A 69,843-nucleotide genomic window follows, 5' to 3' on the forward strand; every position below is an offset into this window, starting at 1 on the left:
GTGTGCGGGAACCCACGTGCTTCCTCTCGAGTGGAGACGGGTATGTCGGGGAACTTCTTGAGTTGCAGCAATGGTGTGAAGGACCCTTTGGAAGTTCCAGTGGTTAGATGTGATTGGCCTCGAGAAGCCTCAGCGGAAATGGGCCTCATCTCGCCTGGAGGGCAAAACCTCCTGGATTTTCTGGAGTTGCGGCAGGTGCACTCGACTTACGACGGGGACCTCAGGGACCCGCTCTGGTGGCCTTAGGAAAGGCCAGTCCCCATGCGAGTTCCTCGGGGGCCTCTCGGGATAACTCTCCCGTCGATGCCGGGGCCTAAGACCTTGTGTGGAGTCGGGGACGGAACCTGAGGATTCCTCTCCAGTGCTGACATGGATCTTGGGGTACTTCTGGAGTCTCCCCAGGGGAGTCAGTCCTCGTCTCGAATGCGGGCATGTATTTGCGCTTTCCTCCAGAGCGGTAGCAGCAGTGTCAGGCAGTCCGCCTCGTGGATCAAAGGATCTATGGTTTTCCCTCGAGTCTTTCCCACGAGGCTTTCCCACGAGGCTTTCCCACAGGGCTGTCCCACGTGCACACGTGGTGGGAGTCGATCCTCGGCTTGAACGTCAAGGCAGTGCAGGGAAAACAGGTTCCTCTGGAATGGGCTGACACATCTGGGGGACTCTTGGAATGGTGGCACGACCCTGGAGTTCCTCTCGCCTTTCCTGTGGAGAGCGCCTCCTCTTGAGATGCGACGGGAAAGCCGGGAATTCTTTCCCTACGAAACAGGGAAAGGATCCCTCATCTCGAGCTAGGAGGCGAAACGGGGCTCCCCTGGATGTGTGCGGGACCCCACGTGCTTCCTCTCGAGTGGAGACGGGTATGTCGGTTAACTTCTTGAGTTGCAGCAAGGGTGTGAAGGACCCTTTGGAAGTTCCAGTGGTTAGATGTGATTGGCCTCGAGAAGCCTCAGCGGAAATGGGCCTCATCTCGCCTGGAGGGCAAAACCTCCTGGATTTTCTCGAGTTGCGGCAGGTGCTCTCGACTTACGATGGGGACCTCAGGGACCCGCTCTGGTGGGCTCAGGAAAGGCCAGTCCCCATGCGAGTTCCTCGGGGGCCTCTCGGGATTCCTCTCCCGTCGATGCCGGGGCCTAAGACCTTGTGTGGAGTCGGGGCCGGAACCTGAGGATTCCTCTCCTGTGCTGACATGGATCTTGGGGTACTTCTGGAGTCTCCCCAGGGGAGTCAGTCCTCGTCTCGAATGTGGGCATGCACTTGCGCTTTCCTCCAGAGCGGTAGCAGCAGTGTCACGCAGTCCACCGCGTGGATCAGAGGATCTATGGTTTTCCCTCGAGTCTTTCCCACGAGGCTTTCCCACGAGGCTTTCCCACAGGGCTGTCCCACGTGCACACGTGGTGGGAGTCGATCCTCGGCTTGAACGTCAAGGCAGTGCAGGGAAAACAGGTTCCTCTGGAATGGACTGACCCATCTGGGGGACTCTTGGAATGGTGTCTCGACCCTGGAGTTCCTCGCGCCTTTCCTGTGGAGAGCGCCTCCTCTTGAGATGCGACGGGAACGCCGGGAATTCTTTCCCTACGAAACAGGGAAAGGATCCCTCATCTCGAGCTAGGAGGCGGAAACGGGGCTCCCCTGGATGTGTGCGGGAACCCACGTGATTCCTCTCGAGTGGAGACGGGTATGTCGGGGAACTTCTTGAGTTGCAGCAATGGTGTGAAGGACTCTTTGGAAGTTCCAGTGTTTAGATGTGATTGGCCTCGAGAAGCCTCAGCGGAAATGGGCCTCATCTCGCCTGGAGGGCAAAACCTCCTGGATTTTCTCGAGTTGTGGCAGGTGCTCTCGAATTACGATGGGGACCTCAGGGACCCGCTCTGGTGGCCTCAGGAAAGGCCAGTCCCCATGCGAGTTTCTCGGGGGCCTCTCGGGATACCTCTCCCGTCGATGCCGGGGCCTAAGACCTTGTGTAGAGTCGGGGCCGGAACCTGAAGATTCCTCTCCAGTGCTGACATGGATCTTGCGGTATTTCTGCAGTCTCCCCAGGGGAGTCAGTCCTCGTCTCGAATGCGGGCATGCACTTGCGCTTTCCTCCAGAGCGGTAGCAGCAGTGTCACGCACTCCGCCGCGTGGATCAAAGGATCTATGGTTTTCCCTCCCGTCTTTCCCACGAGGCTTTCCCACGAGGCTTTCCCACACGGCTGTCCCACGTGCACACGTGTTGGGAGTCGATCCTCGGCTTGAACGTCAAGGCAGTGCAGGGAAAACAGGTTCCTCTGGAATGGACTGACAAATCTGGGGGACTCTTGGAATGGTGGCATGACCCTGGAGTTCCTCTCGCCTTTCCTGTGAAGAGCGCCTCCTCTTGAGATGCGACGGGAACGCCGGGAATTCTTTCCCTACGAAACAGGGAAAGGATCCCTCATCTCGAGCTAGGAGGCGGAAAAGGGGCTCCCCTGGATGTGTGCGGGACACCACGTGCTTCCTCTCGAGTGCAGATGGGTATGTCGGGGAACTTCTTGAGTTGCAGCAAGGGTGTGAAGGACCCTTTGGAAGTTCCAGTGGTTAGATGTGATTGGCCTCGAGAAGCCTCAGCGGAAATGGGCCTCATCTCGCCTGGAGGGCAAAACCTCCTGGATTTTCTCGAGTTGCGGCAGGTGCTCTCGACTTCCGACGGGGACCTCAGGGACCCGCTCTGGTGGCCTCAGGAAAGGCCAGTCCCCATGCGAGTTCCTCGGGGGCCTCTCGGGATTCCTCTCCCGTCGATGCCGGGGCCTAAGACCTTGTGTGGAGTCCGGGCCGGAACCTCAGGATTCCTCTCCAGTGCTAACATGGATCTTGGGGTACTTCTGGAGTCTCCCCAGGGGAGTCAGTCCTCGTCTCGAATGCGGGCATGCACTTGCGCTTTCCTCCAGAGCGGTAGCAGCAGTGTCACGCAGTCTGCCGCGTTGATCAAAGGATCTATGGTTTTCCCTCGAGTCTTTCCCACGAGGCTTTCCCACGAGGCTTTCCCACAGGGCTGTCCCACGTGCACACGTGGTGGGAGTCGATCCTCGGCTTGAACGTCAAGGCAGTGCAGGGAAAACAGGTTCCTCTGGAATAGACTGACACATCTGGGGGACTCTTGGAATGGTGGCATGACCTTGGAGTTCCTCTCGCCTTTCCTGTGGAGAGCACCTCCTCTTGAGATGCGACGGGAACGCCGGGAATTCTTTCCCTACGAAACAGGGAAAGGATCCCTCATCTCGAGCTAGGAGGCGGAAACGGGGCTCCCCTGGATGTGTGCGGGACACCACGTGCTTCCTCTCGAGTGCAGACGGGTATGTCGGGGAACTTCTTGAGTTGCAGCAAGGGTGTGAAGGACCCTTTGGAAGTTCCAGTGGTTAGATTTGATTGGCCTCGAGAAGCCTCAGCGGAAATGGGCCTCATCTCGCCTGGAGGGCAAAACCTCCTGGATTTTCTCGAGTTGCGGCAGGTGCTCTCGAGTTCCGACGGGGACCTCAGGGACCCGCTCTGGTGGCCTCAGGAAAGGCCAGTCCCCATGCGAGTTCCTCGGGGGCCTCTCGGGATTCCTCTCCCGTCGATGCCGGGGCCTAAGACCTTGTGTGGAGTCGGGGCCGGAACCTGAGGATTCCTCTCCAGTGCTGACATGGATCTTGGGGTACTTCTGGAGTCTCCCCAGGGGAGTCAGTCCTCGTCTCGAATGCGGGCATGCACTTGCGCTTTCCTCCAGAGCGGTAGCAGCAGTGTCACGCAGTCCGCCGCGTGGATCAAAGGATCTATGGTTTTCCCTCGAGTCTTTCCCACGAGGCTTTCCCACGAGGCTTTCCCACACGGCTGTCCCACGTGCACACGTGGTGGGAGTCGATCCTCGGCTTGAACGTCAAGGCAGTGCAGGGAAAACAGTTTCCTCTGGAATGGACTGACCCATCTGGGGGACTCTTGGAATAGTGGCACGACCCTGGAGTTCCTCTCGCCTTTCCTGTGGAGAGCGCCTCCTCTTGAGATGCGACGGGAACGCCGGGAATTCTTTCCCTACGAAACAGGGAAAGGATCCCTCATCTCGAGCTAGGAGGCGGAAACGGGGCTCCCCTGGATGTGTGCGGGACCCACGTGCTTCCTCTCGAGTGGAGACGGGTATGTCGGGGAACTTCTTGAGTTGCAGCAAGGGTGTGAAGGACCCTTTGGAAGTTCCAGTGTTTAGACGTGATTAGCCTCGAGAAACCTCAGCGGAAATGGGCCTCATCTCGCCTGGAGGGCAAAACCTCCTGGATTTTCTGGAGTTGCGGCAGGTGCTCTCGACTTACGACGGGGACCTCAGGGACCCGCTCTGGTGGCCTCAGGAAAGGCCAGTCCCCATGCGAGTTCCTCGGGGGCCTCTCGGGATTCCTCTCCCGTCGATGCCGGGGCCTAAGACCTTGTGTGGAGTCGGGGCCGGAACCTGAGGATTCCTCTCCAGTGCTGACATGGATCTTGGGGTACTTCTGGAGTCTCCCCAGGGGAGTCAGTCCTCGTCTCGAATGCGGGCATGCACTTGCGCTTTCCTCCAGAGCGGTAGCAGCAGTGTCATGCAGTCCGCCGCGTGGATCAAAGGATCTATGTTTTTCCCTCGAGTCTTTCCCACGAGGCTTTCCCCCGAGGCTTTCCCACAGGGCTGTCCCACGTGCACACGTGGTGGGAGTCGATCTTCGGCTTGAACGTCAAGGCAGTGCAGGGAAAACAGGTTCCTCTGGAATGGACTGACACATCTGGGGGACTCTTGGAATGGTGGCACGACCCTGGAGTTCCTCTCGCCTTTCCTGTGGAGAGCGCCTCCTCTTGAGATGCGACGGGAACGCCGGGAATTCTTTCCCTACGAAACAGGGAAAGGATCCCTCATCTCGAGCTAGGAGGCGGAAACGGGGCTCCGCTGGATGTGTGCGGGACCCCACGTGCCCTCTCTCGAGTGTAGACGGGTATGTCGGGGAACTTCTTGAGTTGCAGCAATGGTGTGAAGGACCCTTTGGAAATTCCAGTGGTTAGATGTGATTGGCCTCGAGAAGCCTCAGCGGAAATGGGCCTCATCTCGCCTGGAGGGCAAAACCTCCTGGATTTTCTCGAGTTGCGGCAGGTGCTCTCGACTTACGACGGGGACCTCAGGGACCCGCTCTGGTGGCCTCAGGAAAGGCCAGTCCCCATGCGAGTTCCTCGGGGACCTCTCGGGATTCCTCTCCCGTCGATGCCGGGGCCTAAGACCTTGTGTGGAGTCGGGGCCGGAACCTGAGGATTCCTCTCCAGTGCTGACATGGATCTTGGGGTACTTCTGGAGTCTCCCCAGGGGAGTCAGTCCTCGTCTCGAATGCGGGCATGCACTTGCGCTTTCCTCCAGAGCGGTAGCAGCAGTGTCACGCAGTCCGCCGCGTGGATCAAAGGATCTATGGTTTTCCCTCGAGTCTTTCCCACGAGGCTTTCCCACGAGGCTTTCCCACACGGCTGTCCCACGTGCACACGTGGTGGGAGTCGATCCTCGGCTTGAACGTCAAGGCAGTGCAGGGAAAACAGGTTCCTCTGGAATGGACTGACCCATCTCGGGGACTCTTGGAATGGTGGCACGACACTGGAGTTCCTCTCGCCTTTCCTGTGGAGAGCGCCTCCTCTTGAGATGCGACGGGAACGCCGGGAATTCTTTCCCTACGAAACAGGGAAAGGATCCCTCATCTCGAGCTAGGAGGCGGAAACGGGGCTCCCCTGGATGTGTGCGGGACCCCACGTGCTTCCTCTCGAGTGGAGACGGGTATGTCGGGGAACTTCTTGAGTTGCAGCAAGGGTGTGAAGGACCCTTTGGAAGTTCCAGTGGTTAGACGTGATTAGCCTCGAGAAGCCTCAGCGGAAATGGGCCTCATCTCGCCTGGAGGGCAAAACCTCCTGGATTTTCTCGAGTTGCGGCAGGTGCTCTCGACTTACGACGGGGACCTCAGGGACCCGCTCTGGTGGCCTCAGGAAAGGCCAGTCCCCATGCGAGTTCCTCGGGGGCCTCTCGGGATTCCTCTCCCGTCGATGCCGGGGCCTAAGACCTTGTGTGGAGTCGGGGCCGGAACCTGAGGATTCCTCTCCAGTGCTGACATGGATCTTGGGGTACTTCTGGAGTCTCCCCAGGGGAGTCAGTCCTCGTCTCGAATGCGGGCATGCACTTGCGCTTTCCTCCAGGGCGGTAGCAGCAGTGTCACGCAGTCCGCGGCGTGGATCAAAGGATATATGGTTTTCCCTCGAGTCTTTCCCACGAGGCTTTCCCCCGACTTTCCCACAGGGCTGTCCAACGTGCACACGTGGTGGGAGTCGAACCTCGGCTTGAACGTCAAGGCAGTGCAGGGAAAACAGGTTCCTCTGGAATGGATTGACACATCTGGGGGACTCTTGGAATGGTGTCACGACCCTGGAGTTCCTCTCGCCTTTCCTGTGGAGAGCGCCTCCTCTTGAGATGCGACGGGAACGCCGGGAATTCTTTCCCTTCGAAACAGGGAAAGGATCCCTCATCTCGAGCTAGGAGGCGGAAACGGGGCTCCCCTGGATGTGTGCGGGACACCACGTGCTTCCTCTCGAGTGTAGACGGGTATGTCGGGGAACTTCTTGAGTTGCAGCAATGGTGTGAAGGACCCTTTGGAAGTTCCAGTGGATAGATGTGATTGGCCTCGAGAAGCCTCAGCGGAAATGGGCCTCATCTCGCCTGGAGGGCAAAACCTCCTGGATTTTCTCGAGTTGCGACAGGTGCTCTAGACTTACGACGGGGACCTCAGGGACCCGCTCTGGTGGCCTCAGGAAAGGCCAGTCCCCATGCGAGTTCCTCGGGGCCCTCTCGGGATTCCTCTCCCGTCGATGCTGGGGCCTAAGACCTTGTGTGGAGTCGGAGGCAGAACCTGAGGATTCCTCTCCAGTGCTGACATGGATCTTGGGGTACTTCTGGAGTCTCCCCAGGGGAGTCAGTCCTCGTCTCGAATGCGGGCATGCACTTGCGCTTTCCTCCAGAGCGGTAGCAGCAGTGTCACGCAGTCCGCCGCGTGAATCAAAGGATCTATGGTTTTCCCTCGAGTCTTTCCCACGAGGCTTTCCCACGAGGCTTTCCCACAGGGCTGTCCCACGTGCACACGTGGTGGGAGTCGATCCTCGGCTTGAACGTCAAGGCAGTGCAGGGAAAACAGGTTCCTCTGGAATGGACTGACCCATCTCGGGGACTCTTGGAATGTTGTCTCGACCCTGGAGTTCCTCTCGCCTTTCCTGTGGAGAGCGCCTCCTCTTGAGATGCGACGGGAACGCCGGGAATTCTTTCCCTACGAAACAGGGAAAGGATCCCTCATCTCGAGCTAGGAGGCGGAAACGGGGCTCCCCTGGATGTGTGCGGGAACCCACGTGATTCCTCTCGAGTGGAGACGGGTATGTCGGGGAACTTCTTGAGTTGCAGCAATGGTGTGAAGGACCCTTTGGAAGTTCCAGTGGTTAGACGTGATTAGCCTCGTGAAGCCTCAGTGGAAATGGGCCTCATCTCGCCTGGAGGGCAAAACCTCCTGGATTTTCTCGAGTTGCGGCAGGTGATCTCGACTTACGACGGGGACCTCAGGGACCCGCTCTGGTGGCCTCAGGAAAGGCCAGTCCCCATGCGAGTTCCTCGGGGGCCTCTCGGGATTCCTCTCCCGTCGATGCCGGGGCCTAAGACCTTGTGTGGAGTCGGGGCCGGAACCTGAGGATTCCTCTCCAGTGCTGACATGGATCTTGGGGTACTTCTGGAGTCTCCCCAGGGGAGTCAGTCCTCGTCTCGAATGCGGGCATGCACTTGCGCTTTCCTCCAGAGCGGTAGCAGCAGTGTCACGCAGTCCGCCGCGTGGATCAAAGGATCTATGGTTTTCCCTCGAGTCTTTCCCACGAGGTTTTCCCACGAGGCTTTCCCACAGGGCTGTCCCACGTGCGCACGTGGTGGGAGTCGATCCTCGGCTTGAACGTCAAGGCAGTGCAGGGAAAACAGGTTTCTCTGGAATGGACTGACACATCTGGGGGACTCTTGGAATGGTGTCTCGACCCTGGAGTTCCTCTCGCCTTTCCTGTGGAGAGCGCCTCCTCTTGAGATGCGACGGGAACGCCGGGAATTCTTTCCCTACGAAACAGGGAAAGGATCCCTCATCTCGAGCTAGGAGGCGGAAACGGGGCTCCCCTGGATGTGTGCGGGACCCCACGTGCTTCCTCTCGAGTGGAGACGGGTATGTCGGGGAACTTCTTGAGTTGCAGCAATGGTGTGAAGGACCCTTTGGAAGTTCCAGTGGTTAGATGTGATTGGCCTCGAGAAGCCTCAGCGGAAATGGGCCTCATCTCGCCTGGAGGGCAAAACCTCCTGGATTTTCTCGAGTTGCGGCAGGTGCTCTCGACTTACGACGGGGACCTCAGGGACCCGCTCTGGTGGCCTCAGGAAAGGCCAGTCCCCATGCGAGTTCCTCGGGGGCCTCTCGGGATTCCTCTCCCGTCGATGCCGGGGCCTAAGACCTTGTGTGGAGTCGGGGCCGGAACCTGAGGATTCCTCTCCAGTGCTGACATGGATCTTGGGGTACTTCTGGAGTCTCCCCAGGGGAGTCAGTCCTCGTCTCGAATGCGGGCATGCACTTGCGCTTTCCTCCAGAGTGGTAGCAGCAGTGTCACGCAGTCCGCCGCGTGGATCAAAGGATCTATGGTTTTCCCTCGAGTCTTTCCCACGAGGCTTTCCCACGAGGCTTTCCCACAGGGCTGTCCCACGTGCACACGTGGTGGGAGTCGATCCTCGGCTTGAACGTCAAGGCAGTGCAGGGAAAACAGGTTCCTCTGGAATGGACTGACCCATCTCGGGGACTCTTGGAATGGTGGCACGACCCTGGAGTTCCTCTCGCCTTTCCTGTGGAGAGCGCCTCCTCTTGAGATGCGACGGGAACGCCGGGAATTCTTTCCCTACGAAACAGGGAAAGGATCCCTCATCTCGAGCTAGGAGGCGGAAACGGGGCTCCCCTGGATGTGTGCGTGACCCACGTGCTTCCTCTCGAGTGGAGACGGGTATGTCGGGGAACTTCTTGAGTTGCAGCAAGGGTGTGAAGGACCCTTTGGAAGTTCCAGTGGTTAGACGTGATTAGCCTCGAGAAGCCTCAGCGGAAATGGGCCTCACCTCGCCTGGAGGGCAAAACCTCCTGGATTTTCTCGAGTTGCGGCAGGTGCTCTCGACTTACGACGGGGACCTCAGGGACCCGCTCTGGAGGCCTCAGGAAAGGCCAGTCCCCATGCGAGTTCCTCGGGGGCCTCTCGGGATTCCTCTCCCGTCGATGCCGGGGCCTAAGACCTTGTGTGGAGTCGGGGCCGGAACCTGAGGATTCCTCACCAGTGCTGACATGGATCTTGGGGTACTTCTGGAGTCTCCCCAGGGGAGTCAGTCCTCGTCTCGAATGCGGGCATGCACTTGCGCTTTCCTCCAGAGCCGTATCAGCAGTGTCACGCAGTCCGCCGCGTGGATCAAAGGATCTATGGTTTTCCCTCGAGTCTTTCCCACGAGGCATTCCCACGAGGCTTTCCCACAGGGCTGTCCCACGTGCACACGTGGTGGGAGTCGATCCTCGGCTTGAACGTCAAGGCAGTGCAGGGAAAACAGGTTCCTCTGGAATGGACTGACACATCTGGGGGACTCTTGGAATGGTGGCACGACCCTGGAGTTCCTCTCGCCTTTCCTGTGGAGAGCGCCTCCTCTTGAGATGCGACGGGAACGCCGGGAATTCTTTCCCTACGAAACAGGGAAAGGATCCCTCATCTCGAGCTAGGAGGCGGAAACGGGGCTCCCCTGGATGTGTGCGGGACACCACGTGCTTCCTCTCGAGTGCAGACGGGTATGTCGGGGAACTTCTTGAGTTGCAGCAAGGGTGTGAAGGACCCTTTGAAAGTTCCAGTGGTTAGATGTGATTGGCCTCGAGAAGCCTCAGCGGAAATGGGCCTCATCTCGCCTGGAGGGCAAAACCTCCTGGATTTTCTCGAGTTGCGGCAGGTGCTCTCGACTTACGACGGGGACCTCAGGGACCCGCTCTGGAGGCCTCAGGAAAGGCCAGTCCCCATGCGAGTTCCTCGGGGGCCTCTCGGGATTCCTCTCCCGTCGATGCCGGGGCCTAAGACCTTGTGTGGAGTCGGGGCCGGAACCTGAGGATTCCTCTCCAGTGCTGACATGGATCTTGGGGTACTTCTGGAGTCTCCCCAGGGGAGTCAGTCCTCGTCTCGAATGCGGGCATGTACTTGCGCTTTCCTCCAGAGCGGTAGCAGCAGTGTCACGCAGTCCGCCGCGTGGATCAAAGGATCTATGGTTTTCCCTCGAGTCTTTCCCACGAGGCTTTCCCCCGAGGCTTTCCCACAGGGCTGTCCAACGTGCACACGTGGTGGGAGTCGATCCTCGGCTTGAATGTCAAGGCAGTGCAGGGAAAACAGGTTCCTCTGGAATGGACTGACACATCTGGGGGACTCTTGGAATGGTGTCACGACCCTGGAGTTCCTCTCGCCTTTCCTGTGGAGAGCGCCTCCTCTTGAGATGCGACGGGAACGCCGGGAATTCTTTCCCTACGAAACAGGGAAAGGATCCCTCATCTCGAGCTAGGAGGCGAAACGGGGCTCCCCTGGATGTGTGCGGGACACCACGTGCTTCCTCTCGAGTGGAGACGGGTATGTCGGGGAACTTCTTGAGTTGCAGCAAGGGTGTGAAGGACCCTTTGGAAGTTCCAGTGGTTAGATGTGATTGGCCTCGAGAAGACTCAGCGGAAATGGGCCTCATCTCGCCTGGAGGGCAAAACCTCCTGGATTTTCTCGAGTTGCGGCAGGTGCTCTCGACTTACGACGGGGACCTCAGGGACCCGCTCTGGTGGCCTCAGGAAAGGCCAGTCGCCATGCGAGTTCCTCGGGGCCCTCTCGGGATTCCTCTCCCGTCGATGCTGCGGCCTAAGACCTTGTGTGGAGTCAGGGCCGGAACCTGAGGATTCCTCTCCAGTGCTGACATGGATCTTGGGGTACTTCTGGAGTCTCCCCAGGGGAGTCAGTCCTCGTCTCGAATGCGGGCATGCACTTGCGCTTTCCTCCAGAGCGGTAGCAGCAGTGTCACGCAGTCCGCCGCGTGGATCAAAGGATCTATGGTTTTCCCTCGAGTCTTTCCCACGAGGTTTTCCCACGAGGCTTTCCCACAGGGCTGTCCCACGTGCGCACGTGGTGGGAGTCGATCCTCGGCTTGAACGTCAAGGCAGTGCAGGGAAAACAGGTTTCTCTGGAATGGACTGACACATCTGGGGGACTCTTGGAATGGTGTCTCGACCCTGGAGTTCCTCTCGCCTTTCCTGTGGAGAGCGCCTCCTCTTGAGATGCGACGGGAACGCCGGGAATTCTTTCCCTACGAAACAGGGAAAGGATCCCTCATCTCGAGCTAGGAGGCGGAAACGGGGCTCCCCTGGATGTGTGCGGGACCTCACGTGCTTCCTCTCGAGTGGAGACGGGTATGTCGGGGAACTTCTTGAGTTGCAGCAATGGTGTGAAGGACCCTTTGGAAGTTCCAGTGGTTAGATGTGATTGGCCTCGAGAAGCCTCAGCGGAAATGGGCCTCATCTCGCCTGGAGGGCAAAACCTCCTGGATTTTCTCGAGTTGCGGCAGGTGCTCTCGACTTACGACGGGGACCTCAGGGACCCGCTCTGGTGGCCTCAGGAAAGGCCAGTCCCCATGCGAGTTCCTCGGGGGCCTCTCGGGATTCCTCTCCCGTCGATGCCGGGGCCTAAGACCTTGTGTGGAGTCGGGGCCGGAACCTGAGGATTCCTCTCCAGTGCTGACATGGATCTTGGGGTACTTCTGGAGTCTCCCCAGGGGAGTCAGTCCTCGTCTCGAATGCGGGCATGCACTTGCGCTTTCCTCCAGAGCGGTAGCAGCAGTGTCACGCAGTCCGCCGCGTGGATCAAAGGATCTATGGTTTTCCCTCGAGTCTTTCCCACGAGGCTTTCCCACGAGGCTTTCCCACAGGGCTGTCCCACGTGCACACGTGGTGGGAGTCGACCCTCGGTTTGAACGTCAAGGCAGTGCAGGGAAAACAGCTTCCTCTGGAATGGACTGACACATCTGGGGGACTCTTGGAATGGTGTCTCGACCCTGGAGTTCCTCTCGCCTTTCCTGTGGAGAGCGCCTCCTCTTGAGATGCGACGGGAACGCCGGGAATTCTTTCCCTACGAAACAGGGAAAGGATCCCTCATCTTGAGCTAGGAGGCGGAAACGGGGCTCCCCTGGATGTGTGCGGGACCAAACGTGCTTCCTCTCGAGTGGAGACGGGTATGTCGGGGAACTTCTTGAGTTGCAGCAGTGGTGTGAAGGACCCTTTGGAAGTTCCAGTCTTTAGATGTGATTGGCCTCGAGAAGCCTCAGCGGAAATGGGCCTCATCTCGCCTGGAGGGCAAAACCTCCTGGATTTTCTCGAGTTGCGGCAGGTGCTCTCGACTTCCGACGGGGACCTCAGGGACCCGCTCTGGTGGCCTCAGGAAAGGCCAGTCCCCATGCGAGTTCCTCGGGGGCCTCTCGGGATTCCTCTCCCGTCGATGCCGGGGCCTAAGACCTTGTGTGGAGTCGGGGCCGGAACCTGAGGATTCCTCTCCAGTGCTGACATGGATCTTGGGGTACTTCTGGAGTCTCCCCAGGGGAGTCAGTCCTCGTCTCGAATGCGGGCATGCACTTGCGCTTTCCTCCAGAGCGGTAGCAGCAGTGTCACGCAGTCCGCCGCGAGGATCAAAGGATCTATGGTTTTCCCTCAAGTCTTTCCCTCGAGGCTTTCCCACGAGGCTTTCCCACAGGGCTGTCCCACGTGCACACGTGGTGGGAGTGGATCCTCGGCTTGAACGTCAAGGCAGTGCAGGGAAAACAGGTTCCTCTGGAATGGACTGACACATCTGGGGGACTCTTGGAATGGTGTCACGACCCTGGAGTTCCTCTCGCCTTTCCTGTGGAGAGCGCCTCCTCTTAAGATGCGACGGGAACGCCGGGAATTCTTTCCCTACGAAACAGGGAAAGGATCCCTCATCTCGAGCTAGGAGGCGGAAACGGGGCTCCACGGGATGTGTGCGGGAACCCACGTGCTTCCTCTCGAGTGGAGACGGGTATGTCGGGGAACTTCTTGAGTTGCAGCAATGGTGTTAAGGACCCTTTGTAAGTTCCAGTGGTTAGATTTGATTGGCCTCGAGAAGCCTCAGCGGAAATGGGACTCATCTCACCTGGAGGGCAAAACCTCCTGGATTTTCTCGAGTTGCGGCAGGTGCTCTAGACTTACGACGGGGACCTCAGGGACCCGCTCTGGTGGCCTCAGGAAAGGCCAGTCCCCATGCGAGTTCCTCGGGGGCCTCTCGGGATTCCTCTCCCGTCGATGCCGGGGCCTAAGACCTTGTGTGGAGTCGGGGCCGGAACCTGAGGATTCCTCTCCAGTGCTGACATGGATCTTGGGGTACTTCTGGAGTCTCCCCAGGGGAGTCAGTCCTCGTCTCGAATGCGGGCATGCACTTGCGCTTTCCTCCAGAGCGGTAGCAGCAGTGTCACGCAGTCCGCCGCGTGGATCAAAGGATCTATGGTTTTCCCTTGAGTCTTTCCCACGAGGCTTTCCCACGAGGCTTTCCCACAGGGCTGTCCCACGTGCACACGTGGTGGGAGTCGATCCTCGGCTTGAACGTCAAGGCAGTGCAGGGAAAACAGGTTCCTCTGGAATGGACTGACACATCTGGGGGACTCTTGGAATGGTGTCTCGACCCTGGAGTTCCTCTCGCCTTTCCTGTGGAAAGCGCCTCCTCTTGAGATGCGACGGGAACGCCGGGAATTCTTTCCCTACGAAACAGGGAAAGGATCCCTCATCTCGAGCTAGGAGGCGGAAACGGGGCTCCCCTGGATGTGTGCGGGACACCACATGCTTCCTCACGAGTGGAGACGGGTATGTCAGGGAACTTCTTGAGTTGCAGCAATGGTGTGAAGGACCCTTTGGAAGTTCCAGTGGTTAGATGTGATTGGCCTCGAGAAGCCTCAGCGGAAATGGGCCTCATCTCGCCTGGAGGGCAAAACCTCCTGGATTTTCTCGAGTTGCGGCAGGTGCTCTCGACTTACGACGGGGACCTCAGGGACCTGCTCTGGTGGCCTCAGGAAAGGCCAGTCCCCATGCGAGTTCCTCGGGGGCGTCTCTGGATTCCTCTCCCGTCGATGCCGGGGCCTAAGACCTTGTGTGGAGTCGTGGCCGGAACCTGAGGATTCCTCTCCAGTGCTGACATGGATCTTGGGGTACTTCTGGAGTCTCCCCAGGGGAGTCAGTCCTCGTCTCGAATGCGGGCATGCACTTGCGCTTTCCTCCAGAGCGGTAGCAGCAGTGTCACGCAGTCCACCGCGTGGATCAAAGGATCTATGGTTTTCCCTCAGGTCTTTCCCACGAGGCTTTCCCACGAGGCTTTCCCACAGGGCTGTCCCACGTGCACACGTGGTGGGAGTCGATCCTCGGCTTGAACGTCAAGGCAGTGCAGGGAAAACAGGTTCCTCTGGAATGGACTGACACATCTGGGGGACTCTTGGAATGGTGTCTCGACCCTGGAGTTCCTCTCGCCTTTCCTGTGGAGAGCGCCTCCTCTTGAGATGCGACGGGAACGCCGGGAATTCTTTCCCTACGAAACAGGGAAAGGATCCCTCATCTCGAGCTAGGAGGCGGAAACGGGGCTCCCCTGGATGTGTGCGGGACCCCACGTGCTTCCTCTCGAGTGGAGACGGGTATGTCGGGGAACTTCTTGAGTTGCAGCAATGGTGTGAAGGACCCTTTGGAAGTTCCAGTGGTTAGATGTGATTGGCCTCGAGAAGCCTCAGCGGAAATGGGCCTCATCTCGCCTGGAGGGCAAAACCTCCTGGATTTTCTCGAGTTGCGGCAGGTGCTCTCGACTTACGATGGGGACCTCAGGGACCCGCTCTGGTGGCCTCAGGAAAGGCCAGTCCCCATGCGAGTTCCTCGGGGGCGTCTCGGGATTCCTCTCCCGTCGATGCCGGGGCCTAAGACCTAGTGTGGAGTCGGGGCCGGAACCTGAGGATTCCTCTCCAGTGCTGACATGGATCTTGGGGTACTTCTGGAGTCTCCCCAGGGGAGTCAGTCCTCGTCTCGAATGCGGGCATGCACTTGCGCTTTCCTCCAGAGCGGTAGCAGCAGTGTCACGCAGTCCGCCGCGTGGATCAAAGGATCTATGGTTTGCCCTCGAGTCTTTCCCACGAAGCTTTCCCACGAGGCTTTCCCACAGGGCTGTCCCACGTGCACACGTGGTGGGAGTCGATCCTCGGTTGAACGTCAAGGCAGTGCAGGGAAAACAGGTTCCTCTGGAATGGGCTGACACATCTGGGGGACTCTTGGATTGGTGGCACGACCCTGCAGTTCCTCTCGCCTTTCCTGTGGAGAGCGCCTCCTCTTGAGATGCGACGGGAACGCCGGGAATTCTTTCCCTACGAAACAGGGAAAGGATCCCTCATCTCGCGCTAGGAGGCAGAAACGGTGCTCCACTGGATGTGTGCGGGACCCCACGTGCTTCCTCTCGAGTGGAGACGGGTATGTCGGGGAACTTCTTGAGTTGCAGCAATGGTGTGAAGGACCCTTTGGAAGTTCCAGTGGTTAGATGTGATTGGCCTCGAGAAGCCTCAGCGGAAATGGGCCTCATCTCGCCTGGAGGGCAAAACCTCCTGGATTTTCTCGAGTTGCGGCAGGTGCTCTCGACTTACGACGGGGACCTCAGGGACCCGCTCTGGTGGCCTCAGGAAAGGCCAGTCCCCATGCGAGTTCCTCGGGGCCCTCTCGGGATTCCTCTCCCGTCGATGCCGGGGCCTAAGACCTTGTGTGGAGTCGGGGCCGGAACCTGAGGATTCCTCTCCAGTGCTGACCTGTATCTGGGGTACTTCTCGAGTCTCCCCAGGGGAGTCAGTCCTCGTCTCGAATGCGGGCATGCACTTGCGCTTTCCTCCAGGGCGGTAGCAGCAGTGTCACGCAGTCCGCCGCGTGGATCAAAGGATCTATGGTTTTCCCTCGAGTCTTTCCCACGAGGCTTTCCCACGAGGCTTTCCCACAGGGCTGTCCCACGTGCACACGTGGTGGGAGTCGATCCTCGGCTTGAACGTCAAGGCAGTGCAGGGAAAACAGGTTCCTCTGGAATGGACTGACACATCTGGGGGACTCTTGGAATGGTGGCACGACCCTGGAGTTCCTCTCTCCTTTCCTGTGGAGAGCGCCTCCTCTTGAGATGCGACGGGAACGCCGGGAATTCTTTCCCTACGAAACAGGGAAAGGATCCCTCATCTCGAGCTAGCAGGCGGAAACGGGGCTCCCCTGGATGTGTGCGGGACCCCACGTGCTTCCTCTCGAGTGGAGACGGGTATGTCGGGGAACTTCTTGAGTTGCAGCAAGGGTGTGAAGGACCCTTTGTAAGTTCCAGTGGTTAGATGTGATTGGCCTCGAGAAGCCTCAGCGGAAATGGGCCTCATCTGGCCTGGAGGGCAAAACCTCCTGGATTTTCTCGAGTTGCGGCAGGTGCTCTCGACTTACGACGGGGACCTCAGGGACCCGCTCTGGTGGCCTCAGGAAAGGCCAGTCCCCATGCGAGTTCCTCGGGGGCGTCTCTGGATTCCTCTCCCGTCGATGCCGGGGCCTAAGACATTGTGTGGAGTCGGGGCCGGAACCTGAGGATTCCTCTCCAGTGCTGACATGGATCTTGGGGTACTTCTGGAGTCTCCCCAGGGGAGTCAGTCCTCGTCTCGAATGCGGGCATGCACTTGCGCTTTCCTCCAGAGCGGTAGCAGCAGTGTCACGCAGTCCGCCGCGTGGATCAAAGGATCTATGGTTTTCCCTCGAGTCTTTCCCACGAGGCTTTCCCACGAGGCTTTCCCACAGGGCTGTCCCACGTGCACACGTGGTGGGAGTCGATCCTCGGCTTGAACGTCAAGGCAGTGCAGGGAAAACAGGTTCCTCTGGAATGGACTGACACATCTGGGGCACTCTTGGAATGGTGGCACGACCCTGGAGTTCCTCTCGCCTTTCCTGTGGATAGCGCCTCCTCTTGAGATGCGACGGGAACGCCGGGAATTCTTTCCCTACGAAACAGGGAAAGGATCCCTCATCTCGAGCTAGGAGGCGAAAACGGGGGTCCCCTGGATGTGTGCGGGACACCACGTGCTTCCTCTCGAGTGCAGACGGGTATGTCGGGGAACTTCTTGAGTTGCAGCAAGGGTGTGAAGGACCCTTTGGAAGTTCCAGTGGTTAGATGTGATTGGCCTCGAGAAGCCTCAGCGGAAATGGGCCTCATCTCGCCTGGAGGGCAAAACCTCCTGGATTTTCTCGAGTTGCGGCAGGTGCTCTCGACTTACGACGGGGACCTCAGGGACCCTCTCTTGTGGCCTCAGGAAAGGCCAGTCCCCATGCGAGTTCCTCGGGGGCCTCTCGGGATTCCTCTCCCGTCGATGCCGGGGCCTAAGACCTTGTGTGGAGTCGGGGCCGGAACCTGAGGATTCCTCTCCAGTGCTGACATGGATCTTGGGGTAATTCTGGAGTCTCCCCAGGGGAGTCAGTCCTCGTCTCGAATGCTGGCATGCACTTGCGCTTTCCTCCAGAGCGGTAGCAGCAGTGTCACGAAGTCCGCCGCGTGGATCAAAGGATCTATGTTTTTCCCTCGAGTCTTTCACACGAGGCTTTCCCACGAGGCTTTCCCACAGGGCTGTCCCACGTGCACACGTGGTGGGAGTCGATCCTCGGCTTGAACGTCAAGGCAGTGCAGGGAAAACAGGTTCCTCTGGAATGGACTGACACATCTGGGGGACTCTTGGAATGGTGTCACGACCCTGGAGTTCCTCTCGCCTTTCCTGTGGAGAGCGCCTCCTCTTGAGATGCGACGGGAACGCCGGGAATTCTTTCCCTGCGAAACAGGGAAAGGATCCCTCATCTCGAGCTAGGAGGCGGAAACCGGGCTCCACGGGATGTGTGCGGGACCCACGTGCTTCCTCTCGAGTGGAGACGGGTATGTCGGGGAACTTCTTGAGTTGCAGCAATGGTGTGAAGGACCCTTTGGAAGTTCCACTGGTTAGATGTGATTGGCCTCGAGAAGCCTCAGGGGAAATGGGCCTCATCTCGCCTGGAGGGCAAAACCTCCTGGATTTTCTCGAGTTGCGGCAGGTGCTCTCGACTTACGACGGGGAACTCAGGGACCCGCTCTGGTGGCCTCAGGAAAGGCCAGTCCCCATGCGAGTTCCTCGGGGGCCTCTCGGGATTCCTCTCCCGTCGATGCCGGGGCCTAAGACCTTGTGTGGAGTCGGGGCCGGAACCTGAGGATTCCTCTCCAGTGCTGACATGGATCTTGGGGTACTTCTGGAGTCTCCCCAGGGGAGTCAGTCCTCGTCTCGAATGCGGGCATGCACTTGCGCTTTCCTCCAGAGCGGTAGCAGCAGTGTCACGCAGTCCGCCGCGTGGATCAAAGGATCTATGGTTTTCCCTCGAGTCTTTCCCACGAGGCTTTCCCACGAGGCTTTCCCACACGGCTGTCCCACGTGCACACGTGGTGGGAGTCGATCCTCGGCTTTAACATCAAGGCAGTGCAGGGAAAACATGTTCCTCTGGAATGGACTGACACATCTGGGGGACTCTTGGAATGGTGTCACGACCCTTGAGTTCCTCTCGCCTTTCCTGTGGAGAGCGCCTCCTCTTGAGATGCGACGGGAACGCCGGGAATTCTTTCCCTACGAAACAGGGAAAGGATCCCTCATCTCGAGCTAGGAGGCGGAAACGGGGCTCCCCTGGATGTGTGCGGGACCCCACGTGCTTCCTCTCGAGTGGAGACGGGTATGTCGGGGAACTTCTTGAGTTGCAGCAATGGTGTGAAGGACCCTTTGGAAGTTCCAGTGGTTAGATGTGATTGGCCTCGAAAAGCCTCAGCGGAAATGGGCCTCATCTGGCCTGGAGGGCAAAACCTCCTGGATTTTCTCGAGTTGCGGCAGGTGCTCTCGACTTACGACGGGGACCTCAGGGACCCGCTCTGGTGGCCTCAGGAAAGGCCAGTCCCCATGCGAGTTCCTCCGGGGCCTCTCGGGATTCCTCTCCCGTCGATGCCGGGGCCTAAGACCTTGTGTGGAGTCGGGGCCGGAACCTGAGGATTCCTCTCCAGTGCTGACATGGATCTTGGGGTACTTCTGGAGTCTCCCCAGGGGAGTCAGTCCTCGTCTCGAATGCGGGCATGCACTTGCGCTTTCCTCCAGAGCGGTAGCAGCAGTGTCACGCAGTCCGCCGCGTGGATCAAAGGATCTATGGTTTTCCCTCAAGTCTTTCCCACGAGGCTTTCCCACGAGGCATTCCCACAGGGCTGTCCCACGTGCACACGTGGTGGGAGTCGATCCTCGGCTTGAACGTCAAGGCAGTGCAGGGAAAACAGGTTCCTCTGGAATGGACTGACACATCTGGGGGACTCTTGGAATGGTGGCACGACCCTGGAGTTCCTCTCGCCTTTCCTGTGGAGAGCGCCTCCTCTTGAGATGCGACGGGAACGCCGGGAATTCTTTCCCTACGAAACAGGGAAAGGATCCCTCATCTCGAGCTAGGAGGCGGAAATGGGGCTCCCCTGGATGTGTGCGGGACCCCACGTGCTTCCTCTCGAGTGGAGACGGGTATGTCGGGGAACTTCTTGAGTTGCAGCAATGGTGTGAAGGACCCTTTGTAAGTTCCAGTGGTTAGATGTGATTGGCCTCGAGAAGCCTCAGCGGAAATGGGCCTCATCTCGCCTGGAGGGCAAAACCTCCTGGATTTTCTCGAGTTGCGGCAGGTGCTCTCGACTTCCGACGGGGACCTCAGGGACCCGCTCTGGTGGCCTCAGGAAAGGCCAGTCCCCATGCGAGTTCCTCGGGGGCCTCTCGGGATTCCTCTCCCGTCGATGCCGGGGCCTAAGACCTTGTGTGGAGTCGGGGCCGGAACCTGAGGATTCCTCTCCAGTGCTGACATGGATCTTGGGGTACTTCTGGAGTCTCCCCAGGGGAGTCAGTCATCGTCTCGAATGCGGGCATGCACTTGCGCTTTCCTCCAGAGCGGTAGCAGCAGTGTCACGAAGTCCGCCGCGTGGATCAAAGGATCTATGGTTTTCCCTCGAGTCTTTCCCACGAGGCTATCCCACGAGGCTTTCCCACAGGGCTGTTCCACGTGCACACGTGGTGGGAGTGGATCCTCGGCTTGAACGTCAAGGCAGTGCAGGGGAAACAGGTTCCTCTGGGATGGACTGACACATCTGGGGGACTCTTGGAATGGTGTCACGACCCTGGAGTTCCTCTCGCCTTTCCTGTGGAGAGCGCCTCCTCTTGAGATGCGACGGGAACGCCGGGAATTCTTTCCCTACGAAACAGGGAAAGGATCCCTCATCTCGAGCTAGGAGGCGGAAACGGGGCTCCCCTGGATGTGTGCGGGACACCACATGCTTCCTCTCGAGTGGAGACGGGTATGTCGGGGAACTTCTTTAGTTGCAGCAAGGTTGTGAAGGACCCTTTGGAAGTTCCAGTGGTTAGACGTGATTGGCCTCGAGAAGCCTCAGCGGAAATGGGCCTCATCTCGCCTGGAGGGCAAAACCTCCTGGATTTTCTCGAGTTGCGGCAGGTGCTCTCGACTTACGACGGGGAACTCTGGGACCCGCTCTGGTGGCCTCAGGAAAGGCCAGTCCCCATGCGAGTTCCTCCGGGGCGTCTCGGGATTCCTCTCCCGTCGATGCCGGGGCCTAAGACCTTGTGTGGAGTTGGGGCCGGAACCTGAGGATTCCTCTCCAGTGCTGACATGGATCTTGGGGTACTTCTGGAGTCTCCCCAGGGGAGTCAGTCCTCGTCTCAAAAGCGGGCATGCACTTGCGCTTTCCTCCAGAGCGGTAGCAGCAGTGTCACGCAGTCCGCCGCGTGGATCAAAGGATCTATGGTTTTCCCTCGAGTCTTTCCCACGAGGCTTTCCCACGAGGCTTTCCCACAGGGCTGTCCCACGTGCACACGTGGTGGGAGTCGATCCTCGGCTTGAACGTCAAGGCAGTGCAGGGAAAATAGGTTCCTCTGTAATGGACTGACACATCTGGGGGACTCTTGGAATGGTGGCATGACGCTGGAGTTCCTCTCGCCTTTCCTGTGGAGAGCCCCTCCTCTTGAGATGCGACGGGAACGCCGGGAATTCTTTCCCTACGAAACAGGGAAAGGATCCCTCATCTCGAGCTAGGAGGCGGAAACAGGGCTCCCCTGGATGTGTGTGGGACACCACGTGCTTCCTGTCGAGTGCAGACGGGTATGTCGGGGAACTTCTTGAGTTGCAGCAAGGGTGTGAAGGACCCTTTGGAAGTTCCAGTGGTTAGATGTGATTGGCCTCGAGAAGCCTCAGCGGAAATGGGCCTCATCTGGCCTGGAGGGCAAAACCTCCTGGATTTTCTCGAGTTGCGGCAGGTGCTCTGGACTTACGACGGGGACCTCAGTGACCCGCTCTGGTGGCCTCTGGAAAGGCCAGTCCCCATGCGAGTTCCTCGGGGGCCTCTCGGGATTCCTCTCCCATCGATGCCGGGGCCTAAGACCTTGTGTGGAGTCGTGGCCGGAACCTGAGGATTCCTCTCCAGTGCTGACATGTATCTTGGGGTACTTCTGGAGTCTCCCCAGGGGAGTCAGTCCTCGTCTCGAATGCGGGCATGCACTTGCGCTTTCCTCCAGAGCGGTAGCAGCAGTGTCACGCATTCCGCCGCGTGGATCAAAGATCTATGGTTTTCCCTCGAGTCTTTCCCACGAGGCTTTCCCACGAGGCTTTCCCACAGGGCTGTCCCACGTGCACACGTGGTGGGAGTCGATCCTCGGCTTGAACGTCAATGCAGTGCAGGGAAAACAGGTTCCTCTGGAATGGACTGACACATCTGGGGGACTCTTGGAATGGTGTCACGACCCTGGAGTTCCTCTCGCCTTTCCTGTGGAGAGCGCCTCCTCTTGAGATGCGACTGGAACGCCGGGAATTCTTTCCCTACGAAATAGGGAAGGATCCCTCATCTCGAGCTAGGAAGCGGAAACGGGGCTCCCCTGGATGTGTGAGGGACCCCATGTGTTTCCTCTCGAGTGGAGACGGGTATGTCGGGGAACTTCTTGAGTTGCAGCAATGGTGTGAAGGACCCTTTGGAAGTTCCAGTGGTTAGATGTGATTGGCCTCGACAAGCCTCAGCGGAAATGGGCCTCATCTCGCCTGGAGGGCAAAACTTCCTGGATTTTCTCGAGTTGCGGCAGGTGCTCTCGACTAACGACGGGGACCTCAGGGAACCGCTCTGGTGGCCTCAGGAAAGGCCAGTCCCCATGCGAGTTCCTCGGGGGCCTCTCGGGATTCCTCTCCCATCGATGCCGGGGCCTAAGACCTTGTGTGGAGTCGGGGCCAGAACCTGAGGATTCCTCTCCAGTGCTGACCTGGATCTGGGGTACTTCTCGAGTCTCCCCAGGGGAGTCAGTCCTCGTCTCGAATGCGGGCATGCACTTGCGCTTTCCTCCAGGGCGGTAGCAGCAGTGTCACGCAGTCCGCCGCGAGGATCAAAGGATCTATGGTTTTCCCTCAAGTCTTTCCCACGAGGCTTTCCCACGAGGCTTTCCCACAGGGCTGTCCCACGTGCACACGTGGTGGGAGTCGATCCTCGGCTTGAACGTCAAGGCAGTGCAGGGAAAACAGGCTCCTCTGGAATGGACTGACACATCTGGGGGACTCTTGGAATGGTGGCACGACCCTGGAGTTCCTCTCGCCTTTCCTGTGGAGAGCGCCTCCTCTTAAGATGCGACGGGAACGCCGGGAATTCTTTCCCTACGAAACAGGGAAAGGATCCCTCATCTCGAGCTAGGAGGCGGAAACGGGGCTCCACGGGATGTGTGCGGGAACCCACGTGCTTCCTCTCGAGTGGAGACGGGTATGTCGGGGAACTTCTTGAGTTGCAGCAATGGTGTTAAGGACCCTTTGTAAGTTCCAGTGGTTAGATTTGATTGGCCTCGAGAAGCCTCAGCGGAAATGGGACTCATCTCACCTGGAGGGCAAAACCTCCTGGATTTTCTCGAGTTGCGGCAGGTGCTCTAGACTTACGACGGGGACCTCAGGGACCCGCTCTGGTGGCCTCAGGAAAGGCCAGTCCCCATGCGAGTTCCTCGGGGGCCTCTCTGGATTCCTCTCCCGTCGATGCCGGGGCCTAAGACCTTGTGTGGAGTCGGGGCCGGAACCTGAGGATTCCTCTCCAGTGCTGACATGGATCTTGGGGTACTTCTGGAGTCTCCCCAGGGGAGTCAGTCCTCGTCTCGAATGCGGGCATGCACTTGCGCTTTCCTCCAGAGCGGTAGCAGCAGTGTCACGCAGTCCGCCGCGTGGATCAAAGGATCTATGGTTTTCCCTTGAGTCTTTCCCACGAGGCTTTCCCACGAGGCTTTCCCACAGGGCTGTCCCACGTGCACACGTGGTGGGAGTCGATCCTCGGCTTGAACGTCAAGGCAGTGCAGGGAAAACAGGTTCCTCTGGAATGGACTGACACATCTGGGGGACTCTTGGAATGGTGTCTCGACCCTGGAGTTCCTCTCGCCTTTCCTGTGGAAAGCGCCTCCTCTTGAGATGCGACGGGAACGCCGGGAATTCTTTCCCTACGAAACAGGGAAAGGATCCCTCATCTCGAGCTTGGAGGCGGAAACGGGGCTCCCCTGGATGTGTGCGGGACCCCACGTGCTTCCCCTCGAGTGGAGACGGGTATGTCGGGGAACTTCTTGAGTTGCAGCAATGGTGTGAAGGACCCTTTGGAAGTTCCAGTGGTTAGATGTGATTGGCCTCGAGAAGCCTCAGCGGAAATGGGCCTCATCTCGCCTGGAGGGCAAAACCTCCTGGATTTTCTCGAGTTGCGGCAGGTGCTCTCGACTTACGACGGGGACCTCAGGGACCCGCTCTGGTGGCCTCAGGAAAGGCCAGTCCCCATGCGAGTTCCTCGGGGGCCTCTCGGGATTCCTCTCCCGTCAATGCCAGGGCCTAAGACCTTGTGTGGAGTCGGGGCCAGAACCTGAGGATTCCTCTCCAGTGCTGACATGGATCTTGGGGTACTTCTGGAGTCTCCCCAGGGGAGTCAGTGCTCTTCTCGAATGCGGGCATCCACTTGCGCTTTCCTCCACAGCGGTAGCAGCAGTGTCACGCAGTCCGCCGCGTGGACCAAAGGATCTATGGTTCTCCCTCGAGTCTTTCCCACGAAGCTTTCCCACGAGGCTTTCCCACAGGGCTGTCCAACGTGCACACGTGGTGGGAGTCGATCCTCGGCTTGAACGTCAAGGCAGTGCAGGGAAAACAGGTTCCTCTGGAATGGACTGACACATCTGGGGGACTCTTGGAATGGTGGCACGACCCTGGAGTTCCTCTCGCCTTTCCTGTGGAGAGCGCCTCCTCTTGAGATGCGACGGGAACGCCGGGAATTCTTTCCCTACGAAACAGGGAAAGGATCCCTCATCTCGAGCTAGGAGGCGGAAACGGGGCTCCCCTGGATGTGTGCGGGACACCACGTGCTTCCTCTCGAGTGGAGACGGGTATGTCGGGGAACTTCTTGAGTTGCAGCAAGGGTGTGAAGGACCCTTTGGAAGTTCCAGTGGTTAGATGTGATTAGCCTCGAGAAGCCTCAGCGGAAATGGGCCTCATCTCGCCTGGAGTTCAAAACCTCCTGGATTTTCTCGAGTTGCGGCAGGTGCTCTCGACTTACGACGGGGACCTCAGGGACCCGCTCTGGTGGCCTCAGGAAAGGCCAGTCCCCATGCGAGTTCCTCGGGGGCCTCTCGGGATTCCTCTCCCATCGATGCCGGGGCCTAAGACCTTGTGTGGAGTCGGGGCCAGAACCTGAGGATTCCTCTCCAGTGCTGACATGGATCTGGGGTACTTCTCGAGTCTCCCCAGGGGAGTCAGTCCTCGTCTCGAATGCGGGCATGCACTTGCGCTTTCCTCCTGGGCGGTAGCAGCAGTGTCACGCAGTCCGCCGCGTGGATCAAAGGATCTATGGTTTTCCCTCGAGTCTTTCCCACGAGGCTTTCCCACGAGGCTTTCCCACAGGGCTGTCCCACGTGCACACGTGGTGGGAGTCGATCCTCGGCTTGAACGTCAAGGCAGTGCAGGGAAAACAGGTTCCTCTGGAATGGACTGACACATCTGGGGGACTCTAGGAATGGTGGCACGACCCTGGAGTTCCTCTCGCCTTTCCTGTGGAGAGCGCCTCCTCTTGAGATGCGACGGGAACGCCGCGAATTCTTTCCCTACGAAACAGGGAAAGGATCCCTCATCTCGAGCTAGGAGGCGAAATGGGGCTCCCCTGGATGTGTGCGGGACACCACGTGCTTCCTCTCGAGTGGAGACGGGTATGTCGGGGAACTTCTTGAGTTGCAGCAATGGTGTGAAGGACCCTTTGGAAGTTCCAGTGGTTAGATGTGATTGGCCTCGAGAAGCCTCAGCGGAAATGGGCCTCATCTCGCCTGGATGGCAAAACCTCCTGGATTTTCTCGAGTTGCGGCAGGTGCTCTCGACTTACGACGGGGACCTCAGGGAACCGCTCTGGTGGCCTCAGGAAAGGCCAGTCCCCATGCGAGTTCCTCGGGGGCGTCTCTGGATTCCTCTCCCGTCGATGCCGGGGCCTAAGACCTTGTGTGGAGTCGGGGCCGGAACCTGAGGATTCCTCTCCAGTGCTGACATGGATCTTGGGGTACTTCTGGAGTCTCCCCAGGGGAGTCAGTCCTCGTCTCGAATGCGGGCATGCACTTGCGCTTTCCTCCAGAGCGGTAGCAGCAGTGTCACGCAGTCCGCCGCGTGGATCAAAGGATCTATGGTTTTCCCTCGAGTCTTTCCCACGAGGCTTTCCCACGAGGCTTTCCCACAGGGCTGTCCCACGTGCACACGTGGTGGGAGTCGATCCTCGGCTTGAACGTCAAGGCAGTGCAGGGAAAATAGGTTCCTCTGGAATGGACTGACACATCTGGGGGCCTCTTGGAATGGTGGCACGACCCTGGAGTTCCTCTCGCCTTTCCTGTTGAGAGTGCCTCCTCTTGAGATGCGACGGGAACGCCGGGAATTCTTTCCCTACGAAACAGGGAAAGGATCCCTCATCTCGAGCTAGGAGGCGGAAACGGGGCTCCCCTGGATGTGTGCGGGACACCACGTGCTTCCTCTCGAGTGCAGACGGGTATGTCGGGGAACTTCTTGAGTTGCAGCAAGGGTGTGAAGGACCCTTTGTAAGTTCCAGTGGTTAGATGTGATTGGCCTCGAGAAGCCTCAGCGGAAATGGGCCTCATCTCGCCTGGAGGGCAAAACCTCCTGGATTTTCTCGAGTTGCGGCAGGTGCTCTCGACTTACGACGGGGACCTCAGGGACCCGCTCTGGTGGCCTCAGGAAAGGCCAGTCCCCATGCGAGTTCCTCGGGGTCCTCTAGGGATTCCTCTCCCGTCGATGCCGGGGCCTAAGACCTTGTGTGGAGTCGGGGCCGGAACCTGAGGATTCCTCTCCAGTGCTGACATGGATCTTGGGGTACTTCTGGAGTCTCCCCAGGGGAGTCAGTCCTCGTCTCGAATGCGGGCATGCACTTGCGCTTTCCTCCAGAGCGGTAGCAGCAGTGTCACGCAGTCCGCCGCGTGGATCAAAGGATCTATGGTTTTCCCTCGAGTCTTTCCCACGAGGCTTTCCCACGAGGCTTTCCCACAGGGCTGTCCCACGTGCACACGTGGTGGGAGTCGATCCTCGGCTTGAACGTCAAGGCAGTGCAGGGAAAACAGGTTCCTCTGGAATGGACTGACACATCTGGGGGATTCTTGGAATGGTGGCACGCCCCTGGAGTTCCTCTCGCCTTTCCTGTGGAGAGCGCCTCCTCTTGAGATGCGACGGGAACGCCGGGAATTCTTTCCCTACGAAACAGGGAAAGGATCCCTCATCTCGAGCTAGGAGCCGGAAACGGGGGTCCCCTGGATGTGTGCGGGACACCACGTGCTTTCTCTCGAGTGCAGACGGGTATGTCGGGGAACTTCTTGAGTTGCAGCAAGGGTGTGAAGGACCCTTTGGAAGTTCCAGTGGTTAGATGTGATTGGCCTCGAGAAGCCTCAGCGGAAATGGGCCTCATCTCGCCTGGAGGGCAAAACCTCCTGGATTTTCTCGAGTTGCGGCAGGTGCTCTCGACTTACGACGGGGACCTCAGGGACCCTCTCTTGTGGCCTCAGGAAAGGCCAGTCCCCATGCGAGTTCCTCGGGGGCCTCTCGGGATTCCTCTTCCGTCGATGCCGGGGCCTAAGACCTTGTGTGGAGTCGGGGCCGGAACCTGAGGATTCCTCTCCAGTGCTGACATGGATCTTGGGGTAATTCTGGAGTCTCCCCAGGGGAGTCAGTCCTCGTCTCGAATGCTGGCATGCACTTGCGCTTTCCTCCAGAGCGGTAGGAGCAGTGTCACGAAGTCCGCCGCGTGGATCAAAGGATCTATGTTTTTCCCTCGAGTCTTTCACACGAGGCTTTCCCACGAGGCTTTCCCACAGGGCTGTCCCACGTGCACACGTGGTGGGAGTCGATCCTCGGCTTGAACGTCAAGGCAGTGCAGGGAAAACAGGTTCCTCTGGAATGGACTGACACATCTGGGGGACTCTTGGAATGGTGTCACGACCCTGGAGTTCCTCTCGCCTTTCCTGTGGAGAGCGCCTCCTCTTGAGATGCGACGGGAACGCCGGGAATTCTTTCCCTGCGAAACAGGGAAAGGATCCCTCATCTCGAACTAGGAGGCGGAAACCGGGCTCCCCTGGATGTGTGCGGGACCCACGTGCTTCCTCTCGAGTGGAGACGGGTATGTCGGGGAACTTCTTGAGTTGCAGCAATGGTGTGAAGGACCCTTTGGAAGTTCCAGTGGTTAGATGTGATTGGCCTCGAGAAGCCTCAGCGGAAATGGGCCTCATCTCGCCTGGAGGGCAAAACCTCCTGGATTTTCTCGAGTTGCGGCAGGTGCTCTCGACTTACGACGGGGACCTCAGGGACCCGCTCTGGTGGCCTCAGGAAAGGCCAGTCCCCATGCGAGTTCCTCGGGGGCCTCTCGGGATTCCTCTCCCGTCGATGCCGGGGCCTAAGACCTTGTGTGGAGTCGGGGCCGGAACCTGAGGATTCCTCTCCAGTGCTGACATGGATCTTGGGGTACTTCTGGAGTCTCCCCAGGGGAGTCAGTCCTCGTCTCGAATGCGGGCATGCACTTGCGCTTTCCTCCAGAGCGGTAGCAGCAGTGTCACGCAGTCCGCCGCGTGGATCAAAGGATCTATGGTTTTCCCTCGAGTCTTTCCCACGAGGCTTTCCCACGAGGCTTTCCCACACGGCTGTCCCACGTGCACACGTGGTGGGAGTCGATCCTCGGCTTGAACGTCAAGGCAGTGCAGGGAAAACAGGTTCCTCTGGAATGGACTGACACATCTGGGGGACTCTTGGAATGGTGTCACGACCCTTGAGTTCCTCTCGCCTTTCCTGTGGAGAGCGCCTCCTCTTGAGATGCGACGGGAACGCCGGGAATTCTTTCCCTACGAAACAGGGAAAGGATCCCTCATCTCGAGCTAGGAGGCGGAAACGGGGCTCCCCTGGATGTGTGCGGGACCCCACGTGCTTCCTCTCGAGTGGAGACGGGTATGTCGGGGAACTTCTTGAGTTGCAGCAATGGTGTGAAGGACCCTTTGGAAGTTCCAGTGGTTAGATGTGATTGGCCTCGAGAAGCCTCAGCGGAAATGGGCCTCATCTGGCCTGGAGGGCAAAACCTCCTGGATATTCTCGAGTTGCGGCAGGTGCTCTCGACTTACGACGGGGACCTCAGGGACCCGCTCTGGTGGCCTCAGGAAAGGCCAGTCCCCATGCGAGTTCCTCGGGGGCCTCTCGGGATTCCTCTCCCGTCGATGCCGGGGCCTAAGACCTTGTGTGGAGTCGGGGCCGGAACCTGAGGATTCCTCTCCAGTGCTGACATGGATCTTGGGGTACTTCTGGAGTCTCCCCAGGGGAGTCAGTCCTCGTCTCGAATGCGGGCATGCACTTGCGCTTTCCTCCAGAGCGGTAGCAGCAGTGTCACGCAGTCCGCCGCGTGGATCAAAGGATCTATGGTTTTCCCTCAAGTCTTTCCCACGAGGCTTTCCCACGAGGCATTCCCACAGGGCTGTCCCACGTGCACACGTGGTGGGAGTCGATCCTCGGCTTGAACGTCAAGGCAGTGCAGGGAAAACAGGTTCCTCTGGAATGGACTGACACATCTGGGGGACTCTTGGAATGGTGTCACGACCCTGGAGTTCCTCTCGCCTTTCCTGTGGAGAGCGCCTCCTCTTGAGATGCGACGGGAACGCCGGGAATTCTTTCCCTACGAAACAGGGAAAGGATCCCTCATCTCGAGCTAGGAGGCGGAAACGGGGCTCCCCTGGATGTGTGCGGGACCCCACGTGCTTCCTCTCGAGTGGAGACGGGTATGTCGGGGAACTTCTTGAGTTGCAGCAATGGTGTGAAGGACCCTTTGTAAGTTCCAGTGGTTAGATGTGATTGTCCTCGAGAAGCCTCAGCGGAAATGGGCCTCATCTCGCCTGGAGGGCAAAACCTCCTGGATTTTCTCGAGTTGCGGCAGGTGCTCTGGACTTACGACGGGGACCTCAGGGACCCGCTCTGGTGGCCTCAGGAAAGGCCAGTCCCCATGCGAGTTCCTCGGGGGCCTCTCGGGATTCCCCTCCCTTCGATGCCGGGGCCTAAGACCTTGTGTGGAGTCGGGGCCGGAACCTGAGGATTCCTCTCCAGTGCTGACATGGATCGTGGGGTACTTCTGGAGTCTCCCCAGGGGAGTCAGTCCTCGTCTCGAATGCAGGCATGCACTTGCGCTTTCCTCCAGAGCGGTAGCAGCAGTGTCACGCAGTCCGCCGCGTGGATCAAAGGATCTATGGTTTTCCCTCGAGTCTTTCCCACGAGGCTTTCCCACGAGGCTTTCCCACAGGGCTGTCCCACGTGCACACGTGGTGGGAGTCGATCCTCGGCTTGAACGTCAAGGCAGTGCAGGGAAAACAGGTTCCTCTGGAATGGACTGACACATCTGGGGGACTCTTGGAATGGTGGCACGACCCTGGAGTTCCTCTCGCCTTTCCTGTGGAGAGCGCCTCCTCTTGAGATGCGACGGGAACGCCGGGAATTCTTTCCCTACGAAACAGGGAAAGGATCCCTCATCTGGAGCTAGGAGGCGGAAACGGGGATCCCCTGGATGTGTGCGGGACACCACGTGCTTCCTCTCGAGTGCAGACGGGTATGTCGGGGAACTTCTTGAGTTGCAGCAAGGGTGTGAAGGACCCTTTGGAAGTTCCAGTGGTTAGATGTGATTGGCCTCGAGAAGCCTCAGCGGAAATGGGCCTCATCTCGCCTGGAGGGCAAAACCTCCTGGATTTTCTCGAGTTGCGGCAGGTGCTCTCGACTTACGACGGGGATCTCAGGGACCCTCTCTCTTGGCCTCAGGCAAGGCCAGTCCCCATGCGAGTTCCTCGGGGGCCTCTCGGGATTCCTCTCCCGTCGATGCCGGGGCCTAAGACCTTGTGTGGAGTCGGGGCCGGTACCTGAGGATTCCTCTCCAGTGCTGACATGGATCTTGGGGTACTTCTGGAGTCTCCCCAGGGGAGTCAGTCCTCGTCTCGAATGCGGGCATGCACTTGCGCTTTCCTCCAGAGCGGTAGCAGCAGTGTCAGGCAGTCCGCCGCGTGGATCAAAGGATCTATGGTTTTCCCTCGAGTCTTTCCCACGAGGCTTTCCCACGAGGCTTTCCCACAGGGCTGTCCCACGTGCACACGTGGTGGGAGTCGATCCTCGGCTTGAACGTCAAGGCAGTGCAGGGAAAACAGGTTCCTCTGGAATGGACTGACACATCTGGGGGACTCTTGGAATGGTGTCACGACCCTGGAGTTCCTCTCGCCTTTCCTGTGGAGAGCGCCTCCTCTTGAGATGCGACGGGAACGCCGGGAATTCTTTCCCTACGAAACAGGGAAAGGATCCCTCATCTCGAGCTAGGAGGCGGAAACGGGGCTCCCCTGGATGTGTGCGGGACACCACTTGCTTCCTCTCGAGTGGAGACGGGTATGTCGGGGAACTTCTTGAGTTGCAGCAAGGGTGTGAAGGATCCTTTGGAAGTTCCAGTGGTTAGATGTGATTGGCCTCGAGAAGCCTCAGCGGAAATCGGCCTCATCTCGCCTGGAGGGCAAAACCGCCTGGATTTTCTCGAGTTGCGGCAGGTGCTCTCGACTTACGACGGGGACCTCAGGGACCCTCTCTGGTGGCCTCAGGAAAGGCCAGTCCCCTTGCGAGTTCCTCGGGGGCCTCTCGGGATTCCACTCCCGTCGATGCCGGGGCCTAAGACCTTGTGTGGAGTCGGGGCCGGAACCTGAGGATTCCTCTCCAGTGCTGACATGGATCTTGGGGTACTTCTGGAGTCTCCCCAGGGGAGTCAGTCCTCGTCTCGAATGCTGGCATGCACTTGCGCTTTCCTCCAGAGCGGTAGCAGCAGTGTCACGAAGTCCGCCGCGTGGATCAAAGGATCTATGGTTTTCCCTCGAGTCTTTCCCACGAGGCTATCCCACGAGGCTTTCCCACAGGGCTGTTCCACGTGCACACGTGGTGGGAGTGGATCCTCGGCTTGAACGTCAAGGCAGTGCAGGGAAAACAGGTTCCTCTGGAATGGACTGACACAGCTGGGGGACTCTTGGAATGGTGTCACGACCCTGGAGTTCCTCTCGCCTTTCCTGTGGAGAGCGCCTCCTCTTGAGATGCGACGGGAACGCCGGGAATTCTTTCCCTACGAAACAGGGAAAGGATCCCTCATCTCGAGCTAGGAGGCGGAAACGGGGCTCCCCTGGATGTGTGCGGGACACCACATGCTTCCTCTCGAGTGGAGACGGGTATGTCGGGGAACTTCTTTAGTTGCAGCAAGGTTGTGAAGGACCCTTTGGAAGTTCCAGTGGTTAGACGTGATTGGCCTCGAGAAGCCTCAGCGGAAATGGGCCTCATCTAGCCTGGAGGGCAAAACCTCCTGGATTTTCTCGAGTTGCGGCAGGTGCTCTCGACTTCCGACGGGGACCTCAGGGACCCGCTCTGGTGGCCTCAGGAAAGGCCAGTCCCCATGCGAGTTCCTCGGGGGCGTCTCGGGATTCCTCTCCCGTCGATGCCGGGGCCTAAGACCTTGTGTGGAGTCGGGGCCGGAACCTGACGATTCCTCTCCAGTGCTGACATGGATCTTGGGGTACTTCTGGAGTCTCCCCAGGGGAGTCAGTCCTCGTCTCGAATGCGGGCATGCACTTGCGCTTTCCTCCAGAGCGGTAGCAGCAGTGTCACGCAGTCCGCCGCGTGGATCAAAGGATCTATGGTTTTCCCTCGAGTCTTTCCCACGAGGCTTTCCCACGAGGCTTTCCCACAGGGCTGTCCCACGTGCACACGTGGTGGGAGTCGATCCTCGGCTTGAACGTCAAGGCAGTGCAGGGAAAATAGGTTCCTCTGTAATGGACTGACACATCTGGGGGACTCTTGGAATGGTGGCATGACCCTGGAGTTCCTCTCGCCTTTCCTGTGGAGAGCCCCTCCTCTTGAGATGCGACGGGAACGCCGGGAATTCTTTCCCTACGAAACAGGGAAAGGATCCCTCATCTCGAGCTCGGAGGCGGAAACAGGGCTCCCCTGGATGTGTGTGGGACACCACGTGATTCCTGTCGAGTGCAGACGGGTATGTCGGGGAACTTCTTGAGTTGCAGCAAGGGTGTGAAGGACCCTTTGGAAGTTCCAGTGGTTAGATGTGATTGGCCTCGAGAAGCCTCAGCGGAAATGGGCCTCATCTCGCCTGGAGGGCAAAACCTCCTGGATTTTCTCGAGTTGCGGCAGGTGCTCTGGACTTACGACGTGGACCTCAGTGACCCGCTCTGGTGGCCTCTGGAAAGGCCAGTCCCCATGCGAGTTCCTCGGGGGCCTCTCGGGATTCCTCTCCCGTCGATGCCGGGGCCTAAGACCTTGTGTGGAGTCGTGGCCGGAACCTGAGGATACCTCTCCAGTGCTGACATGGATCTTGGGGTACTTCTGGAGTCTCCCCAGGGGAGTCAGTCCTCGTCTCGAATGTGGGCATGCACTTGCGCTTTCCTCCAGAGCGGTAGCAGAAGAGTCACGCAGTCCGCCGCGTGGATCAAAGGATCTATGGTTTTCCCTCGAGTCTTTCCCACGAGGCTTTCCCACGAGGCTTTCCCACAGGGCTGTCCCACGTGCACACGTGGTGGGAGTCGATCCTCGGCTTGAACGTCAAGGCAGTGCAGGGAAAACAGGTTCCTCTGGAATGGACTGACACATCTGGGGGACTCTTGGAATGGTGGCACGACCCTGGAGTTCCTCTCGCCTTTCCTGTGGAGAGCGCCTCCTCTTGAGATGCGACGGGAACGCCGGGAATTCTTTCCCTACGAAACAGGGAAAGGATCCCTCATCTCGAGCTAGGAGGCGGAAACGGGGATCCCCTGGATGTGTGCGGGACACCACGTGCTTCCTCTCGAGTGCAGACGGGTATGTCGGGGAACTTCTTGAGTTGCAGCAAGGGTGTGAAGGACCCTTTGGAAGTTCCAGTGGTTAGATGTGATTGGCCTCGAGAAGCCTCAGCGGAAATGGGCCTCATCTCGCCTGGAGGGCAAAACCTCCTGGATTTTCTCGAGTTGCGGCAGGTGCTCTCGACTTACGACGGGGATCTCAGGGACCCTCTCTGGTGGCCTCAGGAAAGGCCAGTCCCCATGCGAGTTCCTCGGGGGCCTCTCGGGATTCCTCTCCCGTCGATGCCGGGGCCTAAGACCTTCTGTGGAGTCGGGGCCGGTACCTGAGGATTCCTCTCCAGTGCTGACATGGATCTTGGGGTACTTCTGGAGTCTCCCCAGGGGAGTCAGTCATCGTCTCGAATGCGGGCATGCACTTGCGCTTTCCTCCAGAGCGGTAGCATCAGTGTCAGGCAGTCCGCCGCGTGGATCAAAGGATCCATGGTTTTCCCTCGAGTCTTTCCCACGAGGCTTTCCCACGAGGCTTTCCCACAGGGCTGTCCCACGTGCACACGTGGTGGGAGTCGATCCTCGGCTTGAACGTCAAGGCAGTGCAGGGAAAACAGGTTCCTCTGGAATGGACTGACACATCTGGGGGACTCTTGGAATGGTGTCACGACCCTGGAGTTCCTCTCGCCTTTCCTGTGGAGAGCGCCTCCTCTTGAGATGCGACGGGAACGCCGGGAATTCTTTCCCTACGAAACAGGGAAAGGATCCCTCATCTCGAGCTAGGAGGCGGAAACGGGGGTCCCCTGGATGTGTGCGGGACACCACATGCTTCGTCTCGAGTGGAGACGGGTATGTCGGGGAACTTCTTGAGTTGCAGCAAGGGTGTGAAGGATCCTTTGGAAGTTCCAGTGGTTAGATGTGATTGGCCTCGAGAAGCCTCAGCGGAAATGGGCCTCATCTCGCCTGGAGGGCAAAACCTCCTGGATTTTCTCGAGTTGCGGCAGGTGCTCTCGACTTACGACGGGGACCTCAGGGACCCTCTCTGGTGGCCTCAGGAAAGGCCAGTCCCCTTGCGAGTTCCTCGGGGGCCTCTCGGGATTCCACTCCCGTCGATGCCGGGGCCTAAGACCTTGTGTGGAGTCGGGGCCGGAACCTGAGGATTCCTCTCCAGTGCTGACATGGATCTTGGGGTACTTCTGGAGTCTCCCCAGGGGAGTCAGTCATCGTCTCGAATGCGGGCATGCACTTGCGCTTTCCTCCAGAGCGGTAGCAGCAGTGTCACGAAGTCCGCCGCGTGGATCAAAGGATCTATGGTTTTCCCTCGAGTCTTTCCCACGAGGCTATCCCACGAGGCTTTCCCACAGGGCTGTTCCACGTGCACACGTGGTGGGAGTGGATCCTCGGCTTGAACGTCAAGGCAGTGCAGGGAAAACAGGTTCCTCTGGAATGGACTGACACATCTGGGGGACTCTTGGAATGGTGGCACGACCCTGGAGTTCCTCTCGCCTTTCCTGTGGAGAGCGCCTCCTCTTGAGATGCGACGGGAACGCCGGGAATTCTTTCCCTACGAAACAGGGAAAGGATCCCTCATCTCGAGCTAGGAGGCGGAAACGGGGCTCCCCTGGATGTGTGCGGGACACCACATGCTTCCTCTCGAGTGGAGACGGGTATGTCGGGGAACTTCTTTAGTTGCAGCAAGGTTGTGAAGGACCCTTTGGAAGTTCCAGTGGTTAGACGTGATTGGCCTCGAGAAGCCTCAGCGGAAATGGGCCTCATCTCGCCTGGAGGGCAAAACCTCCTGGATTTTCTCGAGTTGCGGCAGGTGCTCTCGACTTCCGACGGGGACCTCAGGGACCCGCTCTGGTGGCCTCAGGAAAGGCCAGTCCCCATGCGAGTTCCTCCGGGGCGTCTCGGGATTCCTCTCCCGTCGATGCCGGGGCCTAAGACCTTGTGTGGAGTCGGGGCCGGAACCTGACGATTCCTCTCCAGTGCTGACATGGATCTTGGGGTACTTCTGGAGTCTCCCCAGGGGAGTCAGTCCTCGTCTCGAATGCGGGCATGCACTTGCGCTTTCCTCCAGAGCGGTAGCAGCAGTGTCACGCAGTCCGCCGCGTGGATCAAAGGATCTATGGTTTTCCCTCGAGTCTTTCCCACGAGGCTTTCCCACGAGGCTTTCCCACAGGGCTGTCCCACGTGCACACGTGGTGGGAGTCGATCCTCGGCTTGAACGTCAAGGCAGTGCAGGGAAAATAGGTTCCTCTGTAATGGACTGACACATCTGGGGGACTCTTGGAATGGTGGCATGACCCTGGAGTTCCTCTCGCCTTTCCTGTGGAGAGCCCCTCCTCTTGAGATGCGACGGGAACGCCGGGAATTCTTTCCCTACGAAACAGGGAAAGGATCCCTCATCTCGAGCTAGGAGGCGGAAACAGGACTCCCCTGGATGTGTGTGGGACACCACGTGCTTCCTGTCGAGTGCAGACGGGGATGTCGGGGAACTTCTTGAGTTGCTGCAAGGGTGTGAAGGACCCTTTGTAAGTTCCAGTGGTTAGATGTGATTGGCCTCGAGAAGCCTCAGCGGAAATGGGCCTCATCTCGCCTGGAGGGCAAAACCTCCTGGATTTTCTCGAGTTGCGGCAGGTGCTCTGGACTTACGACGTGGACCTCAGTGACCCGCTCTGGTGGCCTCTGGAAAGGCCAGTCCCCATGCGAGTTCCTCGGGGGCCTCTCGGGATTCCTCTCCCGTCGATGCCGGGGCCTAAGACCTTGTGTGGAGTCGTGGCCGGAACCTGAGGATTCCTCTCCAGTGCTGACATGTATCTTGGGGTACTTCTGGAGTCTCCCCAGGGGAGTCAGTCCTCGTCTCGAATGCGGGCATGCACTTGCGCTTTCCTCCAGAGCGGTAGCAGCAGTGTCACGCAGTCCGCCGCGTGGATCAAAGGATCTATGGTTTTCCCTCGAGTCTTTCCCACGAGGCTTTCCCACGAGGCTTTCCCACAGGGCTGTCCCACGTGCACACGTGGTGGGAGTCGATCCTCGGCTTGAACGTCAAGGCAGTGCAGGGAAAACAGGTTCCTCTGGAATGGACTGACACATCTGGGGGACTCTTGGAATGGTGGCACGACCCTGGAGTTCCTCTCGCCTTTCCTGTGGAGAGCGCCTCCTCTTGAGATGCGACGGGAACGCCGGGAATTCTTTCCCTACGAAACAGGGAAAGGATCCCTCATCTCGAGCTAGGAGGCGGAAACGGGGATCCCCTGGATGTGTGCGGGACACCACGTGCTTCCTCTCGAGTGCAGACGGGTATGTCGGGGAACTTCTTGAGTTGCAGCAAGGGTGTGAAGGACCCTTTGGAAGTTCCAGTGGTTAGATGTGATTGGCCTCGAGAAGCCTCATCGGAAATGGGCCTCATCTCGCCTGGAGGGCAAAACCTCCTGGATTTTCTCGAGTTGCGGCAGGTGCTCTCGACTAACGACGGGGATCTCAGGGACCCTCTCTGGTGGCCTCAGGAAAGGCCAGTCCCCATGCGAGTTCCTCGGGGGCCTCTCGGGATTCCTCTCCCGTCGATGCCGGGGCCTAAGACCTTGTGTGGAGTCGGGGCCGGTACCTGAGGATTCCTCTCCAGTGCTGACATGGATCTTGGGGTACTTCTGGAGTCTCCCCAGGGGAGTCAGTCCTCGTCTCGAATGCGGGCATGCACTTGCGCTTTCCTCCAGAGCGGTAGCAGCAGTGTCACGCAGTCCGCCGCGTGGATCAAAGGATCTATGGTTTTCCCTCGAGTCTTCCAACGAGGCTTTCCCACGAGGCTTTCCCACAGGGCTGTCCCACGTGCACACGTGGTGGGAGTCGATCCTCGGCTTGAACGTCAAGGCAGTGCAGGGAAAACAGGTTCCTCTGGAATGGACTGACACATCTGGGGGACTCTTGGAATGGTGTCACGACCCTGGAGTTCCTCTCGCCTTTCCTGTGGAGAGCGCCTCCTCGTGAGATGCGACAGGAACGCCGGGAATTCTTTCCCTACGAAACAGGGAAAGGATCCCTCATCTCGAGCTAGGAGGCGAAAACGGGGCTCCCCTGGATGTGTGCGGGACCCCACGTGCTTCCTCTCGAGTGGAGACTGGTATGTCGGGGAACTTCTTGACTTGCAGCAATGGTGTGAAGGACCCTTTGGAAGTTCCAGTGGTTAGATGTGATTGGCCTCGAGAAGCCTCAGCGGAAATGGGCCTCATCTCGCCTGGAGGGCAAAACCTCCTGGATTTTCTCGAGTTGCGGCAGGTGCTCTAGACTTACAACGGGGACCTCAGGGACCCGCTCTGGTGGCCTCAGGCAAGGCCAGTCCCCATGCGAGTTCCTCGGGGGCCTCTCGGGATTCCTCTCCCGTCGATGCCGGGGCCTAAGACCTTGTGTGGAGTCGGGGCCGGAACCTGAGGATTCCTCTCCAGTGCTGACATGGATCTTGGGGTACTTCTGGAGTCTCCCCAGGGGAGTCAGTCCTCGTCTCGAATGCGGGCATGCACTTGCGCTTTCCTCCAGAGCGGTAGCAGCAGTGTCACGCAGTCCGCCGCGTGGATCAAAGGATCTATGGTTTTCCCTCGAGTCTTTCCCACGAGGCTTTCCCACGAGGCTTTCCCACAGGGCTGTCCCACGTGCACACGTGGTGGGAGTCGATCCTCGGCTTGAACGTCAAGGCAGTGCAGGGAAAACATGTTCCTCTGGAATGGACTGACACAACTGGGGGACTCTTGGAATGGTGGCACGACCCTGGAGTTCCTCTCGCCTTTCCTGTGGAGAGCGCCTCCTCTTGAGATGCGATGGGAACGCCGGAAATTCTTTCCCTACGAAACAGGGAAAGGATCCCTCATCTCGAGCTAGGAGGCGGAAACGGGGCTCCCCTGGATGTGTGCGGGACCCACGTGCTTCCTCTCGAGTGCAGACGGGTATGTCGGGGAACTTCTTGAGTTGCAGCAAGGGTGTGAAGGACCCTTTGGAAGTTCAGGTGGTTAGATGTGATTGGCCTCGAGAACCCTCAGCGGAAATGGGCCTCATCTGGCCTGGAGGGCAAAACCTCCTGGATTTTCTCGAGTTGCGGCAGGTGCTCTCGACTTACGACGGGGACCTCAGGGACCCTCTCTGGTGGCCTCAGGAAAGGCCAGTCCCCATGCGAGTTCCTCGGGGGCCTCTCGGGATTCCTCTCCCGTCGATGCCGGGGCCTAAGACCTTGTGTGGAGTCGGGGCCGAAACCTGAGGATTCCTCTCCAGTGCTGACATGGATCTTGGGGTAATTCTGGAGTCTCCCCAGGGGAGTCAGTCCTCGTCTCGAATGCGGGCATGCACTTGCGCTTTCCTCCAGAGCGGTAGCAGCAGTGTCACGAAGTCCGCCGCGTGGATCAAAGTATCTATGTTTTTCCCTCGAGTCTTTCACACGAGGCTTTCCCACGAGGCTTTCCCACAGGGCTGTCCCACGAGCACACGTGGTGGGAGTCGATCCTCGGCTTGAACGTCAAGGCAGTGCAGGGAAAACAGGTTCCTCTGGAATGGACTGACACATCTGGGGGACTCTTGGAATGGTGGCACGACCCTGGAGTTCCTCTCGCCTTTCCTGTGGAGAGCGCCTCCTCTTGAGATGCGACGGGAACGCCGGGAATTCTTTCCCTGCGAAACAGGGAAAGGATCCCTCATCTCGAGCTAGGAGGCGGAAACGGGGCTCCCCTGGATGTGTGCGGGACCCACGTGCTTCCTCTCGAGTGGAGACGGGTATGTCGGGGAACTTCTTGAGTTGCAGCAATGGTGTGAAGGACCCTTTGGAAGTTCCAGTGGTTAGATGTGATTGGCCTCGAGAAGCCTCAGCGGAAATGGGCCTCATCTCGCCTGGAGGGCAAAACCTCCAGGATTTTCTCGAGTTGCGGCAGGTGCTCTCGACTTACGACGGGGACCTCAGGGACCCGCTCTGGTGGCCTCAGGAAAGGCCAGTCCCCATGCGAGTTCCTCGGGGGCCTCTCGAGATTCCTCTCCCGTCGATGCTGGGGCCTAAGACCTTGTGTGGAGTCGGGGCCGGAACCTGAGGATTCCTCTCCAGTGCTGACATGGATCTTGGGGTACTTCTGGAGTCTCCCCAGGGGAGTCAGTCCTCGTCTCGAATGCGGGCATGCACTTGCGCTTTCCTCCAGAGCGGTAGCAGCAGTGTCACGCAGTCCGCCGCGTGGATCAAAGGATCTATGGTTTTCCCTCGAGTCTTTCCCACGAGGCTTTCCCACGAGGCTTTCCCACAGGGCTGTCCCACGTGCACACGTGGTGGGAGTCGATCCTCGGCTTGAACGTCAAGGCAGTGCAGGGAAAACAGGTTCCTCTGGAATGGACTGACACATCTGGGGGACTCTTGGAATGGTGGCACGACCCTGGAGTTCCTCTCGCCTTTCCTGTGGAGAGCGCCTCCTCTTGAGATGCGACGAGAACTCCGGGAATTCTTTCCCTACGAAACAGGGAAAGGATCCCTCATCTCGTGCTAGGAGGCAGAAACGGGGCTCCCCTGGATGTGTGCGGGACCCACGTGCTTCCTCTCGAGTGGAGACGTGTATGTCGGGGAACTTCTTGAGTTGCAGCAAGGGTGTGAAGGACCCTTTGGAAGTTCCAGTGGTTAGACGTGATTAGCCTCGAGAAGCCTCAGTGGAAATGGGCCTCATCTCGCCTGGAGGGCAAAACCTCCTGGATTTTCTCGAGTTGCGGCAGGTGCTCTCGACTTACGACGGTGACCTCAGGGACCCTCTCTGGTGGCCTCAGGACAGGCCAGTCCCCATGCGAGTTCCTCGGGGGCGTCTCGGGATTCCACTCCCGTCGATGCCGGGGCATAAGACCTTGTGTGGAGTCGGGGCCGGAACCTGAGGATTCCTCTCCAGTGCTGACATGGATCTTGGGGTACTTCTGGAGTCTCCCCAGGGGAGTCAGTCATCGTCTCGAATGCGGGCATGCACTTGCGCTTTCCTCCAGAGCGGTAGCAGCAGTGTCACGAAGTCCGCCACGTGGATCAAAGGATCTATGGTTTTCCCTCGAGTCTTTCCCACGAGGCTATCCCACGAGGCTTTCCCACAGGGCTGTTCCACGTGCACACGTGGTGGGAGTGGATCCTCGGCTTGAACGTCAAGGCAGTGCAGGGAAAACAGGTTCCTCTGGAATGGACTGACACATCTGGGGGACTCTTGGAATGGTGTCACGACCCTGGAGTTCCTCTCGCCTTTCCTGTGGAGAGCCCCTCCTCTTGAGATGCGACGGGAACGCCGGGAATTCTTTCCCTACGAAACAGGGAAAGGATCCCTCATCTCGAGCTAGGAGGCGGAAACAGGGCTCCCCTGGATGTGTGTGGGACACCACGTGCTTCCTGTCGAGTGCAGACGGGTATGTCGGGGAACTTCTTGAGTTGCAGCAAGGGTGTGAAGGACCCTTTGTAAGTTCCAGTGGTTAGATGTGATTGGCCTCGAGAAGCCTCAGAGGAAATGGGCCTCATCTCGCCTGGAGGGCAAAACCTCCTGGATTTTCTCGAGTTGCGGCAGGTGCTCTGGACTTACGACGTGGACCTCAGTGACCCGCTCTGGTGGCCTCTGGAAAGGCCAGTCCCCATGCGAGTTCCTCGGGGGCCTCTCGGGATTCCTCTCCCGTCGATGCCGGGGCCTAAGACCTTGTGTGGAGTCGTGGCCGGAACCTGAGGATTCCTCTCCAGTGCTGACATGTATCTTGGGGTACTTCTGGAGTCTCCCCAGGGGAGTCAGTCCTCGTCTCGAATGCGGGCATGCACTTGCGCTTTCCTCCAGAGCGGTAGCAGCAGTGTCAGGCAGTCCGCCGCGTGGATCAAAGGATCTATGGTTTTCCCTCGAGTCTTTCCCACGAGGCTTTCCCACGAGGCTTTCCCACAGGGCTGTCCCACGTGCACACGTGGTGGGAGTCGATCCTCGGCTTGAACGTCAAGGCAGTGCAGGGAAAACAGGTTCCTCTGGAATGGACTGACACATCTGGGGGACTCTTGGAATGGTGGCACGACCCTGGAGTTCCTCTCGCCTTTCCTGTGGAGAGCGCCTCCTCTTGAGATGCGACGGGAACGCCGGGAATTCTTTCCCTACGAAACAGGGAAAGGATCCCTCATCTCGAGCTAGGAGGCGGAAACGGGGATCCCCTGGATGTGTGCGGGACACCACGTGCTTCCTCTCGAGTGCAGACGGGTATGTCGGGGAACTTCTTGAGTTGCAGCAAGGGTGTGAAGGACCCTTTGGAAGTTCCAGTGGTTAGATGTGATTGGCCTCGAGAAGCCTCAGCGGAAATGGGCCTCATCTCGCCTGGAGGGCAAAACCTCCTGGATTTTCTCGAGTTGCGGCAGGTGCTCTCGACTTACGACGGGGATCTCAGGGACCCTCTCTGGTGGCCTCAGGAAAGGCCAGTCCCCATGCGAGTTCCTCGGGGGCCTCTCGGGATTCCTCTCCCGTCGATGCCGGGGCCTAAGACCTTGTGTGGAGTCGGGGCCGGTACCTGAGGATTCCTCTCTAGTGCTGACATGGATCTTGGGGTACTTCTGGAGTCTCCCCAGGGGAGTCAGTCCTCGTCTCGAATGCGGGCATGCACTTGCGCTTTCCTCCAGAGCGGTAGCAGCAGTGTCACGCAGTCCGCCGCGTGGATCAAAGGATCTATGGTTTTCCCTCGAGTCTTTCCCACGAGGCTTTCCCACGAGGCTTTCCCACAGGGCTGTCCCACGTGCACACGTGGTGGGAGTCGATCCTCGGCTTGAACGTCAAGGCAGTGCAGGGAAAACATGTTCCTCTGGAATGGACTGACACAACTGGGGGACTCTTGGAATGGTGGCACGACCCTGGAGTTCCTCTCGCCTTTCCTGTGGAGAGCGCCTCCTCTTGAGATGCGACGGGAACGCCGGGAATTCTTTCCCTACGAAACAGGGAAAGGATCCCACATCTCGAGCTAGGAGGCGGAAACGGGGCTCCCCTGGATGTGTGCGGGACCCACGTGCTTCCTCTCGAGTGCAGACGGGTATGTCGGGGAACTTCTTGAGTTGCAGCAAGGGTGTGAAGGACCCTTTGGAAGTTCCAGTGGTTAGATGTGATTGGCCTCGAGAAGCCTCAGCGGAAATGGGCCTCATCTCGCCTGGAGGGCAAAACCTCCTGGATTTTCTCGAGTTGCGGCAGGTGCTCTCGACTTACGACGGGGACCTCAGGGACCCGCTCTGGTGGCCTCAGGAAAGGCCAGTCCCCATGCGAGTTCCTCGGGGGCCTCTCGGGATTCCTCTCCAGTCGATGCCGGGGCCTAAGACCTTGTGTGGAGTCGGGGCCGGAACCTGAGGATTCCTCTACAGTGCTGACATGGATCTTGGGGTACTTCTGGAGTCTCCCCAGGGGAGTCAGTCCTCGTCTCGAATGCGGGCATGCACTTGCGCTTTCCTCCAGAGCGGTAGCAGCAGTGTCACGCAGTCCGCCGCGTGGATCAAAGGATTTATGGTTTTCCCTCGAGTCTTTCCCACGAGGCTTTCCCACGAGGCTTTCCCACAGGGCTGTCCCACGTGCACACGTGGTGGGAGTCGATCCTCGGCTTGAACGTCAAGGCAGTGCAGGGAAAACAGGTTCCTCTGGAATGGACTGAAACATCTGGGGGACTCTTGGAATGGTGTCACGACCCTTGAGTTCCTCTCGCCTTTCCTGTGGAGAGCGCCTCGTCTTGAGATGCGACGGGAACGCCGGGAATTCTTTCCCTACGAAACAGGGAAAGGATCCCTCATCTCGAGCTAGGAGGCGGAAACGGGGCTCCCCTGGATGTGTGCGGGACCCCACGTGCTTCCTCTCGAGTGTAGACGGGTATGTCGGGGAACTTCTTGAGTTGCAGCAATGGTGTGAAGGACCGTTTGGAAATTCCAGTGGTTAGATGTGATTGGCCTCGAGAAGCCTCAGCGGAAATGGGCCTCATCTCGCCTGGAGGGCAAAACCTCCTGGATTTTCTCGAGTTGCGGCAGGTGCTCTAGACTTACGACGGGGACCTCAGGGACCCGCTCTGGTGGCCTCAGGAAAGGCCAGTCCCCATGCGAGTTCCTCGGGGCCCTCTCGGGATTCCTCTCCCGTCGATGCTGGGGCCTAAGACCTTGTGTGGAGTCGGGGCCGGAACCTGAGGATTCCTCTCCAGTGCCTACATGGATCTTGGGGTACTTATGGAGTCTCCCCAGGGGAGTCAGTCCTCGTCTCGAATGCGGGCATGCACTTGCGCTTTCCTCCAGAGCGGTAGCAGCAGTGTCACGCAGTCCACCGCGTGGATCAAAGGATCTATGGTTTTCCCTCGAGTCTTTCCCACGAGGCTTTCCCACGAGGCTTTCCCACAGGGCTGTCCCACGTGCACACGTGGTGGGAGTCGATCCTCGGCTTGAACGTCAAGGCAGTGCAGGGAAAACAGGGTCCTCTGGAATGGACTGACCCATCTGGGGGACTCTTGGAATGGTGGCACGACCCTGGAGTTCCTCTCGCCTTTCCTGTGGAGAGCGCCTCCTCTTGAGATGCGACGGGAACGCCGGGAATTCTTTCCCTACGAAACAGGGAAAGGATCCCTCATCTCGAGCTAGGAGGCGGAAACGGGGCTCCCCTGGATGTGTGCGGGACCCACGTGCTTCCTCTCGAGTGGAGACGGGTATGTCGGGGAACTTCTTGAGTTGCAGCAATGGTGTGAAGGACCCTTTGGAAGTTCCAGTGGTTAGATGTGATTGGCCTCGAGAAGCCTCAGCGGAAATGGACCTCATCTCGCCTGGAGGGCAAAACCTCCAGGATTTTCTCGAGTTGCGGCAGGTGCTCTAGACTTACGACGGGGACCTCAGGGACCCGCTCTGGTGGCCTCAGGAAAGGCCAGTCCCCATGCGAGTTCCTCGGGGCCCTCTCGGGATTCCTCTCCCGTCGATGCTGGGGCCTAAGACCTTGTGTGGATTCGGGGCCGGAACCTGAGGATTCCTCTCCAGTGCTGACATGGATCTTGGGGTACTTCTGGAGTCTCCCCAGGGGAGTCAGTCCTCGTCTCGAATGCGGGCATGCACTTGCGCTTTCCTCCAGAGCGGTAGCAGCAGTGTCACGCATTCCGCCGCGTGGATCAAAGGATCTATGGTTTTCCCTCGAGTCTTTCCCACGAGGCTTTCCCACGAGGCTTTCCCACAGGGCTGTCCCACGTGCACACGTGGTGGGAGTCGATCCTCGGCTTGAACGTCAAGGCAGTGCAGGGAAAACAGGTTCCTCTGGAATGGACTGACCCATCTCGGGGACTCTTGGAATGGTGTCTCGACCCTGGAGTTCCTCTCGCCTTTCCTGTGGAGAGCGCCTCCTCTTGAGATGCGACGGGAACGCCGGGAATTCTTTCCCTACGTAACAGGGAAAGGATCCCTCATCTCGAGCTAGGAGGCGGAAACGGGGCTCCCCTGGATGTGTGCAGGACCCCACGTGCTTCCTCTCGAGTGGAGACGGTTATGTCGGGGAACTTCTTGAGTTGCAGCAATGGTGTGAAGGACCCTTTGGAAGTTCCAGTGGTTAGATGTGATTGGCCTCGAGAAGCCTCAGCGGAAATGGGCCTCATCTCGCCTGGAGGGCAAAACCTCCAGGATTTTCTCGAGTTGCGGCAGGTGCTCTCGACTTACGACGGGGACCTCAGGGACCCGCTCTGGTGGCCTCAGGAAAGGCCAGTCCCCATGCGAGTTCCTCGGGGGCCTCTCGAGATTCCTCTCCCGTCGATGCTGGGGCCTAAGACCTTGTGTGGAGTCGGGGCCGGAACCTGAGGATTCCTCTCCAGTGCTGACATGGATCTTGGGGTACTTCTGGAGTCTCCCCAGGGGAGTCAGTCCTCGTCTCGAATGCGGGCATGCACTTGCGCTTTCCTCCAGAGCGGTAGCAGCAGTGTCACGCAGTCCGCCGCGTGGATCAAAGGATCTATGGTTTTCCCTCGAGTCTTTCCCACGAGGCTTTCCCACGAGGCTTTCCCACAGGGCTGTCCCACGTGCACACGTGGTGGGAGTCTATCCTCGGCTTGAACGTCAAGGCAGTGCAGGGAAAACAGGTTCCTCTGGAATGGACTGACCCATCTCGGGGACTCTTGGAATGGTGTCACGACCCTGGAGTTCCTCTCGCCTTTCCTGTGTAGAGCGCCTCCTCTTGAGATGCGACGGGAACGCCGGGAATTCTTTCCCTACGAAACAGGGAAAGGATCCCTCATCTCGAGATAGGAGGCGGAAACGGGGCTCCCCTGGATGTGTGCGGGACCCCACGTGCTTCCTCTCGAGTGGAGACGGGTATGTCGGGGAACTTCTTGAGTTGCAGCAATGGTGTGAAGGACCCTTTGGAAGTTCCAGTGGTTAGATGTGATTGGCCTCGAGAAGCCTCAGCGGAAATGGGCCTCATCTCGCCAGGAGGGCAAAACCTCCAGGATTTTCTCGAGTTGCGGCAGGTGCTCTAGACTTACGACGGGGACCTCAGGGACCCGCTCTGGTGGCCTCAGGAAAGGCCAGTCCCCATGCGAGTTCCTCGGGGCCCTCTCGGGATTCCTCTCCCGTCGATGCTGGGGCCTAAGACCTTGTGTGGATTCGGGGCCGGAACCTGAGGATTCCTCTCCAGTGCTGACATGGATCTTGGGGTACTTCTGGAGTCTCCCCAGGGGAGTCAGTCCTCGTCTCGAATGCGGGCATGCACTTGCGCTTTCCTCCAGAGCGGTAGCAGCAGTGTCACGCAGTCCGCCGCGTGGATCAAAGGATCTATGGTTTTCCCTCGAGTCTTTCCCACGAGGCTTTCCCACGAGGCTTTCCCACAGGGCTGTCCCACGTGCACACGTGGTGGGAGTCGATCCTCGGCTTGAACGTCAAGGCAGTGCAGGGAAAACATGTTCCTCTGGAATGGACTGACACAACTGGGGGACTCTTGGAATGGTGGCACGACCCTGGAGTTCCTCTGCCCTTTCCTGTGGAGAGCGCCTCCTCTTGAGATGCGACGGGAACGCCGGGAATTCTTTCCCTACGAAACAGGGAAAGGATCCCTCATCTCGAGCTAGGAGGCGGAAACGGGGCTCCCCTGGATGTGTGCGGGACCCACGTGCTTCCTCTCGAGTGCAGACGGGTATGTCGGGGAACTTCTTGAGTTGCAGCAAGGGTGTGAAGGACCCTTTGGAAGTTCCAGTGGTTAGATGTGATTGGCCTCGAGAACCCTCAGCGGAAATGGGCCTCATCTGGCCTGGAGGGCAAAACCTCCTGGATTTTCTCGAGTTGCGGCAGGTGCTCTCGACTTACGACGGGGACCTCAGGGACCCTCTCTGGTGGCCTCAGGAAAGGCCAGTCCCCATGCGAGTTCCTCGGGGGCCTCTCGGGATTCCTCTCCCGTCGATGCCGGGGCCTAAGACCTTGTGTGGAGTCGGGGCCGGAACCTGAGGATTCCTCTCCAGTGCTGACATGGATCTTGGGGTAATTCTGGAGTCTCCCCAGGGGAGTCAGTCCTCGTCTCGAATGCTGGCATGCACTTGCGCTTTCCTCCAGAGCGGTAGCAGCAGTGTCACGAAGTCCGCCGCGTGGATCAAAGGATCTATGGTTTTCCCTCGAGTCTTTCACACGAGGCTTTCCCACGAGGCTTTCCCACAGGGCTGTCCCACGTGAACACGTGGTGGGAGTCGATCCTCTGCTTGAACGTCAAGGCAGTGCAGGGAAAACAGGTTCCTCTGGAATAGACTGACACATCTGGGGGACTCTTGGAATGGTGTCACGACCCTGGAGTTCCTCTCGCCTTTCCTGTGGAGAGCGCCTCCTCTTGAGATGCGACGGGAACGCCGGGAATTCTTTCCCTGCGAAACAGGGAAAGGATCCCTCATCTCGAGCTAGGAGGCGGAAACGGGGCTCCCCTGGATGTGTGCGGGACCCACGTGCTTCCTCTCGAGTGGAGACGGGTATGTCGGGGAACTTCTTGAGTTGCAGCAATGGTGTGAAGGACCCTTTGGAAGTTCCAGTGGTTAGATGTGATTGGCCTCGAGAAGCCTCAGCGGAAATGGGCCTCATCTCGCCTGGAGGGCAAAACCTCCTGGATTTTCTCGAGTTGCGGCAGGTGCTCTCGACTTACGACGGGGACCTCAGGGACCCGCTCTGGTGGCCTCAGGAAAGGCCAGTCCCCATGCGAGTTCCTCGGGGGCCTCTCGGGATTCCTCTCCAGTCGATGCCGGGGCCTAAGACCTTGTGTGGAGTCGGGGCCGGAACCTGAGGATTCCTCTACAGTGCTGACATGGATCTTGGGGTACTTCTAGAGTCTCCCCAGGGGAGTCAGTCCTCGTCTCGAATGCGGGCATGCACTTGCGCTTTCCTCCAGAGCGGTAGCAGCAGTGTCACGCAGTCCGCCGCGTGGATCAAAGGATTTATGGTTTTCCCTCGAGTCTTTCCCACGAGGCTTTCCCACGAGGCTTTCCCACAGGGCTGTCCCACGTGCACACGTGGTGGGAGTCGATCCTCGGCTTGAACGTCAAGGCAGTGCAGGGAAAACAGGTTCCTCTGGAATGGACTGAAACATCTGGGGGACTCTTGGAATGGTGTCACGACCCTTGAGTTCCTCTCGCCTTTCCTGTGGAGAGCGCCTCGTCTTGAGATGCGACGGGAACGCCGGGAATTCTTTCCCTACGAAACAGGGAAAGGATCCCTCATCTCGAGCTAGGAGGCGGAAACGGGGCTCCCCTGGATGTGTGCGGGACCCTCGTGCTTCCTCTCGAGTGTAGACGGGTATGTCGGGGAACTTCTTCAGTTGCAGCAATGGTGTGAAGGACCCTTTGGAAGTTCCAGTGGTTAGACGTGATTGTCCTCGAGAAGCCTCAGCGGAAATGGGCCTCATCTCGCCTGGAGGGCAAAACCTCCTGGATTTTCTCGAGTTGCGGCAGGTGCTCTAGACTTACGACGGGGACCTCAGGGACCCGCTCTGGTGGCCTCAGGAAAGGCCAGTCCCCATGCGAGTTCCTCGGGGCCCTCGCGGGATTCCTCATCCGTCGATGCTGGGCCTAAGACCTTGTGTGGAGTCGGGGCCGGAACCTGAGGATTCCTCTCCAGTGCTTACATGGATCTTGGGGTACTTATGGAGTCTCCCCAGGGGAGTCAGTCCTCGTCTCGAATGCGGGCATGCACTTGCGCTTTCCTCCAGAGCGGTAGCAGCAGTGTCACGCAGTCCGCCGCGTGGATCAAAGGATCTATGGTTTTCCCTCGAGTCTTTCCCACGAGGCTTTCCCACGAGGCTTTCCCACAGGGCTGTCCCACGTGCACACGTGGTGGGAGTCGATCCTCGGCTTGAACGTCAAGGCAGTGCAGGGAAAACAGGTTCCTCTGGAATGGACTGACACATCTGGTGGACTCTTGGAATGGTGTCACGACCCTTGAGTTCCTCCCGCCTTTCCTGTGGAGAGCGCCTCGTCTTGAGATGCGACGGGAACGCCGGGAATTCTTTCCCTACGAAACAGGGAAAGGATCCCTCATCTCGAGCTAGGAGGCGGAAACGGGGCTCCCCTGGATGTGTGCGGGACCCCACGTGCTTCCTCTCGAGTGTAGACGGGTATGTCGGGGAACTTCTTGAGTTGCAGCAATGGTGTGAAGGACCGTTTGGAAGTTCCAGTGGTTAGATGTGATTGGCCTCGAGAAGCCTCAGCGGAAATGGGCCTCATCTCGCCTGGAGGGCAAAACCTCCTGGATTTTCTCGAGTTGCGGCAGGTGCTCTAGACTTACGACGGGGACCTCAGGGACCCGCTCTGGTGGCCTCAGGAAAGGCCAGTCCCCATGCGAGTTCCTCGGGGCCCTCTCGGGATTCCTCTCCCGTCGATGCTGGGGCCTAAGACCTTGTGTGGAGTCGGGGCCGGAACCTGAGGATTCCTCTCCAGTGCCTACATGGATCTTGGGGTACTTATGGAGTCTCCCCAGGGGAGTCAGTCCTCGTCTCGAATGCGGGCATGCACTTGCGCTTTCCTCCAGAGCGGTAGCAGCAGTGTCACGCAGTCCGCCGCTTGGATCAAAGGATCTATGGTTTTCCCTCGAGTCTTTCCCACGAGGCTTTCCCACGAGGCTTTCCCACAGGGCTGTCCCACGTGCACACGTGGTGGGAGTCGATCCTCGGCTTGAACGTCAAGGCAGTGCAGGGAAAACAGGTTCCTCTGGAATGGACTGACACATCTGGGGGACTCTTGGAATGGTGGCACGACCCTGGAGTTCCTCTCGCCTTTCCTGTGGAGAGCGCCTCCTCTTGAGATGCGACGGGAACGCCGGGAATTCTTTCCCTACGAAACAGGGAAAGGATCCCTCATCTCGAGCTAGGAGGCGAAAACGGGGCTCCCCTGGATGTGTGCGGGACACCACGTGCTTCCTCTCGAGTGCAGACGGGTATGTCGGGGAGCTTCTTGAGTTGCAGCAAGGGTGTGAAGGACCCTTTGGAAGTTCCAGTGGTTAGACCTGATTAGCCTCGAGAAGCCTCAGCGGAAATGGGCCTCATCTCGCCTGGAGGGCAAAACCTCCTGGATTTTCTCGAGTTGCGGCAGGTGCTCTCGACTTACGATGGGGACCTCAGGGACCCGCTCTGGTGGCCTCAGGAAAGGCCAGTCCCCATGCGAGTTCCTCGGGGGCCTCTCGGGATTCCTCTCCCGTCGATGCCGGGGCCTAAGACCTTGTGTGGAGTCGGGGCCGGAACCTGAGGATTCCTCTCCAGTGCTGACATGGATCTTGGGGTACTTCTGGAGTCTCCCCAGGGGAGTCAGTCCTCGTCTCGAATGCGGGCATGCACTTGCGCTTTCCTCCAGAGCGGTAGCAGCAGTGTCACGCAGTCCGCCGCGTGGATCAAAGGATCTATGGTTTTCCCTCGAGTCTTTCCCACGAGGCTTTCCCACGAGGCTTTCCCACAGGGCTGTCCCACGTGCACACGTGGTGGGAGTCGATCCTCGGCTTGAACGTCAAGGCAGTGCAGGGAAAACAGGTTCCTCTGGAATGGACTGACCCATCTGGGGGACTCTTGGAATGGTGGCACGACCCTGGAGTTCCTCTCGCCTTTCCTGTGGAGAGCGCCTCCTCTTGAGATGCGACGGGAACGCCGGGAATTCTTTCCCTAGGAAACAGGGAAAGGATCCCTCATCTCGAGCTAGGAGGCGGAAACGGGGCTCCCCTGGATGTGTGCGGGACCCACGTGCTTCCTCTCGAGTGGAGATGGGTATGTCGGAGAACTTCTTGAGTTGCAGCAAGGGTGTGAAGGACCCTTTGGAAGTTCCAGTGGTTAGACGTTATTAGCCTCGAGAAGCCTGAGCGGAAATGGGCCTCATCTCGCCTGGAGGGCAAAACCTCCTGGATTTTCTCGAGTTGCGGCAGGTGCTCTCGACTTACGACGGGGACCTCAGGGACCCGCTCTGGTGGCCTCAGGAAAGGCCAGTCCCCATGGGAGTTCCTCGGGAGCCTCTCGGGATTCCTCTCCAGTCGATGCCGGGGCCTAAGACCTTGTGTGGAGTCGGGGCCGGAACCTGAGGATTCCTCTCCAGTGCTGACATGGATCTTGGGGTACTTCTGGAGTCTCCCCAGGGGAGTCAGTCCTCGTCTCGAATGCGGGCATGCACTTGCGCTTTCCTCCAGAGCGGTAGCAGCAGTGTCACGCAGTCCGCCGCGTGGATCAAAGGATCTATGGTTTTCCCTCGAGTCTTTCCCACGAGGCTTTCCCACGAGGCTTTCCCACACGGCTGTCCCACGTGCACACGTGGTGGGAGTCGATCCTCGGCTTGAACGTCAAGGCAGTGCAGGGAAAACAGGTTCCTCTGGAATAGACTGACACATCTGGGGGACTCTTGGAATGGTGGCATGACCCTGGAGTTCCTCTCGTCTTTCCTGTGGAGAGCGCCTCCTTTTGAGATGCGACGGGAACGCCGGGAATTCTTTCCCTACGAAACAGGGAAAGGATCCCTCATCTCGAGCTAGGAGGCGGAAACGGGGCTCCCCTGGATGTGTGCGGGACCCACGTGCTTCCTCTCGAGTGGAGACGGGTATGTCGGGGAACTTCTTGAGTTGCAGCAAGGGTGTGAAGGACCCTTTGGAAGTTCCAGTGGTTAGATGTGATTGGCCTCGAGAACCCTCAGCGGAAATGGGCCTCATCTGGCCTGGAGGGCAAAACCTCCTGGATTTTCTCGAGTTGCGGCAGGTGCTCTCGACTTACGACGGGGACCTCAGGGACCCTCTCTGGTGGCCTCAGGAAAGGCCAGTCCCCATGCGAGTTCCTCGGGGGCCTCTCGGGATTCCTCTCCCGTCGATGCCGGGGCCTAAGACCTTGTGTGGAGTCGGGGCCGGAACCTGAGGATTCCTCTCCAGTGCTGACATGGATCTTGGGGTAATTCTGGAGTCTCCCCAGGGGAGTCAGTCCTCGTCTCGAATGCTGGCATGCACTTGCGCTTTCCTCCAGAGCGGTAGCAGCAGTGTCACGAAGTCCGCCGCGTGGATCAAAGGATCTATGTTTTTCCCTCGAGTCTTTCACACGAGGCTTTCCCACGAGGCTTTCCCACAGGGCTGTCCCACGTGCACACGTGGTGGGAGTCGATCCTCGGCTTGAACGTCAAGGCAGTGCAGGGAAAACAGGTTCCTCTGGAATAGACTGACACATCTGGGGGACTCTTGGAATGGTGTCACGACCCTGGAGTTCCTCTCGCCTTTCCTGTGGAGAGCGCCTCCTCTTGAGATGCGACGGGAACGCCGGGAATTCTTTCCCTGCGAAACAGGGAAAGGATCCCTCATCTCGAGCTAGGAGGCGGAAACGGGGCTCCCCTGGATGTGTGCGGGACCCACGTGCTTCCTCTCGAGTGGAGACGGGTATGTCGGGGAACTTCTTGAGTTGCAGCAATGGTGTGAAGGACCCTTTGGAAGTTCCAGTGGTTAGATGTGATTGGCCTCGAGAAGCCTCAGCGGAAATGGGCCTCATCTCGCCTGGAGGGCAAAACCTCCTGGATTTTCTCGAGTTGCGGCAGGTGCTCTCGACTTACGACGGGGACCTCAGGGACCCGCTCTGGTGGCCTCAGGAAAGGCCAGTCCCCATGCGAGTTCCTCGGGGGCCTCTCGGGATTCCTCTCCAGTCGATGCCGGGGCCTAAGACCTTGTGTGGAGTCGGGGCCGGAACCTGAGGATTCCTCTACAGTGCTGACATGGATCTTGGGGTACTTCTAGAGTCTCCCCAGGGGAGTCAGTCCTCGTCTCGAATGCGGGCATGCACTTGCGCTTTCCTCCAGAGCGGTAGCAGCAGTGTCACGCAGTCCGCCGCGTGGATCAAAGGATTTATGGTTTTCCCTCGAGTCTTTCCCACGAGGCTTTCCCACGAGGCTTTCCCACAGGGCTGTCCCACGTGCACACGTGGTGGGAGTCGATCCTCGGCTTGAACGTCAAGGCAGTGCAGGGAAAACAGGTTCCTCTGGAATGGACTGAAACATCTGGGGGACTCTTGGAATGGTGTCACGACCCTTGAGTTCCTCTCGCCTTTCCTGTGGAGAGCGCCTCGTCTTGAGATGCGACGGGAACGCCGGGAATTCTTTCCCTACGAAACAGGGAAAGGATCCCTCATCTCGAGCTAGGAGGCGGAAACGGGGCTCCCCTGGATGTGTGCGGGACCCCACGTGCTTCCTCTCGAGTGTAGATGGGTATGTCGGGGAACTTCTTGAGTTGCAGCAATGGTGTGAAGGACCCTTTGGAAGTTCCAGTGGTTAGATGTGATTGTCCTCGAGAAGCCTCAGCGGAAATGGGCCTCATCTCGCCTGGAGGGCAAAACCTCCTGGATTTTCTCGAGTTGCGGCAGGTGCTCTAGACTTACGACGGGGACCTCAGGGACCCGCTCTGGTGGCCTCAGGAAAGGCCAGTCCCCATGCGAGTTCCTCGGGGCCCTCGCGGGATTCCTCATCCGTCGATGCTGGGCCTAAGACCTTGTGTGGAGTCGGGGCCGGAACCTGAGGATTCCTCTCCAGTGCTTACATGGATCTTGGGGTACTTATGGAGTCTCCCCAGGGGAGTCAGTCCTCGTCTCGAATGCGGGCATGCACTTGCGCTTTCCTCCAGAGCGGTAGCAGCAGTGTCACGCAGTCCGCCGCGTGGATCAAAGGATCTATGGTTTTCCCTCGAGTCTTTCCCACGAGGCTTTCCCACGAGGCTTTCCCACAGGGCTGTCCCACGTGCACACGTGGTGGGAGTCGATCCTCGGCTTGAACGTCAAGGCAGTGCAGGGAAAACAGGTTCCTCTGGAATGGACTGACACATCTGGTGCACTCTTGGAATGGTGTCACGACCCTTGAGTTCCTCTCGCCTTTCCTGTGGAGAGCGCCTCGTCTTGAGATGCGACGGGAACGCCGGGAATTCTTTCCCTCCGAAACAGGGAAAGGATCCCTCATCTCGAGCTAGGAGGCGGAAACGGGGCTCCCCTGGATGTGTGCGGGACCCCACGTGCTTCCTCTCGAGTGTAGACGGGTATGTCGGGGAACTTCTTGAGTTGCAGCAATGGTGTGAAGGACCGTTTGGAAGTTCCAGTGGTTAGATGTGATTGGCCTCGAGAAGCCTCAGCGGAAATGGGCCTCATCTCGCCTGGAGGGCAAAACCTCCTGGATTTTCTCGAGTTGCGGCAGGTGCTCTAGACTTACGACGGGGACCTCAGGGACCCGCTCTGGTGGCCTCAGGAAAGGCCAGTCCCCATGCGAGTTCCTCGGGGCCCTCTCGGGATTCCTCTCCCGTCGATGCTGGGGCCTAAGACCTTGTGTGGAGTCGGGGCCGGAACCTGAGGATTCCTCTCCAGTGCCTACATGGATCTTGGGGTACTTATGGAGTCTCCCCAGGGGAGTCAGTCCTCGTCTCGAATGCGGGCATGCACTTGCGCTTTCCTCCAGAGCGGTAGCAGCAGTGTCACGCAGTCCGCCGCGTGGATCAAAGGATCTATGGTTTTCCCTCGAGTCTTTCCCACGAGGCTTTCCCACGAGGCTTTCCCACAGGGCTGTCCCACGTGCACACGTGGTGGGAGTCGATCCTCGGCTTGAACGTCAAGGCAGTGCAGGGAAAACAGGTTCCTCTGGAATGGACTGACACATCTGGTGGACTCTTGGAATGGTGTCACGACCCTTGAGTTCCTCTCGCCTTTCCTGTGGAGAGCGCCTCGTCTTGAGATGCGACGGGAACGCCGGGAATTCTTTCCCTACGAAACAGGGAAAGGATCCCTCATCTCGAGCTAGGAGGCGGAAACGGGGCTCCCCTGGATGTGTGCGGGACCCCACGTGCTTCCTCTCGAGTGTAGACGGGTATGTCGGGGAACTTCTTGAGTTGCAGCAATGGTGTGAAGGACCGTTTGGAAGTTCCAGTGGTTAGATGTGATTGGCCTCGAGAAGCCTCAGCGGAAATGGGCCTCATCTCGCCTGGAGGGCAAAACCTCCTGGATTTTCTCGAGTTGCGGCAGGTGCTCTAGACTTACGACGGGGACCTCAGGGACCCGCTCTGGTGGCCTCAGGAAAGGCCAGTCCCCATGCGAGTTCCTCGGGGCCCTCTCGGGATTCCTCTCCCGTCGATGCTGGGGCCTAAGACCTTGTGTGGAGTCGGGGCCGGAACCTGAGGATTCCTCTCCAGTGCCTACATGGATCTTGGGGTACTTATGGAGTCTCCCCAGGGGAGTCAGTCCTCGTCTCGAATGCGGGCATGCACTTGCGCTTTCCTCCAGAGCGGTAGCAGCAGTGTCACGCAGTCCGCCGCTTGGATCAAAGGATCTATGGTTTTCCCTCGAGTCTTTCCCACGAGGCTTTCCCACGAGGCTTTCCCACAGGGCTGTCCCACGTGCACACGTGGTGGGAGTCGATCCTCGGCTTGAACGTCAAGGCAGTGCAGGGAAAACAGGTTCCTCTGGAATGGACTGACACATCTGGGGGACTCTTGGAATGGTGGCACGACCCTGGAGTTCCTCTCGCCTTTCCTGTGGAGAGCGCCTCCTCTTGAGATGCGACGGGAACGCCGGGAATTCTTTCCCTACGAAACAGGGAAAGGATCCCTCATCTCGAGCTAGGAGGCGAAAACGGGGCTCCCCTGGATGTGTGCGGGACACCACGTGCTTCCTCTCGAGTGCAGACGGGTATGTCGGGGAGCTTCTTGAGTTGCAGCAAGGGTGTGAAGGACCCTTTGGAAGTTCCAGTGGTTAGACCTGATTAGCCTCGAGAAGCCTCAGCGGAAATGGGCCTCATCTCGCCTGGAGGGCAAAACCTCCTGGATTTTCTCGAGTTGCGGCAGGTGCTCTCGACTTACGATGGGGACCTCAGGGACCCGCTCTGGTGGCCTCAGGAAAGGCCAGTCCCCATGCGAGTTCCTCGGGGGCCTCTCGGGATTCCTCTCCCGTCGATGCCGGGGCCTAAGACCTTGTGTGGAGTCGGGGCCGGAACCTGAGGATTCCTCTCCAGTGCTGACATGGATCTTGGGGTACTTCTGGAGTCTCCCCAGGGGAGTCAGTCCTCGTCTCGAATGCGGGCATGCACTTGCGCTTTCCTCCAGAGCGGTAGCAGCAGTGTCACGCAGTCCGCCGCGTGGATCAAAGGATCTATGGTTTTCCCTCGAGTCTTTCCCACGAGGCTTTCCCACGAGGCTTTCCCACAGGGCTGTCCCACGTGCACACGTGGTGGGAGTCGATCCTCGGCTTGAACGTCAAGGCAGTGCAGGGAAAACAGGTTCCTCTGGAATGGACTGACCCATCTGGGGGACTCTTGGAATGGTGGCACGACCCTGGAGTTCCTCTCGCCTTTCCTGTGGAGAGCGCCTCCTCTTGAGATGCGACGGGAACGCCGGGAATTCTTTCCCTAGGAAACAGGGAAAGGATCCCTCATCTCGAGCTAGGAGGCGGAAACGGGGCTCCCCTGGATGTGTGCGGGACCCACGTGCTTCCTCTCGAGTGGAGACGGGTATGTCGGAGAACTTCTTGAGTTGCAGCAAGGGTGTGAAGGACCCTTTGGAAGTTCCAGTGGTTAGACGTTATTAGCCTCGAGAAGCCTGAGCGGAAATGGGCCTCATCTCGCCTGGAGGGCAAAACCTCCTGGATTTTCTCGAGTTGCGGCAGGTGCTCTCGACTTACGACGGGGACCTCAGGGACCCGCTCTGGTGGCCTCAGGAAAGGCCAGTCCCCATGCGAGTTCCTCGGGGCCCTCTCGGGATTCCTCTCCCGTCGATGCTGGGGCCTAAGACCTTGTGTGGATTCGGGGCCGGAACCTGAGGATTCCTCTCCAGTGCTGACATGGATCTTGGGGTACTTCTGGAGTCTCCCCAGGGGAGTCAGTCCTCGTCTCGAATGCGGGCATGCACTTGCGCTTTCCTCCAGAGCGGTAGCAGCAGTGTCACGCAGTCCGCCGCGTGGATCAAAGGATCTATGGTTTTCCCTCGATTCTTTCCCACGAGGCTTTCCCACGAGGCTTTCCCACAGGGCTGTCCCACGTGCACACGTGGTGGGAGTCGATCCTCGGCTTGAACGTCAAGGCAGTGCAGGGAAAACAGGTTCCTCTGGAATGGACTGACCCATCTCGGGACTCTTGGAATGGTGTCTCGACCCTGGAGTTCCTCTCGCCTTTCCTGTGGAGAGCGCCTCCTCTTGAGATGCGACGGGAACGCCGGGAATTCTTTCCCTACGTAACAGGGAAAGGATCCCTCATCTCGAGCTAGGAGGCGGAAACGGGGCTCCCCTGGATGTGTGCAGGACCCCACGTGCTTCCTCTCGAGTGGAGACGGGTATGTCGGGGAACTTCTTGAGTTGCAGCAATGGTGTGAAGGACCCTTTGGAAGTTCCAGTGGTTAGATGTGATTGGCCTCGAGAAGCCTCAGCGGAAATGGGCCTCATCTCGCCTGGAGGGCAAAACCTCCAGGATTTTCTCGAGTTGCGGCAGGTGCTCTCGACTTACGACGGGGACCTCAGGGACCCGCTCTGGTGGCCTCAGGAAAGGCCAGTCCCCATGCGAGTTCCTCGGGGGCCTCTCGAGATTCCTCTCCGGTCGATGCCGGGGCCTAAGACCTTGTGTGGAGTCGGGGCCGGAACCTGAGGATTCCTCTCCAGTGCTGACATGGATCTTGGGGTACTTCTGGAGTCTCCCCAGGGGAGTCAGTCCTCGTCTCGAATGCGGGCATGCACTTGCGCTTTCCTCCAGAGCGGTAGCAGCAGTGTCACGCAGTCCACCACGTGGATCAAAGGATCTATGGTTTTCCCTCGAGTCTTTCCCACGAGGCTTTCCCACGAGGCTTTCCCACAGGGCTGTCCCACGTGCACACGTGGTGGGAGTCGATCCTCGGCTTGAACGTCAAGGCAGTGCAGGGAAAACAGGTTCCTCTGGAATGGACTGACACATCTGGGGGACTCTTGGAATGGTGTCACGACCCTGGAGTTCCTCTCGCCTTTCCTGTGGAGAGCGCCTCCTCTTGAGATGCGACGGGAACGCCGGGAATTCTTTCCCTACGAAACAGGGAAAGGATCCCTCATCTCGAGCTAGGAGGCGGAAACGGGGCTCCCCTGGATGTGTGCGGGACCCCACGTGCTTCCTCTCGAGTGCAGACGGGTATGTCGGGGAACTTCTTGAGTTGCAGCAATGGTGTGAAGGACCCTTTGGAAGTTCCAGTGGTTAGATGTGATTGTCCTCGAGAAGCCTCAGCGGAAATGGGCCTCATCTCGCCTGGAGGGCAAAACCTCCTGGATTTTCTCGAGTTGCGGCAGATGCTCTAGACTTACGACGGGGACCTCAGGGACCCGCTCTGGTGGCCTCAGGAAATGCCAGTCCCCATGCGAGTTCCTCGGGGGCCTCTCGGGATTCCTCTCCCGTCGATGCCGGGGCCTAAGACCTTGTGTGGAGTCGGGGCCGGAACCTGAGGATTCCTCTCCAGTGCTGACATGTATCTTGGGGTACTTCTGGAGTCTCCCCAGGGGAGTCAGTCCTCGTCTCGAATGCGGGCATGCACTTGCGCTTTCCTCCAGAGCGGTAGCAGCAGTGTCACACAGTCCGCCGCGTGGATCAAAGGATCTATGGTTTTCCCTCGAGTCTTTCCCACGAGGCTTTCCCACGAGGCTTTCCCACAGGGCTGTCCCACGTGCACACGTGGTGGGAGTCGATCCTCGGCTTGAACGTCAAGGCAGTGCAGGGAAAACAGGTTCCTCTGGAATAGACTGACACATCTGGGGGACTCTTGGAATGTTGGCATGACCCTGGAGTTCCTCTCGCCTTTCCTGTGGAGAGCGCCTCCTCTTGAGATGCGACGGGAACGCCGGGAATTCTTTCCCTACGAAACAGGGAAAGGATCCCTCATCTCGAGCTAGGAGGCGGAAACGGGGCTCCCCTGGATGTGTGCGGGACACCACGTGCTTCCTCTCGAGTGCAGACGGGTATGTCGGGGAACTTCTTGAGTTGCAGCAAGGGTGTGAAGGACCCTTTGAAAGTTCCAGTGGTTAGATGTGATTGGCCTCGAGAAGCCTCAGCGGAAATGGGCCTCATCTCGCCTGGAGGGCAAAACCTCCTGGATTTTCTCGAGTTGCGGCAGGTGCTCTCGACTTACGATGGGGACCTCAGGGACCCACTCTGGTGGCCTCAGGAAAGGCCAGTCTCCATGCGAGTTCCTCGGGGGCCTCTCGGGATTCCTCTCTCGTCGATGCCGGGGCCTAAGACCTTGTGTGGAGTCGGGGCCGGAACCTGAGGATTCCTCTCCAGTGCTGACATGGATCTTGGGGTACTTCTGGAGTCTCCCCAGCGGAGTCAGTCCTCGTCTCGAATGCGGGCATGCACTTGCGCATTCCTCCAGAGCGGTAGCAGCAGTGTCACGCAGTCCGCCACGTGGATCAAAGGATCTATGGTTTTCCCTCGAGTCTTTCCCACGAGGTTTTCCCCCGAGGCTTTCCCACAGTGATGTCCAACGTGCACACGTGGTGGAAGTCGATCCTCGGCTTGAACGTCAAGGCAGTGCAGGGAAAAAAGGTTCCTCTGGAATGGACTGACACATCTGGGGGACTCTTGGAATGGTGGCACGACCCTGGAGTTCCTCTCGCCTTTCCTGTGGAGAGTGCCTCCTCTTGAGATGCGACGGGAACGCCGGGAATTCTTTCCCTACGAAACAGGGAAAGGATCCCTCATCTAGAGCTAGGAGGCGGAAACGGGGCTCCGCGGAATGTGTGCGGGACCCCACGTGCTTCCTCTCGAGTGTAGACTGGTATGTCGGGGAACTTCTTGAGTTGCAGCAATGGTGTGAAGGACCCTTTGGAAGTTCCAGTGGTTAGATGTGATTGGCCTCGAGAAGCCTCAGCGGAAATGGGCCTCATCTCGCCTGGAGGGCAAAACCTCCTGGATTTTCTCGAGTTGCGGCAGGTGCTCTAGACTTACGACGGGGACCTCAGGGACCCGCTCTGGTGGCCTCAGGAAAGGCCAGTCCCCATGCGAGTTCCTCGGGGCCCTCTCGGGATTCCTCTCCCGTCGATGCTGGGGCCTAAGACCTTGTGTGGAGTCGGGGCCGGAACCTGAGGATTCCTCTCCAGTGCTGACATGGATCTTGGGGTACTTCTGGAGTCTCCCCAGGGGAGTCAGTCCTCGTCTCGAATGCGTGCATGCACTTGCGCTTTCCTCCAGAGCGGTAGCAGCAGTGTCACGCAGTCCGCCGCGTGGATCAAAGGATCTATGGTTTTCCCTCGAGTCTTTCCCACGAGGCTTTCCCACGAGGCTTTCCCACAGGGCTGTCCCACGTGCACACGTGGTGGGAGTCGATCCTCGGCTTGAACGTCAAGGCAGTGCAGGGAAAACAGGTTCCTCTGGAATGGACTAACACATCTGGGGGACTCTTGGAATGGTGGCACGACCCTGGAGTTCCTCTCGCCTTTCCTGTGGAGAGCGCCTCCTCTTGAGATGCGACGGGAACGCCGGGAATTCTTTCCCTTCGAAACAGGGAAAGGATCCCTCATCTCGAGCTAGGAGGCGGAAACGGGGCTCCCCTGGATGTGTGCGGGACACCACGTGCTTCCTCTCGAGTGCAGACGGGTATGTCGGGGAACTTCTTGAGTTGCAGCAAGGGTGTGAAGGACCCTTTGAAAGTTCCAGTGGTTAGATGTGATTGGCCTCGAGAAGCCTCAGCGGAAATGGGCCTCATCTCGCCTGGAGGGCAAAACCTCCTGGATTTTCTCGAGTTGCGGCAGGTGCTCTCGACATACGACGAGGACCTCAGGGACCCGCTCTGGTGGCCTCAGGAAAGGCCAGTCTCCATGCGAGTTCCTCGGGGGCCTCTCGGGATTCCTCTCCCGTCGATGCCGGGGCCTAAGACCTTGTGTGGAGTCGGGGCCGGAACCTGAGGATTCCTCTCCAGTGCTGACATGGATCTTGGGGTACTTCTGGAGTCTCCCCAGGGGAGTCAGTCCTCGTCTCGAATGCGGGCATGCACTTGCGCTTTCCTCCAGAGCGGTAGCAGCAGTGTCACGCAGTCCGCCACGTGGATCAAAGGATCTATGGTTTTCCCTCGAGTCTTTCCCACGAGGCTTTCCCCCGAGGCTTTCCCACAGGGCTGTCCCACGTGCACACGTGGTGGGAGTCGATCCTCGGCTTGAACGTCAAGGCAGTGCAGGGAAAACAGGTTCCTCTGGAATGGACTGACACATCTGGGGGACTCTTGGAATGGTGTCACGACCCTGGAGTTCCTCTCGCCTTTCCTGTTGAGAGCGCCTCCTCTTGAGATGCGACGGGAACGCCGGGAATTCTTTCCCTACGAAACAGGGAAAGGATCCCTCATCTCGAGCTAGGAGGCGGAAACGGGGCTCCGCTGGAGGTGTGCGGGACCCCACGTGCTTCCTCTCGAGTGTAGACGGGTATGTCGGGGAACTTCTTGAGTTGCAGCAATGGTGTGAAGGACCCTTTGGAAGTTCCAGTGGTTAGATGTGATTGTCCTCGAGAAGCCTCAGCGGAAATGGGCCTCATCTCGCCTGGAGGGCAAAACCTCCTGGATTTTCTCGAGTTGCGGCAGGTGCTCTCGACTTACGACGGGGACCTCAGGGACCCGCTCTGGTGGCCTCAGGAAAGGCCAGTCCCCATGCGAGTTCCTCGGGGGCCTCTCGGGATTCGTCTCCCGTCGATGCCGGGGCCTAAGACCTTGTGTGGAGTCGGGGCCGGAACCTGAGGATTCCTCTCCAGTGCTGACATGGATCTTGGGGTACTTCTGGAGTCTCCCCAGGGGAGTCAGTCCTCGTCTCGAATGCGGGCATGCACTTGCGCTTTCCTCCAGAGCGGTAGCAGCAGTGTCACGCAGTCCGCCGCGTGGATCAAAGGATCTATGGTTTTCCCTCGAGTCTTTCCCACGAGGCTTTCCCACGAGGCTTTCCCACAGGGCTGTCCCACGTGCACACGTGGTGGGAGTCGATCCTCGGCTTGAACGTCAAGGCAGTGCAGGGAAAACAGGTTCCTCTGGAATAGACTGACACATCTGGGGGACTCTTGGAATGTTGGCATGACCCTGGAGTTCCTCTCGCCTTTCCTGTGGAGAGCGCCTCCTCTTGAGATGCGACGGGAACGCCGGGAATTCTTTCCCTACGAAACAGGGAAAGGATCCCTCATCTCGAGCTAGGAGGCGGAAACGGGGCTCCCCTGGATGTGTGCGGGACACCACGTGCTTCCTCTCGAGTGCAGACGGGTATGTCGGGGAACTTCTTGAGTTGCAGCAAGGGTGTGAAGGACCCTTTGAAAGTTCCAGTGGTTAGATGTGATTGGCCTCGAGAAGCCTCAGCGGAAATGGGCCTCATCTCGCCTGGAGGGCAAAACCTCCTGGATTTTCTCGAGTTGCGGCAGGTGCTCTCGACTTACGATGGGGACCTCAGGGACCCACTCTGGTGGCCTCAGGAAAGGCCAGTCTCCATGCGAGTTCCTCGGGGGCCTCTCGGGATTCCTCTCTCGTCGATGCCGGGGCCTAAGACCTTGTGTGGAGTCGGGGCCGGAACCTGAGGATTCCTCTCCAGTGCTGACATGGATCTTGGGGTACTTCTGGAGTCTCCCCAGCGGAGTCAGTCCTCGTCTCGAATGCGGGCATGCACTTGCGCATTCCTCCAGAGCGGTAGCAGCAGTGTCACGCAGTCCGCCACGTGGATCAAAGGATCTATGGTTTTCCCTCGAGTCTTTCCCACGAGGCTTTCCCCCGAGGCTTTCCCACAGTGATGTCCAACGTGCACACGTGGTGGAAGTCGATCCTCGGCTTGAACGTCAAGGCAGTGCAGGGAAAAAAGGTTCCTCTGGAATGGACTGACACATCTGGGGGACTCTTGGAATGGTGGCACGACCCTGGAGTTCCTCTCGCCTTTCCTGTGGAGAGTGCCTCCTCTTGAGATGCGACGGGAACGCCGGGAATTCTTTCCCTACGAAACAGGGAAAGGATCCCTCATCTAGAGCTAGGAGGCGGAAACGGGGCTCCGCGGAATGTGTGCGGGACCCCACGTGCTTCCTCTCGAGTGTAGACTGGTATGTCGGGGAACTTCTTGAGTTGCAGCAATGGTGTGAAGGACCCTTTGGAAGTTCCAGTGGTTAGATGTGATTGGCCTCGAGAAGCCTCAGCGGAAATGGGCCTCATCTCGCCTGGAGGGCAAAACCTCCTGGATTTTCTCGAGTTGCGGCAGGTGCTCTAGACTTACGACGGGGACCTCAGGGACCCGCTCTGGTGGCCTCAGGAAAGGCCAGTCCCCATGCGAGTTCCTCGGGGCCCTCTCGGGATTCCTCTCCCGTCGATGCTGGGGCCTAAGACCTTGTGTGGAGTCGGGGCCGGAACCTGAGGATTCCTCTCCAGTGCTGACATGGATCTTGGGGTACTTCTGGAGTCTCCCCAGGGGAGTCAGTCCTCGTCTCGAATGCGTGCATGCACTTGCGCTTTCCTCCAGAGCGGTAGCAGCAGTGTCACGCAGTCCGCCGCGTGGATCAAAGGATCTATGGTTTTCCCTCGAGTCTTTCCCACGAGGCTTTCCCACGAGGCTTTCCCACAGGGCTGTCCCACGTGCACACGTGGTGGGAGTCGATCCTCGGCTTGAACGTCAAGGCAGTGCAGGGAAAACAGGTTCCTCTGGAATGGACTAACACATCTGGGGGACTCTTGGAATGGTGGCACGACCCTGGAGTTCCTCTCGCCTTTCCTGTGGAGAGCGCCTCCTCTTGAGATGCGACGGGAACGCCGGGAATTCTTTCCCTTCGAAACAGGGAAAGGATCCCTCATCTCGAGCTAGGAGGCGGAAACGGGGCTCCCCTGGATGTGTGCGGGACACCACGTGCTTCCTCTCGAGTGCAGACGGGTATGTCGGGGAACTTCTTGAGTTGCAGCAAGGGTGTGAAGGACCCTTTGAAAGTTCCAGTGGTTAGATGTGATTGGCCTCGAGAAGCCTCAGCGGAAATGGGCCTCATCTCGCCTGGAGGGCAAAACCTCCTGGATTTTCTCGAGTTGCGGCAGGTGCTCTCGACTTACGACGAGGACCTCAGGGACCCGCTCTGGTTGCCTCAGGAAAGGCCAGTCTCCATGCGAGTTCCTCGGGGGCCTCTCGGGATTCCTCTCCCGTCGATGCCGGGGCCTAAGACCTTGTGTGGAGTCGGGGCCGGAACCTGAGGATTCCTCTCCAGTGCTGACATGGATCTTGGGGTACTTCTGGAGTCTCCCCAGGGGAGTCAGTCCTCGTCTCGAATGCGGGCATGCACTTGCGCTTTCCTCCAGAGCGGTAGCAGCAGTGTCACGCAGTCCGCCACGTGGATCAAAGGATCTATGGTTTTCCCTCGAGTCTTTCCCACGAGGCTTTCCCCCGAGGCTTTCCCACAGGGCTGTCCCACGTGCACACGTGGTGGGAGTCGATCCTCGGCTTGAACGTCAAGGCAGTGCAGGGAAAACAGGTTCCTCTGGAATGGACTGACACATCTGGGGGACTCTTGGAATGGTGTCACGACCCTGGAGTTCCTCTCCCCTTTCCTGTTGAGAGCGCCTCCTCTTGAGATGCGACGGGAACGCCGGGAATTCTTTCCCTACGAAACAGGGAAAGGATCCCTCATCTCGAGCTAGGAGGCGGAAACGGGGCTCCCCTGGAGGTGTGCGGGACCCTCGTGCTTCCTCTCGAGTGTAGACGGGTATGTCGGGGAACTTCTTGAGTTGCAGCAAGGGTGTGAAGGACCCTTTGGAAGTTCCAGTGGTTAGATGTGATTGTCCTCGAGAAGCCTCAGCGGAAATGGGCCTCATCTCGCCTGGAGGGCAAAACCTCCTGGATTTTCTCGAGTTGCGGCAGGTGCTCTCGACTTACGACGGGGACCTCAGGGACCCGCTCTGGTGGCCTCAGGAAAGGCCAGTCCCCATGCGAGTTCCTCGGGGGCCTCTCGGGATTCGTCTCCCGTCGATGCCGGGGCCTAAGACCTTGTGTGGAGTCGGGGCCGGAACCTGAGGATTCCTCTCCAGTGCAGACATGGATCTTGGGGTACTTCTGGAGTCTCGCCAGGGGAGTCAGTCCTCGTCTCGAATGCGGGCATGCACTTGCGCTTTCCTCCAGAGCGGTAGCAGCAGTGTCACGCAGTCCGCCGCGTGGATCAAAGGATCTATGGTTTTCCCTCGAGTCTTTCCCACGAGGCTTTCCCACGAGGCTTTCCCACAGGGCTGTCCCACGTGCACACGTGGTGGGACTCGATCCTCGGCTTGAACGTCAAGGCAGTGCAGGGAAAACAGGTTCCTCTGGAATGGACTGACACATCTGGGGGACTCTTGGAATGGTGGCACGACCCTGGAGTTCCTCTCGCCTTTCCTGTGGAGAGCGCCTCCTCTTGAGATGCGACGGGAACGCCGGGAATTCTTTCCCTACGAAACAGGGAAAGGATCCCTCATCTCGAGCTAGGAGGCGGAAACGGGGCTCCCCTGGATGTGTGCGGGACCCCACGTGCTTCCTCTCGAGTGGAGACTGGTATGTCGGGGAACTTCTTGACTTGCAGCAATGGTGTGAAGGACCCTTTGGAAGTTCCAGTGGTTAGATGTGATTGGCCTCGAGAAGCCTCAGCGGAAATGGGCCTCATCTCGCCTGGAGGGCAAAACCTCCTGGATTTTCTCGAGTTGCGGCAGGTGCTCTAGACTTACAACGGGGACCTCAGGGACCCGCTCTGGTGGCCTCAGGCAAGGCCAGTCCCCATGCGAGTTCCTCGGGGGCCTCTCGGGATTCCTCTCCCGTCGATGCCGGGGCCTAAGACCTTGTGTGGAGTCGGGGCCGGAACCTGAGGATTCCTCTCCAGTGCAGACATGGATCTTGGGGTACTTCTGGAGTCTCCCCAGGGGAGTCAGTCCTCGTCTCGAATGCGGGCATGCACTTGCGCTTTCCTCCAGAGCGGTAGCAGCAGTGTCACGCAGTCCGCCGCGTGGATCAAAGGATCTATGGTTTTCCCTCGAGTCTTTCCCACGAGGCTTTCCCACGAGGCTTTCCCACAGGGCTGTCCCACGTGCACACGTGGTGGGACTCGATCCTCGGCTTGAACGTCAAGGCAGTGCAGGGAAAACAGGTTCCTCTGGAATGGACTGACACATCTGGGGGACTCTTGGAATGGTGGCACGACCCTGGAGTTCCTCTCGCCTTTCCTGTGGAGAGCGCCTCCTCTTGAGATGCGACGGGAACGCCGGGAATTCTTTCCCTACGAAACAGGGAAAGGATCCCTCATCTCGAGCTAGGAGGCGGAAACGGGGCTCCCCTGGATGTGTGCGGGACCCCACGTGCTTCCTCTCGAGTGGAGACTGGTATGTCGGGGAACTTCTTGACTTGCAGCAATGGTGTGAAGGACCCTTTGGAAGTTCCAGTGGTTAGATGTGATTGGCCTCGAGAAGCCTCAGCGGAAATGGGCCTCATCTCGCCTGGAGGGCAAAACCTCCTGGATTTTCTCGAGTTGCGGCAGGTGCTCTAGACTTACAACGGGGACCTCAGGGACCCGCTCTGGTGGCCTCAGGCAAGGCCAGTCCCCATGCGAGTTCCTCGGGGGCCTCTCGGGATTCCTCTCCCGTCGATGCCGGGGCCTAAGACCTTGTGTGGAGTCGGGGCCGGAACCTGAGGATTCCTCTCCAGTGCTGACATGGATCTTGGGGTACTTCTGGAGTCTCCCCAGGGGAGTCAGTCCTCGTCTCGAATGCGGGCATGCACTTGCGCTTTCCTCCAGAGCGGTAGCAGCAGTGTCACGCAGTCCGCCGCGTGGATCAAAGGATCTATGGTTTTCCCTCGAGTCTTTCCCACGAGGCTTTCCCACGAGGCTTTCCCACAGGGCTGTCCCACGTGCACACGTGGTGGGAGTCGATCCTCGGCTTGAACGTCAAGGCAGTGCAGGGAAAACATGTTCCTCTGGAATGGACTGACACAACTGGGGGACTCTTGGAATGGTGGCACGACCCTGGAGTTCCTCTGCCCTTTCCTGTGGAGAGCGCCTCCTCTTGAGATGCGACGGGAACGCCGGGAATTCTTTCCCTACGAAACAGGGAAAGGATCCCTCATCTCGAGCTAGGAGGCGGAAACGGGGCTCCCCTGGATGTGTGCGGGACCCACGTGCTTCCTCTCGAGTGCAGACGGGTATGTCGGGGAACTTCTTGAGTTGCAGCAAGGGTGTGAAGGACCCTTTGGAAGTTCCAGTGGTTAGATGTGATTGGCCTCGAGAACCCTCAGCGGAAATGGGCCTCATCTGGCCTGGAGGGCAAAACCTCCTGGATTTTCTCGAGTTGCGGCAGGTGCTCTCGACTTACGACGGGGACCTCAGGGACCCTCTCTGGTGGCCTCAGGAAAGGCCAGTCCCCATGCGAGTTCCTCGGGGGCCTCTCGGGATTCCTCTCCCGTCGATGCCGGGGCCTAAGACCTTGTGTGGAGTCGGGGCCGGAACCTGAGGATTCCTCTCCAGTGCTGACATGGATCTTGGGGTAATTCTGGAGTCTCCCCAGGGGAGTCAGTCCTCGTCTCGAATGCTGGCATGCACTTGCGCTTTCCTCCAGAGCGGTAGCAGCAGTGTCACGAAGTCCGCCGCGTGGATCAAAGGATCTATGTTTTTCCCTCGAGTCTTTCACACGAGGCTTTCCCACGAGGCTTTCCCACAGGGCTGTCCCACGTGCACACGTGGTGGGAGTCGATCCTCGGCTTGAACGTCAAGGCAGTGCAGGGAAAACAGGTTCCTCTGGAATAGACTGACACATCTGGGGGACTCTTGGAATGGTGTCACGACCCTGGAGTTCCTCTCGCCTTTCCTGTGGAGAGCGCCTCCTCTTGAGATGCGACGGGAACGCCGGGAATTCTTTCCCTGCGAAACAGGGAAAGGATCCCTCATCTCGAGCTAGGAGGCGGAAACGGGGCTCCCCTGGATGTGTGCGGGACCCACGTGCTTCCTCTCGAGTGGAGACGGGTATGTCGGGGAACTTCTTGAGTTGCAGCAATGGTGTGAAGGACCCTTTGGAAGTTCCAGTGGTTAGATGTGATTGGCCTCGAGAAGCCTCAGCGGAAATGGGCCTCATCTCGCCTGGAGGGCAAAACCTCCTGGATTTTCTCGAGTTGCGGCAGGTGCTCTCGACTTACGACGGGGACCTCAGGGACCCGCTCTGGTGGCCTCAGGAAAGGCCAGTCCCCATGCGAGTTCCTCGGGGGCCTCTCGGGATTCCTCTCCAGTCGATGCCGGGGCCTAAGACCTTGTGTGGAGTCGGGGCCGGAACCTGAGGATTCCTCTACAGTGCTGACATGGATCTTGGGGTACTTCTAGAGTCTCCCCAGGGGAGTCAGTCCTCGTCTCGAATGCGGGCATGCACTTGCGCTTTCCTCCAGAGCGGTAGCAGCAGTGTCACGCAGTCCGCCGCGTGGATCAAAGGATTTATGGTTTTCCCTCGAGTCTTTCCCACGAGGCTTTCCCACGAGGCTTTCCCACAGGGCTGTCCCAAGTGCACACGTGGTGGGAGTCGATCCTCGGCTTGAACGTCAAGGCAGTGCAGGGAAAACAGGTTCCTCTGGAATGGACTGAAACATCTGGGGGACTCTTGGAATGGTGTCACGACCCTTGAGTTCCTCTCGCCTTTCCTGTGGAGAGCGCCTCGTCTTGAGATGCGACGGGAACGCCGGGAATTCTTTCCCTACGAAACAGGGAAAGGATCCCTCATCTCGAGCGAGGAGGCGGAAACGGGGCTCCCCTGGATGTGTGCGGGACCCCACGTGCTTCCTCTCGAGTGTAGACGGGTATGTCGGGGAACTTCTTGAGTTGCAGCAATGGTGTGAAGGACCCTTTGGAAGTTCCAGTGGTTAGATGTGATTGTCCTCGAGAAGCCTCAGCGGAAATGGGCCTCATCTCGCCTGGAGGGCAAAACCTCCTGGATTTTCTCGAGTTGCGGCAGGTGCTCTAGACTTACGACGGGGACCTCAGGGACCCGCTCTGGTGGCCTCAGGAAAGGCCAGTCCCCATGCGAGTTCCTCGGGGCCCTCGCGGGATTCCTCATCCGTCGATGCTGGGCCTAAGACCTTGTGTGGAGTCGGGGCCGGAACCTGAGGATTCCTCTCCAGTGCTTACATGGATCTTGGGGTACTTATGGAGTCTCCCCAGGGGAGTCAGTCCTCGTCTCGAATGCGGGCATGCACTTGCGCTTTCCTCCAGAGCGGTAGCAGCAGTGTCACGCAGTCCGCCGCGTGGATCAAAGGATCTATGGTTTTCCCTCGAGTCTTTCCCACGAGGCTTTCCCACGAGGCTTTCCCACAGGGCTGTCCCACGTGCACACGTGGTGGGAGTCGATCCTCGGCTTGAACGTCAAGGCAGTGCAGGGAAAACAGGTTCCTCTGGAATGGACTGACACATCTGGTGGACTCTTGGAATGGTGTCACGACCCTTGAGTTCCTCTCGCCTTTCCTGTGGAGAGCGCCTCGTCTTGAGATGCGACGGGAACGCCGGGAATTCTTTCCCTACGAAACAGGGAAAGGATCCCTCATCTCGAGCTAGGAGGCGGAAACGGGGCTCCCCTGGATGTGTGCGGGACCCCACGTGCTTCCTCTCGAGTGTAGACGGGTATGTCGGGGAACTTCTTGAGTTGCAGCAATGGTGTGAAGGACCGTTTGGAAGTTCCAGTGGTTAGATGTGATTGGCCTCGAGAAGCCTCAGCGGAAATGGGCCTCATCTCGCCTGGAGGGCAAAACCTCCTGGATTTTCTCGAGTTGCGGCAGGTGCTCTAGACTTACGACGGGGACCTCAGGGACCCGCTCTGGTGGCCTCAGGAAAGGCCAGTCCCCATGCGAGTTCCTCGGGGCCCTCTCGGGATTCCTCTCCCGTCGATGCTGGGGCCTAAGACCTTGTGTGGAGTCGGGGCCGGAACCTGA

The sequence above is a fragment of the Ovis canadensis genome, chromosome 19 (assembly GCF_042477335.2).
Source record: "Ovis canadensis isolate MfBH-ARS-UI-01 breed Bighorn chromosome 19, ARS-UI_OviCan_v2, whole genome shotgun sequence".
NCBI classification, from domain to species: domain Eukaryota; kingdom Metazoa; phylum Chordata; class Mammalia; order Artiodactyla; family Bovidae; genus Ovis; species Ovis canadensis.